Source organism: Ctenopharyngodon idella, chromosome 15 (assembly GCF_019924925.1).
Source record: "Ctenopharyngodon idella isolate HZGC_01 chromosome 15, HZGC01, whole genome shotgun sequence".
In the NCBI taxonomy this organism is placed as follows: domain Eukaryota; kingdom Metazoa; phylum Chordata; class Actinopteri; order Cypriniformes; family Xenocyprididae; genus Ctenopharyngodon; species Ctenopharyngodon idella.
The window spans coordinates 338,918-398,427 of record NC_067234.1 but is presented as its reverse complement, the minus strand read 5'-3'; the positions used below and the strand labels follow the sequence as shown (position 1 = coordinate 398,427).

General features: G+C 37.0%; 2 protein-coding genes across 2 annotated transcripts; one reads left to right on the top strand and one right to left on the bottom strand.

The window, feature by feature from the left end:
* Nucleotides 1-7,480: 7,480 nt before the first annotated feature.
* LOC127496174 (phospholipid phosphatase-related protein type 4-like) lies at nt 7,481-26,965 on the bottom strand. Its single transcript, XM_051863860.1, has 7 exons — nt 26,537-26,965; nt 21,162-21,347; nt 14,950-15,079; nt 14,477-14,672; nt 12,284-12,341; nt 11,978-12,151; nt 7,481-11,178 (listed from the first exon to the last, which is right to left on the bottom strand). Exons 1-7 carry the CDS (start codon nt 26,612-26,614, stop codon nt 9,670-9,672), a joined length of 2,331 nt encoding a protein of 776 aa, XP_051719820.1. The 5' UTR covers nt 26,615-26,965; the 3' UTR covers nt 7,481-9,669.
* Nucleotides 26,966-33,610: 6,645 nt separating this feature from the next.
* Nucleotides 33,611-59,252, top strand: LOC127496205 (phospholipid phosphatase-related protein type 5-like). Its single transcript, XM_051863929.1, has 6 exons — nt 33,611-34,034; nt 44,238-44,370; nt 46,011-46,261; nt 49,359-49,535; nt 52,821-52,955; nt 57,271-59,252. The coding sequence occupies exons 1-6, from the start codon at nt 33,831-33,833 to the stop codon at nt 57,298-57,300; spliced, it is 930 nt and encodes a 309-aa protein (XP_051719889.1). The 5' UTR covers nt 33,611-33,830; the 3' UTR covers nt 57,301-59,252.
* The last annotated feature ends 258 nt before the right edge of the window (nt 59,253-59,510 follow it).

Sequence of the window (59,510 nt, the reverse complement as noted above, 5' to 3'; positions counted from 1 at the left end):
CAAATGTTCAGTGGCTTCAGCTGCAATGTCTACAATAATCTTCATTCAAGGATAAGTGTAGGCGTCCTGTCCTTCTGGTAACCTCAAGATGTCTGCACAAGCATTTTGCACCTTGCTTATATCAAGCATGAGGGTATGAATAGTGTCTAAAATGTTGTTTTTCAGATTCAGAAGCGGCACCGCCAAGGCCATCGGCTATACAATGCGCTCTCACACTCATCTTAGAGCAAAAAAAAGCATTGATTGGAAACACTCTCGTTCTATCCAGAGTCTGCTGCGGAGTTGCCATGGCAACCTCACAGAGATGGAAAACTTGCAGTTCTTTGCCTCACAGATTCATCGTCTGGTTGTGGTTAAATAGGACAGTGTGTTGATAGCACTGTGTGTGATGGACGGACCTGATTGTGTTAGGTACATGTGCTCTCTGTGTATATCTGTTTATAAAAATGTACATATGTGATTTGGGAAAAATACCACTTTCTGAGGCAATAGAGGTAGGAGGGCATCAAATCACGTCCCAATCCACTGTTTACGTAACATCCTGTCAACTGAGATGTTTTTTTGTATTTTTGAAGGAAGCATGCATAAATGAATTCTTCGCTGTCTATGATAGCCCACAATCCTGTGCATGTGGTTTGGGCAGATGGTGGAACATAAACAAATAGCATCTGATGAAGATGTTGAGAGTAAATGAACGTCATTCACGAACGTCATTTCCGATCTTTATTTAACTTAAAGGCATAGTTCACCCCAAAATGAAAATTCTGTTATAATTTATTTTCATGTCATTCCACACGTTGGTTATTTATTTAAACACAAATTAGGATATTTTTTTTTTTAAATACAACCTAAGAGGTTTCTGTCTCTCCATTTATTCCACCAAAACTTAGATGATCATAAACCTTAGAAGGTTATTAAGGCATTGTAAAATAAATCCATATGAATCGAGGGCTTTAACCCAAGTCTTGTGAAGAGATATGATCGCTTTATATCAGATTTAAATTAATGCAGGCTTTAATTCGCATATAAAGACACACACATAGAGCACATCAAATATGGTAAACACAGAAGCTCAAATGTACCTGCATCACACATAGGGTGACCACCCGTCCCGCTTTGCGTTGTACCGCACAGCATTTTCACTTTGTCCCGCACGTCGCATATTGAGAAAATGTCCCGCATTTTCATCAGTCTGTTGGTTTTTAATTATAATATTAAGAAAACGTGCATGCGTTCTTTTGCCTTTTTAAGAAAGCATTTTATTTATTTGTTTTGCGGCGTAGTTTTTCACCTATATTTAACAGCGCTTCGACAGAAGTAACATCCTGCCTTACACAAATACAACAGCCATTTTTTAAATCCTATCCAATGGTTGAAAAGAAAAGAGTAAACACGGCCACTAGTAGGTTGTAACGGCTGTCAATCCAAATGTGGAGCGGATTTGGACTTGGTCAGAAGAACTGTTTCAAAAATAGTTATCTGTATGATGCCTGCTACCTTTGGGCTCAGTGATGTTGAATTTAAATGACATGTAAAATAAAGACATGTTATGTTACATTGTGATGTAATGGTGTAATGGGAAGGGACTAAACAACAAAGTATTTTTATTAGCTGAAAGGCAGAATACAAATGTTTTTATTAAGTTAGATAGACATTATATAACAACCTCAGGTTGTGTTTTAGTGTTGGTAACAAGTCCCACATCGTCCCACATTTGGTTTGTTTGATGGTGGTCACCCTAATCACACACTAAAACAAACCTCATTGGTTCGCGTTTGAGCTTCTGTGTTTACCATATTTGATGTGCTCTATGTATGTGTGTTGGCTATTGTTTAGTTGTAAATAAAAGCCTAAATGAAATCTGTTCGTATAAAGCGATCTTATAGGATTGGAACGCTATGAGGGTGAGTAAATGACAGAATTGTCTTTTTTGGGTGAACTTTCCCTTTAAGGTTGCATTTCTGCTGATAAATGAAGCTCTAGCGCAAGTTCTGCCAGGAAGACTTAAATGTTACGTCACCTATTAGTTCAGATCTAACCAATCATTAACTAACACTTGGAGTACAAAAGATCGGTACTTACACATGTCTGAGTTCGCAGATGCTGACGCCAACCTTCACCTTCATCCTCCTCACCACCACCAGGAAAGCTTCAGGCAGGAAACGCAAAGTCCGCAACCCTCAGGATGTGAGCTACGGACGGGGCCTACGCCAAAGAATCTTATCTTGTTATATTTTGCTTGCTGCATTGGTAATAAACATCATTGTTTCGTTATCTTGCCTCCTGAGTCTTTCTGGTAGAAATTAGCACAGTCATTAAATATTTGCTTGGTTAGGTCTAAAGCTCACTTGAAGTTACTTCTAGATCATTAGACGTGACATAATGGTGTCTTGTAAACTGGCAACAAGTCACATTCTGTGTTACAGGGCATCAAAAGAACAAAAAATATTTGTGTTGCCAATGTTACCTGTGAAAATGGTCTAATAGGAATGCAACATGCTATATAGTTCAGAATATGTAAAGTAGGTCTGTGTGAAGTTTTATTTGACAGTCATGTCTGTCGCTCTCTGTTGGAGGAACCACCTTGACATCACCTTGACAGGTCTTGCCTGACAGCCGTGAAATGAACTTGACATTGTCTCTTCCCTTGCAGCTGATTTGTGGATGCATTATTTTTGCCAGATGACCCCTCCATCTGTCTCCCTCTGTGTACTGCATTCAGACTGTCCTCAAAAAAAAAAGAAAGCAAAGCAAGTTTAGACCTTCTTGCATGTATAATCTCAAACGTTTTGATAAGTATTGTTGAAAGCTGAGACATTACAAGGTGAATTGATGGGATATTTGTACATATGTGAATGGGAGAAATCGCAACATAAAATGTGGCCACCGCAATCTCTTTTAGCGGATAAAAGAGCCGAACATCCACTTGTTTACTCTTGAACACTTGTGTGCATTAGCTGGATCAGCCTAAAAATAAAGTTTTTGAGATTTAATTTATTACTGTGATAGCAAAGCTGTTTTTTCCAGGTTCAAGTGAAAGTTCAAATGAACAGCATTTATTTGAAATATAATTTTTCAAATATAAAAGTTTCATCAATTCACTATGTCATTGCTGATCAATTTCTAAACCACCAGTTCAGGGGAAAAAGAAAAAAAAACTAAGATAACACCGGCAATTATTCAGACATCTTATTTTTTGAAAACCAAAATTGTCTTTTTCAAAGTCTTGAAATGAAGCAGTAGTAAAGCAAAAAGAGCACATTAATACTGTGGGATACTGAAATCAGACAGTCTTACTATAGACTGCTGTTACTAGTAAAAGTGATAAACCCATGTTCCTTGCCCATTTTTTTCCGGTAAACTAGGGGACAGATGGTTTGGATGTATACCACATGAAACATAATTTTTTGACATGCTTATCAGTACATGCTGATACATATCAGAGAATAAACACTATGGGGCAGATTTACTAACAGCTTGCGCCAACGCAATATTGCATATGCATTTGTAGGAGTTTCCCTTTCAGATGCAAAATTTATGGGAGGAGAGTATTTAAAGTCCCACTGTGGTGAAAATCAAGTTTTTAATGTTGTTTATATGTCTATCTGGTGTTTTTAATATGCTTTAAGACAAACCATGTTCAAATTCATAAGTCAAAACCATTGCTGAGTATTTTCTCTTTAAAACTGCAGTAAACCAAAGACTGTCTCAAACCCGCGGTTTGAAATCGCTGGTGTCTGTGATGTCACAAACTACCTTGTAACCAATCACGTCAATGTGCCGGTGGGCTTTAGCATATCATTAACTGACCGCGCAAGGGAGTCTCAAAGGAAGGTTATCCTCATCCAGGTATATTTTTCTGTTGATATGAAAAATCGGGTAGATTTCGCAATATGGCGGGTGTATGATGCATATTACGATGTTATGATGAACTATTTGCCTTTCTCCATTGACGTTCTGAGTTGTGACTCGTGAATGTGAACATGGTTTGTGTAACATTAGCAACACATTATTAGCTGTTTGATAACATAGTCAAGCAAAACGCTAATCATTAATTACCGTTATGTGTCCGACTTTGTAAAAAGCGATACCATTGGGCAGCGTTTACCTCAGTAAGTTGACCGAGTGGATCTCGTCTGAGCTGTTGCGAGTGAGTGAAAGCGGGGCTAATTATCATATTCATAGATCCATGTATATTAAATGAGGCAAGGGTGTAGAGTTACATTCAAGCTATTTTAAGGCATTAATAAAAAAAAATGTCCATAGGAAAAAAACGTTTAAATATGTAATTTTGGTGATCAAAGATGAGTTTTAAGGGATAAAATGATTGACTACAGGGGGACTTTAATCACGCAACGCGATTTACTAATGTTTGTGCTAGTCAATTTACTGGTATTTGTGCCATTATTTAACGCCCAAAAAAGCATGTCTTAACCAATTTTGTGGCATGGCTGCAATTGTTGCTGCTAGGAGGAGACACTGCAGAGAACAGAGCACGGTAGAAGGGAGAAAATATTTTCCACTCGTATTAATTTCTTTGGAATGTCAGAGGAAGACGTCATCTGTATATTATATAACAAGTTGCGCCTGTGTCGACCCACACCTGATGAGCATCAGCTCTGCTTATTTGCGACTCAACGCTAATTTGCACGTGACTGCTCTTGGTAGATTGTGTTGGTCATTATGTGAATGATTTGATTGCGTCTGTGTTCTTTAATTTACACGTCAGCAGTAGATCACGCGCAAAACTTGCCACTCCCGTCAGTGCATTTGTTGAATCGCACTCTCATGCTAATTTTCCCCGTTTAGTATATCTGGCCCAATGTGTACTTTCAGGTTTTAAATGACAGTTTAATGGAACAAATGAAAGAAACATGAAAAATTTAAAATACATGATGTACTTTCCAAAGGTGGAATGATAAGGGACTCAAACATTGCTCACCTTCATTTTAACAGATGCTGTGTTGTTGTTTGCATTAGCCAGGTGACATGAGAGATGTTTCATGTTGCAGTATTTTTAGAGCAATGGCTCTTCGCTTCAGGGCAATAACATGATGTGCATCGGCCCAATGACAAGCCCGAAAGTAATGGATCAGACATCTATTAATCACTTTTTCTCTTAGCTGTCTCTGTTTTCTTTGCTGTTTTGGTCTCTGATACATTACAGGGCTATTCACTCTCTACTCCCCACTCAACACAATGCATTTGGTCTTCAGGGGATGCTGTATAAAATGAAGGGGAGTGAGAATCTCTTCCTCAATTTAGGTCAGCTTTCTGACCTACTTAGGACCCACTGATTGAATTCAGCAATGCTAACCAGACCCACTTTCCTGGCTTTTAACACTTCCTAGAGGAATGTGTTTAATCCAAAATGCCACATGTACTCCGAGCCAAACACTGAGCTTGGCAGAGCATATAAATAAAGATGAAGTGATTATGAAGGGAGGGAGACCTTTGATTTCAGCTATGAACATAATGTGAGGTCATTTGTTAGAGCTGGTCAGTGCGTTTACTTAAGACGTGCCCCAAAGACAGACAAGGCTTGGATACATACACTTGTACAAAGACACGGATACTAGACCTCTAGGTTCAGCACAGACAGACTAAAACAACCATAAAAGACGTATATAAAGGGAAAATACTTTCCACTGTTGTGCAATTTCTGAAATAAGATGCTGAAAACAGAATGAACACTTTTTTCATTTACAATATGTAATTATTCGTAAATTAATTGGTTTTGAATGGGGCTCTGGCACAGCTATGGCTCAGAGATGTCAACTTTAGGGACATCACTATTACTATTTGTCATACTTAGGTATTAAATCCTAAACATAAATACTTAATGATAATTATGCCAACATGCTAACATCCACAGAAACTGCACTGCAAGTGTTGGCAACCATGCCAAACACCCTGGCATCATGGCAGAGAGTTTATTTTGGGCAGGAACTGAGCCATCTGACTGACATATAAAGCAATCAATCACAGTTATTTTTGTGCATATGTGCCATTTAAGGGCAGGTTTATATTATACTGAGCTTTATTATACCAAAATAAAAAAGAGCATAGAAAAAATAAATAATGGCATAGCTCTATAAATGATTTTACAGGAAAAAAATAGCAGAAAATATGTAACAGGACAGTATATTATTGGAAATAAGTACTTCACAGAAATAATTCAAAGCAGATATGTACACCGATCAGGCATAACATTATGACCACTGACAGGTGAAGTGAATAACATGGATTATCTCTTCATCACAACACCTGTTAGTGGATGGGATATATTAGGCAGCAAGTGAACATTTTGTCCTCAAAGTTGGGCAAAAATGGGCAAGCGTAAGGATTTGAGGGAGTTTGACAAGGGCCAAATTATGAAGGCTAGACGACTGGGTCAGAACATCAGTGTTCCCGGTCTGCAGTGGTCAGTATCTATCAAAAGTGGTCTAAGGAAGGAACAGTGGTGAACCGGCGACAGGGACATGGGTAGCCAAGGCTCATTTTGATGCACTTGGGGAGCGAAGGCTGGACCATGTGGTCCGATCCAACAGATGAGCTACTGTAGCTCAAATTAGCGCCAACAGTGGGCACATGAGCATCAAAACTGGACAACGGAGAAATGGAAGAAGGTGGCCTGGCCTGATGAGTCACGTGTTCTTTTACATCACGTGGATGGCCGGGTGTGTGTGAGTTGCTTACCTGGGGAACACATGGCACCAGGATGCATGGGAAAAAGGCAAGTCGGCGGAGGCAGTGTGATGTTTTGGGCAATGTTCTGCTAGGAAACCTTTGGCCCTGCCATCCATGTGGATGTTACTTTGACATGTACCACCTACCTAAGCATTGTTGCAGACCATGTACACTCTTTCATGGAAACGGTATTCCCTGGTAGCTGTGGCCTCTTTCAGCAGAATAATGCGCCCTGCCACAAAGCAAAAATGGTTCAGGAATGGTTTGAGGAGCACAACAACAAGTTTGAGGTGTTGACTTGGCCTCCAAATTCCCCAGATCTCAATCCAATCGAACATCTGTGGGATGTGCTAAACAAAGTCCGATTCCACCTTGCAACTTACAGGACTTAAAGGATCTGCTGCTAACATCTTGGTGCCAGATACCACAGCACACCTTCAGGGGTCTAGTGGAGTCCATGCCTTAACGGGTCAGGGCTGTTTTGGCAGCAAAAGGGGGACCAACACAATAATGTTATGCCTGATCGGTGTAGTTTAACAAAACTGAGAATATTACATGCTCTTTTCTCACGGAAAATGTTCAAGCCAGTTAGATTTATACAAGATCGAGAAAGTGCTTACCAGTTTTGTGTGCAATATGCATCAGATGGTTAGTGAACGGACTGTGGGTGGTCTGTGGGCATGCCGTCTGAGGCTGAGACTATATACCGTCACATATAGAAGGTGTATTTTGCTTTAAATGTGGAAGAAACAGACCACTTCACAAAAAGGCACAAAAAACAATGCGGTGATATACTTTTTGATCTTTTATGATACTTTGAAAGTGTGGAAATAAAAAAAAAAAGGTTATTTTGGCTGTGATACCAAATATTTATTTCAATATATATTAAGACATATCATCCTCAGTCAAAATACATTGCTAAACAAAACCCCACAAGGCGAAACTTCCAAATATCTGTCAACAGGTTCAACTGAAAAGCCATTTGTCTGATTTACCGTATCTGGTTTAGAGCACTAATAAAGAAAGTGTGTCAATGACACTCAAATAATAACCCACTGACCTCTCTTACATCTCAACAGTTTGCTGGCAAAGTTACAAATACCTATTTACAGGGGTAAAAAGATTTATCCGGTTGATTCCGCAGAAGGTACCAGCCATCACTATTAAAGGCATCATTTAAAAAAGAAAAGCAAAACAAAACAAATCCTTTAGTTGCAGTACATTAAGTCACCATGCATATGTAAGGACAGGTTAAAGCCATAATGTGGGGTACAATTATACTGTACAAGCACATATAAAACTTTAAAATGTGTTGGTTCTGATTCACTCTTTTAAAACAGACACATTAAAATATGTATATATATATATATATATATATATCATTGAAATCTAAGTTCAATTAAAAAAAACATCATATAAATGACACTGTACATGAATTAACTATCTGTCACCTTGTTCAACATACATTCTTATTTGGCAATATTTATGTATATTACAATATGATCCTAACAAGGATGTAAACAATGAGCTAGAAATACAAATACACAGTTTAGAACTGTTTAGAAATACACACGCCACACAGGACGAATCCTAACATAGTCTATTATGTGTACTTTATTAAAACTTTAGATTATGCAGCACTTGTCATTATGCAATGACTGTGCCTGTTTTCCAATACCATTCGATGGAACAGACAGAAGTTATTTAAAGCAAAGTCAATGAACATCTGTCAATTCTGCACCATTAGCAACTTTTTGTACAGTTACTGCAAGATGGAGCTAAGTTATCACTAGCTAATAGGCATTCAGTTCTTTTTGAGGCACTCTATGAATATGATTATTAGTGTTTTTTAGACGTTTACAAAAATAAGCAATGTATTCCCACTGGTACCTTTGGGGGCCTCCTATTGCTCTTATATTGTGTATGCTTCTCTGCAATGTGCAGTGAAGTATGAGTCATTTGTTTATGCCCACACGCTTAAAAATGAAGAGAACGACGCACCTCAGTAGCTATATAACCCCATCCTGCCAGGCAAAATGGGGGACAACCAAGAAAATATGCACAATACATCACTGTAAACGTACAGCAATGGGCCATAAAACACAATTATACCTGTGCTCAAAGCAAACTAGTACAAAATACAGGGGCTTGCAAATCAATATATATGAGTGAAATAGTGCTCATTGGCCTGTGGAACCAAATAAAAGTTGTACATTACACAAAGGCAATACGACATTAATGTCTGAAGAATGTATTGTTCTCTGCATTGCAATGCCAAAGGCTGAGTCTCTATAAATTCATTGTCTCTATGCCAGCAAAGAGCGCTTTCAACTGTCTGAATGAAAATAGCTCATTCATGGTCACCAAAACACACAGTGCATATGGTTAAACAAGCCCACTAAACAAAACATCCATTTGGTTAAAAACACTGTCTCTAAAACCTTCTGTAAACATCACAATAACATTCTCCTATTTGTCTAAAAGCTATGAGTCTGATTGAAAGCCCGTATTAAATATTTCATAGCGACATAGTGAAAACAATTATTTTCCTTAAGCATGTGATTGAGTGGTCCAGTATACATACAAATATTTATATTGAGAAAATATATATAAATTTACAAAGTTTTTAAAAGCACCCACGTTGCCATGAGACAACAGACAGATTCCGATAAGACAATGGATTGATTCAATAACAAAACTAATCCGGAAAAATCAAAGGCAAATCAAACAATTACCTTTACCCAACAGCCCCAAATGTCATATTTTGTGCTTATTTTTTTGTAACGAGACCTACAGAATGTAGACTGAAAATGCATGACGTTGCCTTATGTGTTCTGGAGAGTTCAGGTGTGTCTAATGGTCAGGGAACGTAGATATATCCAGAATGACTGGCTCTACTCATTCCCTTAACAGAGCCTCCAGTCTTCAGAGTTCAGAGAGCAAGGCAACTCTTAGGATTGGTACAGAAAGAGGTTTCTTTTACTCTTTGAAAGTCAAAATGGGGGGAGGTGTAGGGGAGGGTTTGAAAAAGTGAGGCAGATTCCTGGTGTTTTCAGGACTAGGTCCTCTGTCAGGCAGCAGGATAATGTTGCCTTTCCTGCGTAGGGTGGAGTCTCGACTGGAGGTGGTAGAGAGAGTTTCCGAGGTGGCTTCACTGCTGGCTTCCACCGGTGTGACTCGGATGGTGGTAATACTCTGTTGGTGGTGGTGATGGTGGAAATGGGGATGATGGGGGTTGCTGATGTCAGGTAGGCTCCGGTTGCCATCTATGGAGCCGTAGCCATCTTTCAGTGACTCGCAGCTTTCGGAGTCCCGGTTCAGGTCATTGAGCTCGAGGGACTGCCGAATGCTGACCCGCTCCTGTGGTTTCCACCTCCAGGACCCACTGCCATCTGTGGATGGTGGTTTAACCACGGGCTTGTTCTCAGGGTGGGCCTCCACTCGAACAATGCCTGAGTTAGGTTCCTGATCCATCAGGGCTTTGTAACGGATGGATCCAGTACAACTGACTGTGCTGCCCTCACTTTTAGGACTACCATGCAACATGCCTTGCTGCTTGGACATTGCGATGACCTGCATGATACGTGGCTGGCTGTTAGTCCGGCAGGCGGTGCTCTTCTCTGCCACCTTCAACCATTTCGACCGTGCTGTCCCACCCCCTCCCCCACCATCATTCACCTCTCCACCATCCTCCTGAGGTGAGTAGCTCACGTTCTCTTGGGTCTCCTCAGGGATGTGCACCAGTTGGGAGGATCCTGGTCGTGACTGGATAGATACCCTGGCTCCACCAGCTAGACCACCAGAGTTATTATGATTGGCTAATGGCACAGCACTAGCAGCAAGCTTCATGTACTGTCCGGGAGGTCCACCACGGAGCTCACCATCCAAGCCCACAGCTGAGGGTTCAGAGCTGCAGCGGAGCTCCATGCTTCGCTGGGGAGACAGTTGTCCAGCCTCAGCCTCCATCACCTGCAGAGACAGCTTGCGATTCTCGTTCTTGGTCTTCCATTGTGAGAGCAGCTGCTTGGAACGTGTAGAGTCCATGGAGGCATGGATAGCAGCGTGGCGGCGAGGCACCGGTTCTTCGATTCCGGTTGAATGCACGCGAGGCAGGGTGTTACTGAATGTCACAAAGCTCTCCTTGCAGAGGGGACTGGGTGGCGTAATGCACTCCACCTCTGTGCTTGCCCTCTTCAAGCTGGACATAGAGTGGTTCTCTCTGTAGGACGGACCACGTAGCAGGATACTTTCAGAGCGTGCCGAGGTGGGACGTTCCCGCATGCTCAGGCTTTTAGGTGGCAGTAAGCGTGGTGGATCTGTGTTCAAGTTGGGTAGAGGTCTCAGAGGCTCCCGCATAGCAGGTGGAGGCACCACTGGCTGAGGCTGTGGTGGAGGCTGTGGCGGCTGTGGTTGCCGGAGAGGAGGACGTGCATGTGTCTTTAAAGATGTGTCTTCACTAGGTTTAAAGTTCCCGACTGCATACAGACCCTGAAGTAGTGCAAAAAGGTACAATTTTACCTCAACATGAATCAAAGTTAAGATGCCATAAAGATGTTAGTCAGGATAGTGATGCTTATTTTTTTGCACATGAAACTGAGGCTTTGAGAAATACTTGCATAATCTGTTCAAAAGGTTGTATTCTCTGCTGAAAAAAAACCCTCTAGCTGTTTTAAGCTGGTCTCCCAGCCTGGCCACCTGTAAAGTACCCAAACCCCTCTAGGACCAGTCAACAGATCAGCCTGACCAGAAGATTTTGTTTTTCTTTTCTCAACAGGGTTGTCCTAAGGTCCTATGTCACCAGTGACTTCACAGTCAGAGTATCAAACAGCATTACACAACTAATCGCTTGGCCTGATTAATGTAGTTTATGTTAAGCAAACAATAAAACCAGTAGCTGATGTACTGATTTGCCTCAGCTGCGCTAATTCCTCCTAAAGGTGTTTTGGCATTGTTGTCAGCGTTAGAAACCACAGGATGTACATAGACATCAGAGCAGATTGAGCAGAGAGTAAGGAGAGAGAGTGAGAGAAAAAGAAAGAAATGGTGGGAGGAATGTGGGGGGTGGGGTGTGGGTGGAGAGCAGAAAAGGAGCCACAAGGGATTTGCATGTGTGAGCTATTTTTACCTTTATTAAAACAGCATTGTCTTATAGCACCTTGCTAATTTTCTATGATTCTTCTCCAGAGTAAGGTTTCGTAGAGTAATATGGATCGGTCATGGGATTATGAAATGAACTATCATCCACGCATTGCCTTTGTTTCTGCATCTCTGTGACAGCAGGACTCACCAGGTAGACGGCTATGCTCCCTCCGATAAGAAAGCCACAGTACACATCCACGGCATGGTTCTTGAACTGAATGATGCGAGTCAAGCCGCAAATAATGCCACAGATGATGAAGGAGAACACCAGGAGTGGCTTCAGGAGCTTGGACGAGTCAGTCAGAGTGGCATTAAAGTACATCTGTGGAAGGAGACCAGCCTTTTGACTGAAGTTTTAGGAAATTCTTAATAGCGGAAAGGACAGTGGGATTATTTGGCAAACAGTTAGATTTCGCTTGAGCCAACTGTGCCATGAGTCAAGTGGATTACTTACGGAGATGTACACAGCCGCAAAGGCTGCCAGAGTGGCATGCTGAGATGGGAAGGACTTCCTGTAAAGAGAGACAGACCGCCTTGTTAGATCATTAGATCTTTTTCACACTGAACACATTTGAGGTACTGTACCATGCTAAGGGACAGATGGGAATGGAAAGCCACAGATGATCACGTCCATAGTGCCATAATTCATATAGAGTGGCAAACAAGATCAGGGCTTTTTATTTCCAAGAATGTTCTCATAAAACCAACAAATATGTCTGTATGCATGTCTGCTAGATATTCTGGAGAGACATTTCAATATATGTCACAGTAGTGCCTTTGAGGAACACATGCACCACACTGACCCTCTTTGCGTCTAATTTTTACGTTATACAAAATGTCGTCACAACATGTAATTGTGGCTATTGAGAGTGCATAAAATGAGTGGAAGATTGAAAAGCAAAGCTGTGCAAATGGATGTGTGTGGGTGTGCTGGAATGGGCAGCCGGGTTGTGAGTGAAGCATCAAGACTGAACCCTGTGTGGGTTTTACAGGAACGCCATGTGCCAGAGGACAGCGCCGCATTCATTCTGCTGCCTTCATATTTATCTACACTGTTTACAGTAGAGATTATATACAAATCTAATGCTCCAATCAGACCTTTACTGTAATTAGAGTTGTTACGCAGTAGGACCAATTAAATTTCGTCAGCCATAATATGTCTAATCATCTTTGTTTGGTTATATTGTTAATCACCCACACTCCAGTTTCAGAGCCCGCTTTTCATAAGGTCAGTCTTGCATCATTGCATGACACAAGTACTTTATCTGCAGTTGCTTGAGGAAAAATCTTGAAATGGTACAAGAATCGTGCCAATTTGAACTCAAGCGGGAGTGAACTAAAAAATATGACTTTAAGAATCAGATTATCCTGGTTGGACCAGATTAAGTAAGGAATAATTGACGACGGGCTGTTGAATTCTTAGAAAATGGTAATGCACCTCGGGTGTGTATTATTTTTTAAGAATTCAATGGCCCGTAGTCAATTATTCTGCTTATACTACGGTTACCACACATCAAGATACTGTTCCAATGTTGTATTTCAAGACAAGTTTCAGGTTTTTGTCCTTAAAACACTCTTGTGTGTGGGACTAATTCCTTGTGCATCTCATTCCAAGCATCCGTTGCTAATTCCAAAACATCATTTCAGAACTAGTAACGGAGGCTTGAGCCTTGATAGCAGACTAATACAGTTGATACAGTTATTAACGCAGTTGAGAGAGAGAGAGAGAGAGAGAGAGAGAATAAGCATATGTGAATGTGTGTGTGTCCGTACTATACAGTACGTGTGTACGTTTGAATGAGAGAGAGAGAGCGCGAGAGAGTATGCACTTTCAGGACACAATAAAACGTATTTTGTGGCAAAAACCATGACAATAATTTGTCGCTTTCATCTCACTAAATACTATATTTATTTGCTTGGTCAGTGTTGTTGTGGGTTTTGTTTATTTTGCAGTTGTAGACTGTAGGACCTATTGAAATAACTTAAATCATTTGGCGAAGTGATATGGAACTGCAATGCGGTCAAGACCTGCCTAGAACTACTTCAGCCGTGCGTTTCCCTGAAAATAATTGCACACCTTAGAACATTGGTCAACCAATCAGATTCAGGCATTCAACAGCCCTGTAGTATAAATTAAAATAATGGACCCTATTTACTTTCTAAACACATGTTCACAGCCTTACTGTGAGATACAACTGTGACTCGTTGCATGTTCTTACAAAGAAAAAAAGTAAATTTTTGTAATCTTTAATCTAAATATATAGAAACAGTAACTTGTGCTGCCTCTAAAACTGCCTTCCTTTTCCCCTGACATCATCTTGACTACACAGGCTATTGAATAATGTTAACCAATAGCCAAATAGCTATAACAAACTCACATTCAGTGTTGTAAATTCTCATTTACAACACCCACTTTCCATCACCCAAATGATTCCTGATGGATAAAATAGTCTTGCCATATATTTTTTCCTTGTTAAATGTCCTGTTTAACTTGGAAATGCATCACAATATAGAAGTAAAATGGGATGAAAACAACATTTCATGTTGACTTTTAAATAGAATGTAATATCTTGTCTAGACCTTTGTTGAGCATGATTATGCATCAGGGTTGACAAACTACAATATGACACAGATACCACTCTCTGACCTGCCGGCATTGATGGCCGCTGGATCAGGCCCAGAGCAGATGTCATCCACAATGAAAGAGTTTTCATCACAGGAAGTGTTGAGGCTGGTATAGTTGGGCTTGCACACAGTAAGGAAGTAGGGGGCGTGATATCCTGTGGCCAGCTGGATAATATCTGTGATGAGTGCTGTGATGCACAGGCCAAACACGTGGACCCCTGAAAATGAAGCAAAAGACACACATACACACACACACACACACACACACACACACACACAGAGGTCTTTTAAATACTAGATTTCATAAGTAGCAAGTACACTTCATAAGCTTGTGATAAAATAGATGGAGCTTTCATTATTAATATCAAACTCAATATAGTACAAGACTATAAAACAGTCAGAATGAGTCAAGATCAAGAGTGTATTCCAAACAATATTTATACGAGTTATATGGCTTTTTATAGAGTCACAAAGAGCAGAGAAATATACACCCACCCACAAACCTCACAGCCCGTCGGATGTAAGAGTTGAAATTGCAGCCAGCGGCATTTATGTTAGCCTCTGTTTTGATGGCGATATTTCTTCTGGCCAAGCAGCAGTACAGGATCCCTTCCCCAATCATAATCTGTGGGAAGATGGTCATCTGTGTTTACCCAAACATACAGCACTGTTGTTAAACTGCCACCCCTCCCCTTTCTAGTGGCTTCCAGGGGTCATTTCTAATAGAATCACTGACACATCAACTCCATTACTGTAATTAAAGTAATCACTCTCATCCATCCATCCATTCATTTATAGCCATATGAGGTGGATTTCATCCAAAAGTGTACAAACTGATGAGGGGAAGGGGGGTATCTTGTAAGTCATCCAGGCCTCCACTATTGCAATGACTAAAATGTTAATTCCACGTAAATGAAAAGCAGAAACCCATAGATTTATATTTAAATGCTTCTGCAAGGGGGCATCTGCTGTGAATGACGAGATAGGGAGCGAAAGAGATGAACAAGTGATCATACCCCCCTGGGATCACACTTGCTACACACCTACAGTCAAGTGCAGCACTTGAGTGTAGCAGGCGCTACCATAACAGCTGGAGATACCAGCATGACACACATTCACATGCCGCCTGCTAGCACAGGCTCAGCCATTATACCCATATAGTATTGAGGCTCAAACCTCATTTGGGTGAATTAACATTGAGAGAGTGTTGTTGAGTGATTAGACGTGGAGCAAAAGTCAAAATCACGACTTGTGCTGAGGTGGAGATTCACTATTGGCTGATAATCGCTTCTAATGACGGCGATTTCTCAATTTGCCGATATCAGAAATCGATTTCATGCTGAGAACACATAAAGATGGTATATATGACATGCTTGCAGTGGCACCGTCTTAATCTCTGTCCGGTGGTGGTAAAATAATTATAATGCTGAAGGTGAGGGACATTTAATTCATCTTTATTAAGTAACTTTTGACAAATCAGTAATTTGAAGACGTAATTTCACATTCACATGAGTGAATCAGCACTCTCTCTGTCTCTCTCAAAATGCGCAAATGGCTTCACATCGTGTCTGCACAAGTGAACGTAAAGTAAACAGTTGAAAAAGAAAACTTATGTGTAACCGTATTTTGGATCCGTGCATCAGGTCTTAAAGTGATAGCAGCCTATAAATACCTGTTGCTGTCTGTCTGTCTAATCAAACAACAAAAGACAAAGAGAAAATCACTCAGTGCTCTTGAATGAATAACTTTTGTAACTTTAATTGTAAAGATTAATATGTATTTAATTTATTCAGTGTAGACTATCCAAAGTTATTTTAGGTTTGATTCCTTATTCAGTTTCTGTAGTATTTCTTACCTGAATACTACTGTTAGACCTCCCTGAAAAAAAAACTTAAAACAGTTTATTGTGTGGTGTAAATTAGTTTTTAAAAGTGTGTGTGTGTGTGTGTGTGTGTCCGCCCATCTCACCCGCAAATTATGCCTATGGTTGTAAGCAATTGAGCAACAAAACTGCCCCACTGAAAAGAACAAAAATCCATTGTGTAATCAAACATTTAGGTGAGACAATTATATATTTTTTGAAAAATGAATATTTTCCTACCTTTGGAGGAAATAATATCCTCCACAAAAGAGTCACAGAAGGGCAGAATACCCCCCAAGCCCTGAATTAATGTCTGTAAAATCCTGATTGGAGCATCCCTATAAAATAAATAAAAATAAATAATACTACATGATAAAAAGAATGCTTCAACTAGACACCATGATCGGTATCGGTGATCGCTATCGGTTGATAGTGCTTCCTGTGATCGTTAATCAGCCCCAAAAATCCTGATCGGAGCACCCTTAGGAGATTTGTACTCATGCTTCACTGCAGACCCAAGTCTCCTTTCATTTGCAGTGTCTGGCAAATGCATAATGCACAGGATAACCAACAGTGATAGCACTTAAAAGAGCATAGCCGCCTTGCAAAATTAATTAGGCCAGTATGGTGGAGCACCTAATGTGATGAAAACACCCAAGCGACGTGCTGGGGAGTTGATGAAACAAATATGTCATTAAACATTAAACGAATCTGTTCTCTGATGAATATAGGTGGAGTGAGGCAATTTTTTTTAAGATGATGTTGATGAGACCGACAGTGGAATAACAAACTTTGAAAGCCGCTGTGAATATATAAGCAGCTGGAACAATGACATAAAGCTCTTTCAAATCTATTTAGTTAAAAAACAAACAAAAAAAAGCATTAAAATTCAATTCATCATGAAATTATATTAATTAATAATTTAATTCCTGATAGTTGTAAAATACAAAAAGGCCATATACGTATACACTGCAGATAAATTTGGTTGTCAATTCACCTTTTAGTGCTTAATCCAGTAATTTATGGGAGTGACAACCACATTTACAATATTCTATGCATAGTGTACAGAACCGAACTGAACAACTATTGTTGTAATTATAAAATATTGTGACCTGCACCCGCCCACTTTATTAACTCTATAAACTTGATCGCTTTATGAGCCAAAATCAAACAACAAGCCTAAAAACACTTATAATATGAGGACATGCTCTGTGAAGTAGCCTTACAAGCATAAGCAAGACGCAATGCCTCTGTAGTGGCTTTGTCAAAATAGCAGAACATAAGTCTTTGGTCACTGTAATATTATTTTGGTCAAAAATAGCGGATACCAAACGTGCAAGACGGCAGAACTTTGCTATGGTTTCCATGGTGTCAATCATTGCAATTTTGGGAGTGAGTCATGTTCCGTACACACACAGAGCGATAATTTTGGGGATTCACTCTCGTATTTAAATGCGGTTGTAAGTCTTTCTAACTTTACAGAGGCCATAATGATTAAGATTCAAGTAGTAAGGAAAATATGTTATTACTTTTTACTTGATGGCACATACTGTACTTTTCTGTAAAACATACTGTAACTTTTCTTGAAATTTTAAAAAAAAGTTTTTCAAAACCAACATGAATACAAATTTCTAAGAACTGACATGTTTTATTCTGGATTTTTAAAAATTTTTTTCTTTTTCACTGACCCTACACTGTCATTCAAACGTTTGGGGTCTGTAAGATTTTTAAAATGTTTTTATGCATAAGTCTCTTATGCTCACTGAGGCTGCATGTATTTGATCAAAACTACAGTAAAACATAATATTGTAAAATATTACAATTTAAAATAACTTCTATTTAAATATATTTTAAAATGTAATTTATTCCTGTGATGGCAAAGCTGAAGTTTCAGCATCATTACTCCAGTCTTCAGTGTCACATGATCCTTCAGAAATCATTCTAATATGATGATTTGCTGCTCAAGAAACATTTATTATTATTATCAATGTTGAAAACAGTTGTGCTGCTTAATATAATTGTAAAAACCCTGATACTTTTTTTTCAGAATTCTTTGATGAATAGAAAGTTACAAAGAAGTTTCAAAGATTTATAAATTTTAAAAAGAATTTAAAATCTTTTGTAACATTATAAATGTCTTTACTAGGGGTGGAATTCACCAGAATAGAATATTATTGCGATTTTAAAAGATTTTCCAATATGCTGAGTATTGCGATATCATATATTGCGCCACATTTGTTTTTATCTAATAAGATAAAGTTCATAATCTGTTCATTTCACATTTTCATGTCCATCATCCCTTCCTTGTTCAATATCTTCCTCGTATATTAGACTTTTTTTTTTAATAGAAATTACAGTTGTTAAATATTTCAAATTTCAATGTTTTCACACTCAGTTCAATGTATTTGTTTTACAAAGAACAACCTTACTAACACCCTAATGTAAAAGTCAAAGGTAACTATACTTTACACTCTTTTTCAGTTATGAAATCAAATTATGTGCTGAATCATATTTATATTGTTGTTTTAGGAAGATAGGCTCACATAAATTTGCCAATGATGATGCTATGGAGTTATTTTCGTTGTTAAAAATAGCCTACACAATAATGCACTGTAAGACAGTTTGATTTCAAAGGACTATAACCATTATCACCATCTGTATGTAACAGTAATGTAACAGGTGAGCTATCAGGTAATGTGATGGTAATGTGACGGCATTTGCGTGTCAAATTAACACATTTATTTAGCCTTCAACAAGCAGTCCTTGTTCAGAAATATGCCAGAACGCACTTCCTTTACACACAGCTCACTGCGTGTGTCTGTGTTACTTGCACTGTTTGTGAAATTACAGTCTGAAAAACAGATTTCAAACCATTATTATTATTTTCTGCATTGTAAGCAGAGAGCTCATAGTAAAATTATGCACAATATTCGCAATCATGAGCCGAAATTCAGGCCCTGCAAAGATTGTGTATCAATACAATATCCCCTTGCAAAACATTGCAATAATATGCTGTATCTATTTTTTCCTCCACCCCTAACTTTACAGTCACTTTAATGCATCCTTGCTGAATAAAAGGATTAATTTCTTAAAAAAAAAATCTTACTGGTCCTAAACTTTTAAATGGTAGTGTGTATGACTCTCAAAAGCTACACTTTCCAAACATTTCCAAACTTCCAACTTTTGAAAGTTTAAAAGGAATGTGATAATTAGCTATTCGAGATATTTCTATTGAGTTGCCTTTGCAGTGACACTCTTGTAGACCTCAACATGTACAGATGGTGAAATGCAATTGAGGGCAATCTATTAGACTCCTGAGTTCATCACGCAGGGTCTTGATAATACACTCACAACATGCCTGGAGAGGCTTAGAGCCTTGTCGCCTAGCTGATGTTCGAAATGCACGCTGGGTGGGCAGTAGTCAAAACTTCACTGACAGTTTGGGGAAAAGACAGCATGCAAAAGAGACAGGCAAAGAGCAAGAAATAAAGAGAGAGAGAGAGAGAGAGAGAGAGAGAGAGAGAGAGAGAGAGAGAGAGAGAGAGCGAGAGAGCGAAAGAGAGACCTTGAATAGGAATGCTAACAGCAATTTAGGTGAGGTGAAAGCTGAGAAAAGGTAGGGTAGGCAATGTTTTTCATAAACACTTTTTGTTATACTGGTTGAAACTCTCTTCACAACCTGATAGCAATCAATAATAGAAGTGGTCTATATTAAAAAATGTACATATATCTTCTGTGGAAGTCTCAGGACCAAAAAATGTTTGTCCAATCATTGCATTCGATCCAAATGCAATGATACATTGTCCTACCTGCCTGTCAACATATGAACAGTATATGCATACCTCTGAGCAGCACCTTACTCACGCAGACATCACAAGTCATCAGCACGTTTCATAAGGCTACGAGTGGTTGTAGACAGACTGTCAACGAGCGTCATAAACAGCAGCCACCTTTTACAGTTCCTCCTGAACCAAAGCAATGAGCTTATGCTGCGTTCATGCCATGTCGTAACCGCAATTACAAGATAGCAACCCGTAACTTTCAACCCGGAGCTGTACACGTCCTCAGACTCAGATTTATGTGATTCTATGGAAACACTATCAACGCCGAAATAAATCTGCAGCAGTCAGGTGGTACAAGTGAGCAAGTTGTTTATGTTCATTATTATTGTAATATTATGTGCTTTGAGACATGAGGTAATTTAACACAGCTTCTCATGATGCTTTGCAGACTCAGCTGTGCGCGTTCATGTGTTTTGGAGGAGGCATGGCTTTGGAGAGCGCTCTGAAGGAAGGGAGGGATCTTATGCTTTCAAAGCTAGCTTGCTATTGCTAGCCTCTCTGAAATTGCCTACCCTACCTTTCATTATGTAATTTTTTTAATACTTTGTTACATTGGCACATCTGTGTATTAGTTTTAAAGCCATCTAAGTGAAAAATGATGACTCATCCTATACTACACATTCTAGAGAGCATCTGATTGGACAAAATATCCCTCCCCCTAATACCAACTGCAAATGACTAGGAAGCAGCAAATCATTGTTCATGGCTAAGACAAAGCTAAAGGCATCAAGTAATTTCATAGGGCCTTTACTGAACTGTGAATGTGTGCAAAACTAGCAACAATTTACAACCAAATACAGCAAAACAAACAAAAAAACACAGCCACATTCAACTTCAGGTGACTACACAGAAATTGGAGTCATACCATCCAAAATGGATAACTTAATATTCACTTTAATATTCATCCTTGCCCCTCTAAAATGAGATCAAACACTAAGCCTGCATGAATAAGTAAGAGTGTCCTCTAAACTAAATAAGAGCAAGAGTGGCACTATGGCATTTACCGTCGCTGCTGGCCCGGCAAAAGCCAGACTGAAGAGCATGAGGAAGGGGATGACCTCCTTTGTGGGCTCAATGTAAGGCATGCTGAGGCTGCGGTCATTGCAGCTGTAGCCTGAACGCACTGGCTTAAAAATGTCTGTCAACTCCAAGAAGTACAAGCTGACCACTGAGGACACCAGAATCGGGAGCTGGAGAGATAAAACAGAAGGAATATGATAAATATGCAAGATGAGTAAAGAACAACAATGAAAATTATGCAAAATTTATTAAATGGTGCACAGTCCCACAGTTTGCTTGTTCGACTCATCCAGGCTGATTTGCAAACCGTTGCGAACGTGATAGAAGGTAATTATTCCATTGACAAGGTAATCAGCCAATTATAGCACAATGGAGGAACTGCATCTCATCATGTGACTTTTGAACTGTATTTTGCCACTGTTTCATGCTTAGGATTTCAGAGAGAACAGAATAATCTTATTCGATCCACTGTTATCCATTTAAGTCCCATTTTGTAATAGTTGTTCTCATTCACGCAACTCTTATCTCCTAAAAAAGAAAACACTGTTGGTGTTGAAGCAGGAAATGCATTGGGAGTTCATTGCTGCTAAAAACCTGGCTGTGTATTTGCACTTGTCAGCGTTATGTGGGTAAATGAGCTTCATACTTTGATACATGTAATGAGGGTTTGGACGAAACTATGCTGGAGTTACATCTCTTAAGGCTTTTCTCACTCTTTAATGATACCGGGTTCATGCTAAGGTTAGACAGAAGATGTGTGATTACGGCAGAAGGTTATTCTCAGGTGAATATGCATGGAATGTCTTTAAATTTCCTAGAATTACTGTTGTCATTGACACGGTTCGCCCCATAGTATCTCAGTGAACAAGGATCAGCTGGAGATGTCTTCGCAGCAGCAGAGCTCCCAAGAGGAAATATATTGCGCTGTGCTATGCAAAGTGGAAATGTGTCATCGTACTGAATAATTACGAAACTTGAGTGGACAGCATGAAGATCAAAGGTGGGGGTAGGGGGTTTAATTACTGTAATCAACCCCCATCTAAAAAGGGGAGAGCATCTGCAGAAAAAGCCCCTGTGGTCTAAACTCATACTGATGCTGCATCTTACAGCACAGACACTAATAACCTCTATAATACTGTACTGGATCGATTATCAGTCACTGTCTCTTCCCAGCCATAACCATTACTAATTCTGTATTTTGACTGCATATTTACAGATGTTAAACAGTGAATTGCAAAAGTATTTTAAACTTAAAACATTTGTCATTTATATTTTAAACAAGTTACTGAAACTCAACTTATAATACACAAAATGGTAAGTTTTGTAAGTCATCAAAACTTATGTTTTCTAACAATAACGCAACTGAAATTCAATTTTAAAACAATTTCCTTGTTAAACAACATTTGTTGGAACAAAGCTAAAATGGTTAAAAAGTGTACATGCATGTCTTTATATAAAGGGATGCACAGTATATCTGTCACATGTCTGCTGTGTTGTATTCCTTAGTTTGACCTAGTTCCTGTCTGTCAGTCTGTTAATCATGTAATTAGTTTCCACCTGTGTTCATTTACTCCCTCATTAGTTCCTTTGTTTGATACTTGTATTTAGTCCCTGTGTTCTCCTTCAGTCTTCGTCCGTTCTCGTTGATGTTAAACTGTGTGAGTTCCTGCCTGTTTTTGTTATTAAATATCCTTCTTCGTATTCTCCTTCGTCCTTGTGCCTTTCTACACACGTTACGTAACAATATTGGTACTTTATCAGTTATTGGCTGATATGGATTTTTTATATATCAATATTGGATATATATTGTTATACATTGAATATTTAATGGTGCATGCCAATTTTTATATTTTTACCTTTGCTGTCATCTAATGATCACTTAAAGGTGACATTTCTTGTGTTTAAGTGCTATAATCAGGTCCCCGGTGCAACTACCAAACCAGAAAACGTGAAAATAGACAACCCAGTAACTTTGTTTTAGTAAGCCTTTCTCTGCAAGCATGTGAAAAACAAGACATTCAGATTTCGCTCCCCTTGTGACATAGGAAGGAGATCTTTTTATTATATTACCATCACCTGAATCTGTATGTTTTCACCCACGGCGCCGCCATTTTGTTTTCGTAAGCGACAACGGTGTACCAGTAAGACTGGTCCTGGAGTGCAGCTGTCCTGCACAGTTTAGCTACAACCCTGATCAAACACACTTGAATGTCTTCAGGATTATTAAAGCTATGTGAAGGAAGGTGAGTTGGGTCGGAGCAAAACTCTGCAGGACAGCAGCATTCAAGTACGACCGTGCCTGAGCTCATGTCTCAGCTATGTAAACATTATCACTGATCTGTTAATGGCTATAATAGTAAATTATATTAAAATTACTATTAAATTAATAGTAAAGTATGAGTCTCCATAAACTCCTGGCATCTGAGCCACTAAGGACGCAGTGGTGTAATTTTATTTATGAAGGGAATGTGTCCAGAAAAATTCATATACCAGTATGTACAAGTCATTTTACACCAGACTGCTTTGCACACGAGGGTCAGTAAAACAGGATTTGCACAGAAGTTGATTCTCAAAGATGGATCGATACCAACTGTTCATGATCCAATTTTGTATATATTTCGTGATGTTTACAAATTGTCTTTCTGACAGTGTTTCGTTAGCACATTGTTAATGTACTGTTAAATATGGCTAAAGGTACCACTGTTTCTTACTGTATTCAGGAGACCAGAGTCATTTCGTTATTTTCATTTTTAACCCGAAAACGCTTGCAGTCTGTATAATTCATAAATGCATCTTCATTCTTATTGAGTCTCTCTAACAGTGTGTAGCTTTAGCCACATTAGCCGTGCAGCACGCTATCAAAAGCTGCGTCTAAAATCGAATACTTCTCTACCATATACATAGTATGCAAAAAACAATATGCCAACAAAGTAGTATGTCCGAATTCATACTATTCGAAAAGCAGCATGCAAAAAGTCCCTGGATGACCTTCTACTTCCGGTGAGATTCTGAAGTGCGCATTCGATAGACACTTTACTATCCCATGAGGCCATGGGAGAGGATTTATGGAGATGAAGCAACGTAACTGATGCCGGTAGGTCATGTGATAATGACAACAGGGCGGATGTAGTATGTCCGGATTACATTCATACTACCCCCATTCTTACTATACAGAATGAATGAACCGTTAAAATATACTTTTTTAACGGACGCAAAGTACATTTAAATTCAAATGCAGTACATACTCAAACAGTACGCTATTTCGGATGCACCTAAACTCATTCAGAATCGATTGTTAGCAAACATCCACAAAATACATGCCATACCTATGTGATCTGATATGCTGCATCACAAACAGTTTGTAATGATCCATTTTGAGAGTTATATTTGCTGTGTGAGCTTCTCCTGTATTATTTATGCCTCAGTGTATTGGAATCGAAAGCTTGGGGGTGGGGACCAAAAGCTTATTTGCATTTAAAGGTACACACACCAAATCAGCACATTTTTTTCTACCACCCAGGCAGTTAAAACAAGGTAGAATGAAAAATCCATGGGGTATTTTGAGCTGAAACTTCACAGACACATTCTGGGGACACCTGAGACTTATATTACATCTTGTAAAAAGGGGCATAATAGGTCACCTTTAAATGTTAATCTTTAAAAACATTAAATTAACACTTAAATGTAGCACTTGAAACACTTTGTTTTAGTTTTTGGTGTTTTATATTTTTAATTTATTTATATAAAATAGTATTAATATCAGCTATTTTTTGGTCATATAAATAGCTGATATATTTGGAAATAATGTGGAAATATATGAAAATAATCTGCTTATTGGTATTGGCCATTGATATCGGTAACAGCACATATGTATCTAAATCCCAAAATAAAAACATATTTTGATATTAATGTCACATACAAAGCAGTGTTTTGTTATAAACAGCATTAACAGGGCTAGCTAACTTTGGCTGAGCAAATGAATAAGAACCAATTTGGTATTTAAATCATTGTAAGCAATTGTGGAAACATTGTAAGAATGTGGGAATGTATTGTAGAAGGCTGGTATGGTAACTTACAACCTAAAGTGAGATCTGTCAGCACATTTCAACCGTCAAAAGAATCCCTTTTTATTTATTTATTTTTTATTGTGGGAGGACAAATTAAACTTCCCAACCATATTCTAATTTATTTAGTATACTGAAACATATTAGTGAAACAGAGAAGTTAATTAGCAAAAATTAGTGAAGTGAAGCAAATTAAATGACTGTTTTTAATTAATTCTCAGCTTAGGACAGAAACAAGGTCTCTGCAGCAAGCCAACTCTATAGAAGGCAACCAGGTCACACCTAGGGACATGATATTCATTTCAGTGCAGCCAATGAGCTTTGATTCTGTCTGATCTGACAAAACAGACTATTCCAGGTTAGGTGTTTACGGAAGCTTTTTTTCACTTGATTTACACTGGATGTATGTATCATGCAATCTTTCTCTCATCCAAAATGACAAAGATAACCTATAAATAATCAATAAAGATATTATTACACCTTTATCAACAACATATTTGAGTAAAGCCTTATGTCAGTCATTAAGTTTTTTCAGTCAGTTCATTATACCCTCATTCTCCAATGAAAATGAACTTTTAAAGCAGAATAGAAAGACATCAAACGTTCATGATCATGCTGTTTAATACATGATTAATGTTTAATATTCTTCAATATTCAGAAAAATAGGGAATTCAGTACTGCAGCTTGACAAATAAACAAGGCAGATCAAAGACTGCCACCATTATCTCCATGACACCAGTGATCAGCACTCATTTGTTTGTAATATCTAGGCCACGTCAGATTGGCCTTCATATAATAACTGCCCATATTCTAACCCCATTTATTTTTCCAGTCCTGTTTTATAAGCAATATGGATGATTCCCTTCACCTTGACTTTGAAGTAATACTTTACTAAGGCCATGTTGTCTATGCCAATGAATACTGCACCTTACAATCAGGAAAATAGTGTTTTTGAATGGCAGACATCAAGAAGCAAGTACAAATTTGATGCGCAAATGCCAGCAAACAATTTTTCTATGTATTTCCCCCACATATCATGCATATCTCTTTAACAATAACGTGATTGACAACAAGTGCAATGCGTTTTGTCCTTTTTCACGACCATAACTGTATATGTAAAGTTAACGAGCAGTCAAGAAAAATGAACACTGACTGTGGTTCCAATCCGCTTGACTGCTTTGATTTCGAACGTGACCATCGCGTAAATGAAGACTATCATAACCCTTAACTCTCTTTTATTAATTACACATAATACATAAGAAACAGATCTCTCAATGTGTACTAGACTCACTTACCTCCACGAAATAAAAGCAGGGCAGCAAGGTAACGCTGTCTTTGGTCATCTTGCCTTTGAGTCTTTCCTTCGCAGACATGATAAACGGTACGTCCCTTTATAACGCGATAAGTGAAGAGAGGAATACTGAATTTCTCCCCGTGTGCAGTAATTGCGCTCCTTCAGGCTGTCGCTTTCTCCATCCCCAAGTGCGCTTTTACTGCGGATACAGACACACAGAAAGATGCTGTATCAAACCTGGCGACAACATGACTGAAACCATGACAACACAATCACCATCCCCTGAGGACGCGCCGATGGAGATGTTAACAATGTCCAACAGCGATTAATGTTTCAAGCCAACATTCAACCTTCTGATTAGAGGCAATATGCTGACCAGATGACGTCAGAGGTGTGCTAAAAACCCATTTTCACCATAAGCGCGCGCACGTGTGTGTGTGAGATGGGGGCGTTCACGCTTGTTCACACTATCATGATTGTCAAATGGCTCAAATACGGCTCAGAGAGGTTGTAAGGCGTTGTTTTTTAATACAAAAATCTATTACTGATGTAGTCTAACGTTACTGTATAAATGTTTTTTAAACCTTTAGGACACTGGAATGATTTACCCAGTCATAAATACACTGAAAGCATTTAGCATGAGATAAAATACCTCATCACCGCTAGTCTATTAAATATCATAGACATAAAACAAAAAATTAAAAATTAAAAAATATTATCTGTAAATATTGCATTCAACATGAAAAATTCAAAAATCCATCCATTGCACTGTGACTACTGCACTTACAAGTAGACTAATAAACATCTCAGACCTCATATAAACATGTTTGTCCTTCTGTCAAATATGCATAAAGTGATAGGCGAATAATAATACATTATAAATTATAAAATGAGAATCCGTCTGGAGTTCTTCATAATTAGCCTAAAAATGTTTATTATTATTATTATTATTATTATTCAGCATATAACTCAGGGTTTTCTTAAATGTTTTCCTAAACTCATTTAGAGAGAAAAGATAGCAAAAATCCAACATGAATTTACTTTTCTTTCAAGTTTGTTTCAGTGGGCACACACGCCATCTAGTGGATATTTCATTCCACTCATCTAGTTTTACCTGCTGTCTGCTCAATACCATCATGATTTTCTCAGCCCCAAATCTAGTATTACGTGTTTCTTTCTACATACGTTCAACTTAATGTGTCACTGGAAAACAATTTGCATATTAGCAAAACATTACGTTCTGTATAGTCTACTTAAATATTGCATTGATAGTGGTTAAAGGGTTAGTTCACCCAAAAATGAAAATAATGTCATTTATTACTCACCCTCATGCCGTTCCACACCTGTAAGACCTTCGTAAGACCAGTGGTGCGCCAAAAAAAACAAAATAACGACTTATATAGTGATGGCCAATTTTTAAAACACTGCTTCATTAAGCTTCAAAGCGTTATAAATCTTTTGTGTCGAATCATGATTCGGATCGCGTGTCAAACCGCCAAACTGCTGAAATCACGTGACTTTGGCGCTCCGAACCGCTGATTCGACACAAAAGATTCATAACGCTCCGAAGCTTCATGAAGCAGTGTTTTGAATCTTAGCTTTTTCAGTCATGAGTATGAGGTAACGCAGCTCTGTTTATTATATTAGATACATCTGACTGTGTTGAAAATGATGTTATAACGTTACTCTGTGCGTTCGCTCGGCGGCTGCTGTGAGACATTTGTTGCACACTGTAGTAAGCTAGATTGATTTTAGAATATCATATTAATAAATGCTGGATGGCTTGTGTTGATAGATGGCATGCAATTAATTTTAAAACGTATTGTATGATGGAGAAAATTCTGTATTACTGTTACTAAAAATAAAGCTGCATCTGATTATGCTATGTTAGCTACTTCACACAATAGTGTTTTTCTCTGAGGCATGGTAAAGCATGGTACTCGCAAAAAATCAAGAAGATTTAAACAATAAGACTAAACATGTTGAGCTATATAACAACAATTAGTTTTCTGTCTATAAATATATGCAGGTATGACGCAATTGACAGGCGACTCAAGTGAACAAAATATATAACACTGGCCTAGTGGTTTTTGGATATTTTACTGCAAAATTCTTACATATTGCACCTTTAAGGGATAAAATGATTGACTACAAACTTTTTTAAAACTTTTAAAACCAGCCTTGTCAAACTACTATGCTACTACTAAAATATGGCTGTGAAGAGCATCAGTAATTATGGGAAATGAATATAATCTGCAGAAAACGTATAGTAGTTCAAAAGTTGTCTTTTTTTTGCGATCAATTTTTTATTGTCTTTAGATTTAAAGGGTTAGTTCACCCAAAAATTAAAATTCTGTCATTTATTACTCATCCTCATGTCGTTCCACACCCGTAAGACCTTCGTTCATCTTCGGAACACAAATTAACGTATTTTTGATTAAATCCAAGAGTATATGAACTGCAGGCAGCAACGTCATTGCACCTTTTGAGGTCCAGGTCATAAAAACATTAGTAAAATAGGCAACGTGACTACAGTGGTTCAATCTTAATGTTATTAAGTGAAGAGAATACTTTTTGTGCGCAAAATCAAAACAAAAATAATGACTTTATTCAACAATTTGAACCGTTGTCATATGTAGTTGACATAGGTTTCTACAAAATAAAACCGGAAATCGAGGGTAACGCGGGTATGATGTCACAGACTGTTTAATGCAGCTAAGAGATACCATGAATATAGCAATATTTAAAGAAGTCGTGTTATGTTTTTTTACATTTTCAAATTTCTTTAGTGTGTAATGTTGCTGTTTAAGCATGAAAAAGGTCTGCAAAGTTACAAGTTACGTTAGTAGTGTGTTAAAACTCACGGTTATGGTAAGGAGCATGACCCAGATAGCATGGTGACATTGATACAATGTTGAGTTTTGATCCAAACCATCATTTTGGCTGAGATTGAAATTTCAATATTTAAAGTGTGTTGGATCAGCATTGAAATTTTGATGAAAGTCGACAGCACACATGGGTAGAGACAGTGACATTGAACTAACAGTGATTTGTAGTTGATGATCACAAGATCATGCGGGCGTGTATCTCTGCAGAACACTAGTGGGTGTTTCCCAATCAGTGGGGCATTTTCAAACCACGATGGGCTTTTCAATCGCTTTACCCGATTTGCTCTAATCCACTGGGGGCTTGGTTTAGGGGTGGGCCATGATTTTAGCAAGTCCGTTGAAAAATGGTTGAAAAACATCTAATGTAGTTTGAAATTGGCCACTGATTGGTAAACGCCCATTTTGGTTTTGCATGTGCACCTCTCAGTCTAATTGATGCTTCTCATTAGAGTGAAAACACAGGTGCATCCTATACAGATGTCTTGTGTGTTGAACCATCTGACATACTTACATGACTTCTCTAGCACAGTAACAACAATGGTGCATCTACCTTATTATTTCTCTGTTCCTTTGTTTTGCATGCTTGTTATTTGCTTTTGACTTGTGTTGTGACTGACTGTAATTAGATACATTAAAATGCATTTTATGCATACATCCATTTTTCTACATTTCCTGAAAAAAAGTTCTAACATCATTTAACAGATTTCTTGAAGTGCAAGAGACATGAACATAAAATGTTGTAACACTTCACACATAGCCCATGTCTTGCATCCAACAGTGCTTGCAGAGCACATTGCTCCTTTAGTAGGAGTGAAAGCATGAAGATGGACAATTAAACAAAATGAGAAGCACCCTCGTGATAATGCTGACATTGATTATACATTGAGTTGTTGTCGACAGCATAATTACCTGACCTGGGACTTGATGCTATCCTGTGCCTTACTGCTTAATCAGGTAATCATTCATATTCCTGAATCACTATTAAATTTGAGGAACGTAGCCTGTTTTCACTGAAAGACAATCACAAAAAACATTTTGTGTTTATTGAGAAAGTGACTGACATGACTATTTTGTGATATTTAAAGAAATTAAGGTCTACATATGGTGAATCTGCAGCTTTAAATGGATAGTTCAGCCTGAAATTAAAATTCTGTCATCATTTACTCAACCCCAAGTTGTTCCAAACCTATATGTGTTTCTTTCTTCTGTTGAACACAAAAGAATATCTTTTAAAGAATGTTGGCGGAATCATCCGTCAACTGATAAAGAATCAGTTGACGGTAGCCATTGACATAGTATTTTTTTTCCTATTTTTTTTCCGTCAACTGTTTGGTTATCAGTATTCTTTAAAATATCTTCTCTTGTGTTCAACAAGAAATAAATTCATCCGGGTTTGGAACAACTTGAGTAAATGAGTAAACATGAGTAAATGATGACAGAATTTTCATTTCGGGGTGAACTATCCCTTTAAAAAAATTTTATTGAAAATTTATTACAATTTAATTCATTATATTTCAACCTAACCCAACATTTAAAGTGATTTAGAATCAACATCACATTGTAACATTGATGGACATTGATATTACCAAAGATTATTTTTGTTAATTTCAATATTGATTCAGCACCAGTGATGTAGAATCAGTCATAGTGTAATGCTGATTCAACAATATTACCATTGATTATTTTCATTCATTTCAATATTGATTCAACAGTGATGTAGAATCAATCATAGAGTAATGTTGATTCAATGTCATTACCATTGATTTTTTGTTCACCATTGTTTCACCATTAAATGCGGGTGCAAACGTAATATTGAAACAACATCACTTCATAATGTTGATTCAATGATATTATCATTGATTTTTTTTGTTGAAATCTCAACAGTTTTTCAACAGTAACGCTGAATAACATGGGAAAACAGCGCATCAATTGATGAATAGATAGCCTATCGGCTAATCTTTAGAATTCGGTTCTCATTCATCTCGATGGTATCCGCAAACAGTGACTGACTGTTGCACAACTCTGAAAGAAATTCAAGGACGTCAAGGCTGTAATATGATTGGTTATCAAGGCACGTGTAATCCAAGTTGGCCATTATGCTTTCTCCAATGGTAGAACCACAGACCCTGGTATCTCCCAATAATAGGAGATAATAGGTCCCGATAGGTCCCATTTAAATGTTGGGGAAAAATGAATTAAACTATGAAACTAAAACCGACAGTAGGTGGCGGCAATGTCATAATGAGTGAGTCATAGGGTGCATCCGAAATCCCACACTTCCCTACTATATAGTAGGCGAAAAACAGTATGTGACAAAAGATGTATGTCCGAATTCACAGTAGGCCTACTCATAAAACAGTAGGCAAAAAGTACTCGGATGACCTACTGCACTACTTCAAGCAAGATTCTGAAACGTGCATAGACACTTTACTATCCAATGAAGCCACGGGAGAAGATTTGTGAATGGCGGTGAAGCAACGTAACTGACGCTGGTAGGTCACATGATAATGACAGCATGGCAAATGTCCTGATTACATTCATACTACGCACAGTCATACTACTTTTTTAGCGGTCATATCATTACTCAAAATAAGTACCTACTCAAGAGAGTGCGATTTCGGATGCAGTCACTGAGGCTTTCAACCCATTTGTCCAAATAGGCTTATTCTATGAATAGGTCACTGAATCATTATCTTGCTGGATTCATTCAAAAATGCTGAATAACTTCTGCTGTGACTCTGTTTGAAACTATTTTTGTTGGCGGAACAAAGAAAAATCAGTCGATATCGACAATATTGTATCTAAGATGTACGTCACTTAATATTAACTTAAACATAGCATTTTTTTTTTTTTTTAAATTTATTTATTTATTAATTATTCACTATTGGGTATAAAACAGTGATGATCTTAAAGGAATAGTTCACCCCAAAATGAAAATTAGCCCATGATTTACTCACCCTCAAGACATCCTGTATATGACAATCTTCTTTCAGACAAACACAATCGGAGATATATTTAAAAATATCCTGGCTCTACCAAGCTTTATAATGGTAGTGAACGAGGGCATGTTTGGAAGCCCCAAATAAATGCGTCATGGGATAATTTTCATTTTTGGGTGAACTATCCCTTTAAAAGGGACAAATGAGGATGCTGCGCCGACATGGTAGGCCTGTCTATTTTAAACCCCAACGGTCTGACTTAAAACTGGACAGATGTCCAGCCTATGACTCACCTTTAGTGCTTGGGCCCTGATAACAAGAATACCTTTACTTTATGTAACACTTGTAGTAGCCAGTGGTCAGTTTAAATATAGGCAATCTAAACAAAACAAGCAAATCAAACACACAAAGTGGAAAAACAAAATGTCCAAACAGTATAGTATAGAATAGGCTGCTGCAGTGATGAAACAAACCTCGTTGAAACAACGTGGAAATTATTGTTGACTGAATCCAAAAGTTCAGATGAGTGTAGTATGAAACACATCAGACAAAAAGAAAAATAAACAAATTCGCTATTAAGTAGCAGCATGCGGTAAACAAAATTTAAAGCATCCAGACCAGTAGGTGTCAATACAAAACACAACAAGCTCTGGCATTACTGTGAGGAATAAGCTGCGCAAACAAAACTTTAATAGGCACATTTACAATTTACATTTTTATTTAATAGATTAAGGTTTTTTTTTTTTTATAAAGTGAAAGTGATACATATTTGTCAAAGTCTAACGTTGTACATTCACAAGAGGGCAGCAGCGCTCAGTTCCTCATAAGTCTTCAAAAATACATCGAAGCCTTTACTTTTCTACATTCATACATCAACAGTATGCAAATGAAATATCTTGAAGAAAGACAATATCAGTTAATTGTGTTTAATTGATCTATCAACCAAAGGGTTGCAGAATGTTTTACCCAATTTAATTATTTATTTTATATATTATTTTAGAATTTCTGTTTAGAGACTTTGCAAATGTAAGGTGCTCTTCGTATTTGACCACATTGTTAATGAAGAGAAACTTGATTGACAATTCCTTATGCTAATCAGCATTAGCAAGACTCCAAGTATGAAATATTTGGGAACATAAAACCGCACGAAGGACTCGATAATATATAATAACTTGAGATAAAACAGTTCAAGTGCATTTTTTTGCAGGCATCCCATCACTTATTAAAGTGAGGCACGCCTACAGCCCGTGCAGCTGGCCAGTCTGCGCGAGCTCTAACCCAATTCATTCTCATAGACTACAACGCACTTTACAGCGCCCTGACCGTCACTGACACAATGCGCTACTATTTCTGGCGGATTTACTAGGAGTGATAATGGAATAAGAGGAAATCATGCCAATGCTATCGTAGGAGACGAAGCCGAAGAACCTTCACTTATTTCCCAGAATCTGTATGACCCTTATCGACAATGCTTTACTTTCAGTTGGTGATCATGGCAGGGACTGTCATGCTGGCATACTACTTTGAGTACACCGATACTTTCAACGTGCACATCCAGGGATTTTTCTGTCATGATAATGCCTATACGAAGCCCTATCTCGGACCAGAGGAGTCCGGCGCGATCCCGCCAGCTATCCTGTACGCGGTGGTCGCAGGGGTTCCTGCACTTGTGGTGAGTATGTGTTGAAGGAGGAGTTTAGAACTAGCAGTTCTTGGCAAGATCTTTATTTATATAATAGCGTAATGTCAATCAGTTTGTGAATTTTAGAGATAGTTAAAATGTCCTGTTGGATAGAGTCTCATAGTACTGAGTCAGCCAGCCTGCAAACTAGTAAGGACAACATATTAATTTAAAGAAAAATAATTATACACATAAGAATGTGGCCTATTATGTAACTGGATGTACAGATATTTATGAAACCATCAATGTAAGTTCAGAATGAAATGCTTTACACATCAATTATGTATGTTTGATTATGAATATTGCAAATGAATTATCTAGTGTGGTTTCTGATTACAGCCTAACAGTGTATTTTTGCACCTTTCATGGTGGGTCAGTGTATAAAATTTGGGGTCAGTAAGTATTTTAAAAAGAAATGAATCAAGGATGCATTAAATTGTTACAATTTATAATGTCAAGACATGCCTATAAGGTCACAAAATACATATTTCAAATAAATGCTGTTCTGTTAATCAGAGAATCCTGAAAATAAAAAAGGTATCACTGTTTCCACAAAAATATTCAACATCGATAATAATAAGAAATGTTTCTTGAGCATCAAATCAGCATATTAGAATGATTTCTGAAGGATCATGTGACACTGAAGACTGGAGTAATGGCTGCAAAAAAAAATCTACATTGCCATCACAGAAGTAAATGACATTTTAAAATATATTAAAATATAAACAGCTATTTTAAATTGCAATATTTCACAGTATTACAGTTCAAAAATAGAAACAAAACAAATGTTGACACTTAGTAGGAGTTAATTAAAGGGATAGTTCACCCAAAAATGAAAATTCTGTCATCATTTAGTCACCCTCAAGTAGTTACAAACCTGAATGAATTTCTTTGTTCTGCTGAACACAAAAGAAGATATTTGGAAGAATGTCAGTAACCAAACAGATCCGCCACCCCACTGACTACCATAGTAATTATTTTTTCCTACTATGGTAGTAAATGGGGGGTGAGATCTGTTTGGTTACTGACATTCTTCCGAATATATTCTTTTGTGTTCAGAAGAACAAAGGTTTGGAACTACATCAGAGTGAGTAAATGATGACAGAATTTTCATTTTTGGGTGAACTATCCCTTTAAATCAACATCAAATCAACAATCAACACTTTAAATCGACATTTTTTATCATAAAATCTTTGATGTTTAATTGAGCCTTAATTTGACTTTTAAATCTAACTTTTTTTTCTAAACAAAGTTTGTTACACTGTTGAGATCTCTTAAGAAACTCTAGAGGTGACACAAGATTATTCTGTCTAAAAAGGAGACTTAAGACAAAGTGTTTATTTAATCTTATTGTTGTGTTGGCGAAACAATTGAAATATAAGCAGAGCAATTCCAAGAGGGTCCTCACACCATCGGTGCTTAGGCCTAATAAAAGAGATCAGTAAGTTGAAAAGCCTGCATCTGCAGTGTTGACATTGCTTAATGTTTGCTAGGTTGCCCACACTGAATGTTGGAATCTGTCTTTGAGAGTCATTTTTTTGGCTCCAGACTCTAGCTCTGTGTGCCTACAGTATATTAAAAGAGAATTTATGATGAGCAAGATATTGGCAGCTCCGAGGATCAATTAAAGAGCACCAGGATCACTGCAGAGCCTCCCTGCTTTCATCTCTCATAAGAATTCCAATGGATTTGCTCAATCGATCTAAGAACACTCTGCATGGTCTTATATTAAGGCCACGCAAATTCACCCCCAAATGACTATTATTATCAACCATTTGCTAAAAGCATCACTTTTGAGCCAAGTGTGGAGTGAAAACTTCGATGTGGTCTCAGGCGTGCTCTGAGGTGGACAGTAAAGGTCAGCTATCAACCCTACAGGTTCTAAAAGTGCAAGGCTTATACAGTGTTAGTCCCAAATATTGCTGGCATGCTGAACTTGGCTATTCTGACAAGACAACTGATAAGTTTACAGTATCTGAGACTTTTATGCAGCAGTACTTATCCTCATGTTGTTTCAAACTGTGATTTTCTTTCTTCTGTGGAATACAAATGGAGAAATTTTGAAGAAACTGTAAGTCATTTAGCCATGAAATTATAATTAATGCTGACTGGAGCTTTTAAGTTTCAAATACAAAATCACTATAAAAGTATCATAAAAGTAGTCAATTACTCATGTGCTCTTTCTGAATTGATACGATAGCTTTGTGTGAGGGGAAAAAAACTGAAATTGAAGTTGCTACAATCTTCCCGTTCAGTGAGCTGTTATAATTCGGAGATAAAAAGTTTAAATTATGACATATTAATCATAATTATGAGAGAAGTTAATAAAAATAAAAATTTAAATGTATGCTTTAATGCTTTATACTTTTTATCTCATAATTTTGAGTTTTTGTGATAACTATGCTTTTATCTCATAATTTTGAGTTTTTGTGATAACTATGCTTTTATCTCATAATTTTTTTTTATCACAATTTTGACTTGTGTCATAATTATTACTTTGTTAACAAAGTTTGATAAAAGAAAAACGTCATATGAATTTGGAACGAAATGAGGATGATTGATTGATGACAATTTTTGGTTACACTTTATTTTACAGTGCTGTAGTTACATTGTAATTACTCAAATAAGTACTGAGTACTATTAATTAACTACACGTACTATAGAGTTACAGAATTTTGGCCTAAGTCAAGTTTGAACGAAGTCAGCTCTGTATTTGAAGAAGCACTTAACAAACATACAGTTGGTTGCTGTGGCACTTGTGATACAGCGTGTGTATACCGACTGGTGGTGTCTCAGGCATCATCAAAACTGCCATTTAAAACTGGGAAGGTACAAAGGCACACTGAAAAATGATGGTGGCTTTAGCAAGTCAGCATATATAAACGCTTTGAAACCAAACAACCAAACATCTCTTGTATTATGTAGTGGTTATATGTGCTTTCAGAGCGCTTATACTGTACGTATATGCTGCTAAAGCCACCATCATTTTTCAGTGTGCTTTTACTTTTGTACCTTCCCAGTTTTAAATGGCAAAAACCTGCCAGACAGAGGGTTTTAACTGTTATTATAGGGTTCGACTCACACTACTCTCCCCAATTTCAATATGACCACCCACAAATAACTGAAACTTAACTTGAACACTTTCCAAAGCTTGAACTGCCCTTGAGGCTTTTACTTGGTTGCAACCAGAGTATGATTCCACTTCTCCCACTGCCTCTGGGAAACATGCAACTATGAGAAATGCATTATAATTGTGACCTAAAGCATGCAAAGATGCAAACTATATATTAGGATGGATTATAAAGTAGGATGAATTGCTTCATAATAATTCCACCCAAATTTTTTGATGCCATGGACGCTCAAATATGAAGATGATCTTATATCTAGAAAATATTTACTTTCTGTTAGGTTTTATTTGTTTTTGGATTTTTATCATTTTTAGAATAATCATTTGTGATGGTCAAACTCATTTAATATTATTAATTTTCATATATTTATTTATATTATTTTTTTATAAAATTTTTCTCAGAACTTTTTCCCTAACAGTTCTAGCCCTTTGGAGGTCCCCAAACCCTTGTTTGAAAAGTCCTGCCTTAAAGTCTGGTCATTGTTACCATTTTTCACAAAATTTTCCTTGGCGAAATTCAGTCGTTTTAATAGGAATCCACACAATCGTGATTTCCATGTGAAGGTGAAAATTTTGCAATGGGTTCAAAATGCTCACGTGAATTTGCCATGTTGACCAACAGAACGCTTTGTTTAAAAGTGACTTCTGTGTGACTTCACACATGACTACACTATTGACAGTAGGCCTTTTTTGTCAAAATTTCGCTAATGTAATGTGACTGCACCTTTATACAACCCTTTCAAGTGGGCTCAGAGGTGGTTTTCTAGAGCACACACAATTTTGGGAAAGCACCCTGATTTCTGCATTACTTAAACAGTAAATCTTCTCACAGTTGTGTTGTAGTTGAAACGTAATTTTTTTTTAAAGTCATTGAACACCCGATAAAAGAGGATATTGTCTTTACTAGGTGTTACGAGCTTAAAGATGTTAAGTGGAATGAACGCAACATTTAGGTGAGATGCAGCTGTTGCAGTGTGAGGGAGAGCAGACCAGACAACAATGGTTGCAGAAATAACCCGATGTTTATTTACACGGGAGAAATTGGACAATACAAGAAAAACATGAACTCAAAAGTAAGAGAAAACGAGGGTGTCGCTAAACAAAAGAAATAATCAAAACAAAACCCCATTAACTAACGCCCACGCCCCTAAACTAACTACCAAAAATAAGATGTAGAAACAAAACCGAAAACTTCGGCGTATACAATGCCTTAACTAAACTTACTACATAAATAACCAAAAATACAATGGAGGCGAACACCCACACACTAACTAACATAAATTACTAGCTACCAGTTCGAGCCATCACGCACTACGGAATTAACAGTTGTCAGTGAGGTTGAGATTAACACTGAGTAGGGCTGTACATAACAAAGGGATCATTATTTGCCAATCAAGACCGAATCAAGTGGTTAACAGATAACGACTTCACACCAGCATACGAATGCGCACATACAATGAACATGTGAAACTTGTATCACGCTCTAACTCCATCAGATTAACTATTACACGAGTGCATCAAACAACTCACAGAAATGCTGTCTCAGTAAACCACAGACTAAGTGAACAGTTCACGTAGACACGTAGGTTGGCTGACTGCTTCTGGCTCGACAAAGGTGAGTGAGGTCCGAAGCCCAAACACTCACTGCAGGTGGAACGCTGCCAAAGCCCTTTAAACGATCAGCAACCCGCCGATTGGCAGAACGCTGGTCATGACGTCAGAACGTCATGACATCACCAGGATGATTGCTGGTTTTCCCGTCCAATAAGATCAACCTAAACAACTCGATGGATAGATGACAAAAGATAGGGAGGAAACAAACAAAATACAAAACATACGTGGAACGTAACACTAGGCCATGTGTACACTGTAAAACCCAACAAGTTAAGATAACTCATTTCATTTGATAAAACCGATTACCTCAATTCAGTTAAGTTAAAAAAAACCCAATAGTTATGAGTACTCTGAACTTATTTTAATTGATTCCGCTAAAACAAGGATATTTCTTAATATACAATTAAACTTTACACTGCATTTAAAGACTTTATATAGCTGAAACTTCACTATATTGAGTAAAACCAGTGAAATTACAAACTTTAAATGAACTAAGAGTGCTTGCAGTTAGTGCCAGCTCACAATAGCACACACAAAGTAAAATCCAATAAGTTAAGGTAACTCATTACATTTGATGAAACCGATTACGTTAATTAATTTAAGTTAAGAAACAAATAGTTATGAGTTCACTAAAAAAGATATACGTTGCTGTTAAGTAATTAAGTGATTAATCGATTAAGTGATGATTGAGCATTAGTCCTGAACACCTGCTGTTAACAAGCAGATTCACTGAAGAAAAGAGAAACAAGAAGACAACTGACTTCAGCACAGCCTTAAATTAAATCAACTGAAGATAAAAGAAGACATTAAATCCCCCAAGATCTCAGCAGAGGATTAAACAACTTCACAAACATCATTACTAGCTTCACTTATAACTTATGTTATTGAGAATTAAAAGAGGTTTAGAAGTTGATGATTGAGTTTTGTTTAAGGTCACCATGACAGAGATCAGCAGTTGATTTATTGGGCTCTTGACCCTTGACTTAATAACACAAGTTTTTTTTTTTTTTTGACTGCTTAACCATGTGTTTGTAAAACACATTTGTTATGGCACAAAAGCCAAAAGAAAATAAGATAAGGTGTAGATAATGAGGAAAATCATTGTTTAGTGGTTTGATTTGCTGATCTTTTCCACTGCATAATCTCTGATTAAACAGGCGATGTAAAAAATGTGAATGATTCATTATAGTAGACCTGTGATTTTTCAGTGTAAGTTCCTTTGTAGTGACAATTAGAGTTTAAAAACCTCTATGGTACAATACTGACTCACACAGATATCAAGAATCAGCATATGAACCTCAACAATGGTGACAATTAACAAATTATTCAGATAAACCTCTGAACATCACAAAACAAGCAATTAAAGTCATAACAAAAACAGCATAAGTAAAAGCAAATAGTAAGAATAAAGTAGACAATTCACCTGTATTATTTATTCATGATGCAATGCATGCTGGGAGCCAATGGATGAGTTTTGTACTATGCTAGTACCCAGCATGCATTGCAGCATGAATCATTTTTTAATGGTCGCCATTGTTGAGATTCATATGCTGATTCTTGATGTTTGTATGAGTCTGAGTGATGCCATAGATGAAAACTGTCTGTAAAGTCTGATTGCCACAACACTGCTGTCCCGTAAACTGTAGAATCACAGTTTCACTATAATCAAGAAAACGAAGTATACATCATCCATTTAATCAGAGACTAGACTCTGAATGAGAACAGTGAATCAGGACACTAAATGATGAACATCATCAATTCTTATCCATCAACACCTGATCATACATTTTCTAGGCTTTTGTGCCATAACAAATGAGTTTTATAAACACTCAGTTATAACAACCAGAAAAAAACTAATGTGGAAAAGTCAAGGGTCAAGAGCCCAAATAAAGCAACCGCTAATCTCAATCATGGTGACTTTAAACAAAACAGTAAATCATCAACGTTTAAACCTCTGTTAATTCTCATAAGAACTTCTGTAGATGTATGACAGAAATAAAATTAATCTGGTTAGTAATAACATAATGCTGTTTGTGGAGTTGTTTAATACTCCTCTGCTAGGAGAGAAATCAAACAGATCTCTTGAGAGATTTAATGTCTTCTTTTATCTTCAGTTGATTTCATCCAAAGCTGTGGCTGGAAGTCAGTTTTAGTTTGTGTTTCTCTGTTCTTCAGTGATTCTGCTTGTTAACAGCAGGTGTTCATTACTAATGCTCAATCATCACTTAATAAATCACTTAATTATACAATTATTATGCTGGGAATTATAATTTTCTATAACTCATTCAGTTTGAGTTCTGTTTCAGTTATTGTGTCCACATAACTTTCGGTAATATTTAAGTGCATTGAACTCGATTTTATTTAGTACATATCACTGTTAGGTTTTACAGTGTAGTTGGAGGCAGAAGGCAGATACATAGAATTCTACCTTTGGGCTGCATCTCAGATTCTTCATATTAAATATGAATATGAAAACAAATAAAAAATAAATTAAAGAATTCTTGGTCAACCCATATGACAGTTAGAGGAACACTCTCACTCATCAGGCTTGGCTGTGTGACATTTATGGGCCAGGATGCCATGATGTCTATTAGAAGTGAACAGTGAGTCATGCCAATCTACATTCACTGTCCTGAATTGCATTTGTTTAAGATATATGAATTCCTTTTGTAGAAGCCATGAAAGGATTTGTCGTTCTTTGTTCATTGACAGATCAGACCTTATTTATAGTTAATTATGAAAACATGTACATTCATCAATCTCAGAATTTGCCATCTTATGGATTATTTTCTGTTGACGATCTAAAGGAATATGTCATGAAAGTGAAGTAAACAAAAATAACAAATATGTCATTCTGTAATATCCGTCTTAGAGAAAGACTCAACCACCACGCATAATTTATATGAAGCCTCTAACTTTTGAATTCAAAGTTTTTACATTTAATAAATGCAATTTATCTTTCTGAGCTTATTGTACATACCTCGGTTGTAATCAATAAATAGTAGCGATTCATACTGCAGTACTAACAAGTGATGTCAAAGTGATATATCCTCAGACTCTTGGCATAGAGTTCCCACTTCAAAAGCTTGCTCAGCCGTGCTAATATAGAGATATTACTGTCGTTGTAACCTGGAGTTTGCTGCACTGTTGAGTTTAGCACAAGAGTTCACAAGTTCACCTGTCACTTCCTGTGATTTTTCACAATGGTAAAAGTACTGGAATAAGGGTGCCAGGCTCTGATGCAGCTGAACTCTTCACATGCTGTGAACTGGTTAGTTGTGACGTGAAACAAAGTTGCAAATGAGTAACCTGTCTAGTATTTTGTGAGGCTGCAAGGTTACAATAAAAAACATTCTGGTGTTGAAGTCGCAGGGGAAAAGGGCTCGACGAACATGGCTTAGCAAAACAACTATTGTTTTTAGTTAATGAGTTACTTAATCAGAGAGTATAAAAAGGTCAGTCCAAATCCGATTATTTGTGTATCCGATTGGAATCTGATCTAAATGATTGACAGTCCACACTGTGTATCGTAACTGTTCAGATCCGATATGCGTGTCCTGTGGCTGTCTTTCGTTTTCTCGAACGTCTGCATTGGTTTTCATGGCAATGACGTTGCGTTGGTAGAACTACGCCAAAAACAACATGGAGGGGTTTGCAATAGGATATGACAATAAAGTGTAGTCACGGCGCTGGACTACTCCTACTACTGTGTCTAATGAAGCAGCGGCAGAAACGGAGGCTGGCATGAGCGGCTTTATTCCGTGCTGCCATCTCTGCCACACAGTGAAAGAAGTGAAGACACCTCATCACTGGACCACAGAGATGTCTCCTCTATTATATAATTTTCTGCGTGACCTGCACATTGACAACAACACAATGCAAGCTTGTTTCTGCAATGACATCTGACGTGTTTACATTTTACTTGGCATGAGAAAGTGACATATAGTCAGAAAAGTTATGCGAAATCCGATCAGAGCGGTCAGACTGAAACAGATTTCCAGGAAGGAGATTTGAATTGGATTTCAAACCACATATGAAAGCAGCTTGAAATGTATTTGTAAAAATCAGATTTCATGTGATTTTTTTTTTTTTTTTTTTTTTGCTGTTCAGACTTGCTATAAATGATCGGATTCCAATCAGATATGCACAAAAATCAGATTTGGACTGACAGTCTGAAGAAGGCTTAAGACCTGAGGCACCACTAGGTTCAACTAGTTTCACCTTCCTTTGGGCACAATCTCAGTAAAAAAAAATGTGTACAAATTTGACCTTTAGTAGGGGTACAACAGCTTGTCACTGTGACGGTTCCCTCAAAGAGACATATTTTCCTAATTTACCCCTAAAAGGTGTCTCTTCTCTGATGACTGGTGCAAAGACGGGGCAACCTGTCACTCAGCAAAACACAACCATCCAATGAACCAATCAATTCCTTATGGACAAAATCAAGTCCTGTCCATTTTTTTTTGTTTTTGTTTGAGAAGCCATTTTACTCTGATATATGTCACAATAGGGAAGTGTACTAAAAGTGTACTAAAAGTGGTAACTAAATACATTTTTTTAAATACAGAGATAGTATGTTAAAAGCACATTTTTGTTCATATTCATGGTGTCTCAAAATAGCACATTTGAGTACACTTAGATGTTCTTAAGATTATCTTAAGAAGTACTAAAGAAGAATTTTTAGTGTATTAAGTACAAAATTAGTGCGCGAAAATAGAGCACTTTAAGGATATTATGGAAGTGTACTTTCCACCTGGGCGACTCAGGATTTATTAGGTTAGAGGCAAAATTATTATAATTTGAGACAAAATCATATGTGAAAATCACAAACTTAGATGCAAAGTTGACTGCATAGAGCTCAATGCTTGTTCTTTGAAGCAAGGCATGCAAAAGATTCTGGGTTTCCCATAAATTGGACTGAAGCCCTTTGTGTTAGCAACCCGACTTCTAACATTTTATAATTTTTCCAAGACTGTCAAAATACATGCCAACTAATATAGAGATTTAGATTGTTTTATATGACAGACATTCTAACTTTTTCATACATCAACGGCCTTCTACAGCTCTTTTCCTTCAAACCTATCCAGCACTAATTGTGAGGGGTTTTTTTTTCTTCCATACTTCCTTTGACCCTGGTGTTCCCTGCCAGTTTGGCAAAATCAAGTTCAAGACCTTGCTGGGAACTGGCATCTGGCCAGCAGGAAATCAGACCTCTAATCATTTCTATTGTGTTCATGAATTGGTCTTTATGCTTCTTCCAGTGTTACAAATAGCCGAAATACAGCCTGTTTTCTTGATTTTGCCTTCAAGCCGAGAATTAGATTTTAGCTTCATTTACATCTTAGATCTAAGTAAAGATCAAGGAAAAAGCAAAAAAGAGAGAAGAGAGAGAGAGAGTCTACAAACGAAATGTGCCATTAAAAGCCTTGTTTGATTTTTGGTTTTATCTGCAGATTACAGTGACAGAATCCGTGCTCTTCTTGCTGCAGTATGTCTCTGAGGATCTAGACAACCGAGAGAAGATCATTGTGATGGGCGACTGTTGTTACCTCAACCCTCTGGTCAGAAGGACATTTCGCTTTCTTGGTATGTCTTCACAAGCTGGAGCGGCACTAATTAGGACAAATGTAGATTTAGACTTTTGCATTCGCGCCTACAGCAAAAGAAAAGGCAAATCGAGATGTCAGGCACACATACAGTACTTGAAAGTTTCTCGTGCGGGGCAGACGCTCATGGTACATGACAAAGCATTCTCTTAAATTATTTATAATATTTCTTCTGCAAGAGGAGTTGAAGGGGAAAACTATGGGATGTTCCTTTCCCTGAAATCATGAAATCACACCAGACTAGATATTATCTCCCATAACTCCAGCAAACACTAAAAGGGAAGCATACCCTCCTCCACAATATATTTAATTTAGTATCTTCATTATATTCATATAATCTTACAAAATTAAGCAAATATATTTTACATTTATGTCCCTACTTATATGTGCATTATAGTTTCTGCATTATAGTTTCTGTTTCCAGTACAGTAAATTTACAGGCTTGTCTGTTGCTCCTCTCGCTTCTCATCTAAGTGTGCAATCATGTGGTTTTACGAACCATATGATTACGCTTGAATTTTGTTGTAAGAACATCTCAGCTGAAATTCAGTGCTGTGCCACTTTAGGTTTCTGGTTAAAAATGGAGTCCTCTGGAGCATAATGAATAAGCACGTTAATGTGGGGGCAGACGGAGGAGCTGTGAGTAAACTGACAGCAGTAGCACTCATTGTAAACTAGTTTCAGTCTGCTGCTTCTCCAAGCTTTGCTCATAGACAACATTCAATGTGACAAAGCTGCCCACGCTTACATTAAGATTTGAGTCCCATGCCTCTGCATTCATGCCCAATATTCTGGTTTGTAAAAAAGCTGTAGACTCACCCAGCGCTGAATGGGCTGTCGTTTTCCATGATGTGATTACAGTTTGGCATCATTGAGCTTTTCAGGATTTGTTTAGGAGGCATTACAGGCAAACAACAGAAGTCATTGTCATTGCTTTTGTGAGGTATTTATATTGGGGCTGTCTATTTAACATGTTCATTTAGTGTGATTAATAATGTGTAATTAATCATCCCCCTGACCCGTATTCACACTTCTGTTCAAAAGTTTGGGGTCAGAACATTTTTTTTTTTTTTAAGAAATTAATACTTTTATTCAGAAAGGATGCATTAAATGATCAAAAGTGACAGTAAAGACATTTATAGTGTTATAAAATATTTTTATTTCAAATAAATGCTGTTCTTTTGACCTTTCTATTCATCAAAGAATCCTAAAAAAAAAAATGTATCATGGTTTCCACAAAAATATTAAGCAGCACAACTGTTTTTAACATTGATAATAATAATAAACGTTTCTTGAGCAGCAAATCAGCATATTAGAATGATTTCTGAAGGATCATGTGACACTGAAGACTGCAGTAATGATGCTGAAAATTCAGCTTTGCCATTACAGGAATAAATTATATATTAAAATACAAAACAGGTATTTCAAACATAAATAATATTTTACTTTTTATTTTATATTTGATCAAATGAATGCAGCCTTGATGAGCATAAAAGACTTCTTTCATAAACATTATAAAATCTTATCGACCCCAAACTTTCGAACGGTAGTGTAAATTCCTTACGTAAGACTGAAATCCTTGATTTGCCTCTGGATAAAACAGTCTTTGTGTTCCTCCAGGTGTGTACGCTTTTGGCCTCTTTGCCACAGACATCTTTGTAAATGCCGGGCAGGTGGTAACAGGAAATCTGTCTCCATACTTCCTGACGGTGTGCAAACCCAACTACACAGCACTGGGGTGCCAACAGGTGGTGCGCTTCATCAACCAACAAGAAGCCTGCACAGGCAATGAGGATGATGTCTTGCGTGCTCGCAAATCCTTTCCATCCAAAGAGGCGGCCATCAGTGTTTATGCAGCTCTTTATGTTGCTGTGAGTAAACCCTTTGTACACATACAGTACACAATAGAAAAGGATGGGTTAGTAAAGTTAATAAACTGGTCAGTATTAATTATTTTTGCCAGAATGACAAATAGTTATCTGGTTTTCTACAGCTAAATAGATTAAATTTTTGTTTGGAATCAGTTGTATTCTGTTTATGTAGAAGTTAACTCAGCAAAAAATTATAAGTGGAGCTCAGAGAAAAGTAAAATTCTCGTCATATTTATGATTTTAGACAGAGCATAAAAGGATTTTGCTCTAACACCCCTTCAGCTTCTGATGAGAGAAACTTTTTATCCATATTATGGTATTGATCCAGGCATGAATTGAGCTTCATAACATGTTTTTCAAAAATGGTACCCCTTTTTAAAAAGCATAAAAAGCCATTTTCCATTTTTTTTCTTGAAGTCTAAAAGCTACAAGGACTGTCTCAGCTTTTGGCCACAGAAAATTGATTTTCATTTTCCATCAGTTCTCTGTAGTTTTTTAAGTTACTTTGCCTTTTTATCTGATTTTTGATGATGTTAACATCTGGAGTGACCTGTGAGATTTAATGCTTTCTCAGTGCTTTGTAGAAATGCATCTGCATCGCAGTCAGGTCCATTAGACGTTAAGCATTGTCACAAGTTAGTGTACACAGCAAACGTCACATTTTTGTGCTTTGCCAGAAAGTCTTTAAAGTCCCCCTGAAATCAAAATGTAAGTTCTTTAGCTTTTAGTATTAATATGTTAGGTTATGAATAAGCTGGTGTGTTCCAAAACAATGACAAAATTTGAATTTAGGAGATATAAGCATTCAAAACTTACAGTCTCTCACTTCCGCTAAAATGGATCACAGATTTTCATGACATCACCGCGCCCTTCAGCTTCTCATCAAATCTTCTTTCCAATCAAATGCTCTCTAGAATCTGAAGTCCCGCCCCCTCCTACACTATAAACAGATGCTGAAGTTGCGGCTGAAATCAGTCATTTGTTCACACATTGACTAGTTTATACATGGTGAATGGCACATAGTGCACTATATAGAGGATAGGGAACGATTCAGACAATGTAAATATGCTTTCCATTGTTGCGAATGAAGTCCGTTTTCGAGTTAGTGTCACTTGAACCGCCGCAGCGCTAGCACAATTTGCTCCGGTCCAGAGACACGAGAGCACAGAGTTGATCACATGCACGAGTCGCCGCAGACCACAAAACGTATCGGATCCATTTGAATTCTGCACAGAATGCTATATTTTAAAGTGATATAGAGGAGATTAGGAGGAGAAACAGTTAGACATTAGGAAGAAATTGCAGTTTTACCGAGTTTAGCGGCTCTGACTGAGCTGTGATATAAACAAAACGCTACTGGCTATTTTAAAAAGGGGCGGGGCTGTTCGATATATCCCGCTCTGTCTTCCTGTTTCAGTTGAAATTACATCAACACATTGAATAATGCTGCGTGTTCCAAGACACTTCAGTGGGCCTTTAAGACAGAAATAAATAAATAAAAAAGAATGATGTAAGTGCATATTTTACCTAGCAACCTTTAAAACTTAATCATACTAATCAAATAAATTACTCTGCATGAACTCCAGTCATTAAATAAATCAGAAATGGTTTACATTCCGAGTCGGCACGTTTAAATGCTAACAGCGTCAAGGCAGATGGTAAGAAGCCCAAATTGGCCTTCTAGGAGATTCATTTAATGGTTCCTATGACAATAATAAAATGAATAACTTCCCTATAGACACAAAAACTTTCATCTGTCATATCCAAATGGCATTGTGTCATAGAGTTAGAAGAGAAGAGGAAAATCAATAGATCTGCCATGCCTAAGGGCTGCTCTATTACTTAATCACCTCGCTTTGCCTCCCTGTGATAGAATCTTAAAATGAAACTTTACCAGAAAATCTAAATTCTGCCACTATTTACTCACTCATTCTCATTTCAATCCCATTTGCTGTTATCTTTGTCCAGTGTAGCACAAAAGTACAAATTCACAAGCTTTAAAATACACCATAACTCTGACAAAGTTTGCATCTATTTTGCTTTAATATTTGACACCAAAATGACAAGTTCTATGAAACAAATCTTCAAAAATATCTACTTTTGTTTTCCACTGAAAAAATACCAGCATGAGATTTTAGAATGAGGTAAGTATATAATGACAGAATTATTAGCACCATATTGGTTATCATACAATATTACAGATTTTTTTTTTTAATATATATCAATATTGGTGGATATTGGATATTTAATTGTCCGATATCAACCGATACTGATAAATAAATAAAAAATCTGTAATATCGTATAATAACCAACTTTTTTAGATTTAGATTGTCTAACACTCATGAAGTTAATATCGAAAAAACACAAATAATTTGTAATCTTTAGCTAATCTAAATGTTATACTGTACTGTTTTAAAGACTATCCATTTGCAGCATTTAAATTGATTCATTTGAGTTTCTTTGTGTTGTATTTTAAATCTATTTAGACAAAATAGTATAGAATTCTAATATCGCCAATTTATCGACTTATCGTATTGGCCAGAATTTTAATACGTGAGCTTCCACAGGAACAGTTAAATGGAAGCTTGGTAGAATAACGTCTGTCTGAATGCCACTGGTGCTCTCTGTTCAAAACATTAAGAGTTGTACTTGATCAAACCAGTGAGATGAATTCAAGAACACCCCCCACCCCGCCTTTGTCCACCTTCCCTCTTTCCCCTAGTGCTTGATTCTAGACTAAAGGAATGCAGGTTTTCTTCAAATACCAGACTAGCCTTCAAATGCCACCCTTCCAGTCAATGCCAATGTCTTGGATAAGTGAAACAATGTAGCTGAACCATGCAAATGAATTAAATTTTAAGAGCACCTGGATGTCGGCAGCATCAAACACATTCAAATGTTTGCGTTCACTGAGTAATTGGTGCATATTAGAGTGCAGTTTGTTAGTGTGAAAGCCAATGTTTAAACAGTTAAAAGGAAACCTGTGTATATTCAGACAAACATATCCACACGTGAACAGAGAATGAATGAACTATGAAAAGCGTTTACACAGTGGTTAGAATGAAGATGTATTACAGAGTGCTCTGTTCTTCCTCAGATGTACATCACATGCTCGGTGAAGGCCAAAGGGACACGGCTGGCCAAGCCGGTGCTCTCTCTGGGGCTTATGTGTCTGGCCTTCCTAACTGGGATTAATCGAGTGGTCGAGTACCGCAACCACTGGTCTGATGTCATTGCTGGCTTCATCATCGGTGGAGCCATCGCCGTCTTTATGGTGAGGTCACATTTGAGAACATACACTGATACAAATTCAGCTCATTTTTAAATGCATATGTGTATATAAATAGTTGATATTTAAATACACAAGTACTGAGTGTTTCTAATGAACTGTTTGTTCTTATTTGTGAATTCCTTTTATTAATATTATGTTTAGTTATAGCACTGTAGATTATACACTACCGTTCAAAAGTATGGGGTCGGTAAGATTTTTTTTTTTTTTTTTTTATGTTTTTGGGAGAAGTCTCTTATGCTCAAATGATCATGCCTAACAAATCGTGATGAACAAAATACAGTAAAACAGTAATATTGTGAAATATTATTATAATTCAAAATAACTGTTTTCTATTTGAATAATATTTTAAAAAGTAATTTATTCCTGTGATGATAAAGCTAATATGCTGATTTGCTGCTCAAGAAACATTATTATTATCAATGTTGAAAAAAACATCTTATTGACCCCAAACTTTTGAACAGTAGTACAAAATAATGTGAAAATAGTATTATGCAATGTTGTTCCTTTTGCATTTTTGTATTTTGTGATTGATAAAACATGCAAATTATGTTATCTAAAGGTTATATTACTAAATGCACAAATCTAAGTGCCTATGAAGTCACCAAAAATGTGACACAATAAAATAAAAACTGTTTCAAATAATGTGTTGGGGAACAGCAAAAGCAAAAGTTTCATTGCAACTCCTTTTTAATCTGGTCTTATGTTACTGTATGTACTGTAATCAGGCAAACGTTTCTAAGCGGTGTTGGAAAAGTGGGCATCAAAAAGTTTGAAGACACCTGATTTAGACAAATTATAAACAACAATCATTATTATACTGAATATTTTAGTAGTACTTTAACAGAAACGCAAGCTTCTCTTCAAAATCCAATTTAAATGCCTCAGACTTTTATTGATAGTGCCTTACTGAGCACAAATTTTTACAGTACACATCAAATCTTTACATACAGTTTGGAGGGATCTGCGGCACTGAGTTGCCTTCAAGCTATCTGAAATGTAAATAAGTCACATAGCAGCAAACTACTGATCTTATGCAGACTTTTGAACATCACACACACTGCATATGCCTACATACTAAGAGAAAATATTTCTGTTATATTTCTCAGTAAAAGCAAGAAATACATTAAAAACTATATGTGCGTTATTTATATGAAAAAATTTGGTGATTCATAAAGTAATGTTACACTCAAGAAGAAATGTGACATATGGCTAGGTAATTAGGTCAGGCCACAGGATAGGGCACATGTGTGGCTTCCTCTTCAACAAAACACAACAGTTTGTACTGTGCTGGGCACACTTTTGTTTGAAGAGTGCACAGTGAAGATGAGAAACTCATTGTGAGCTTTAGAGGAAGGTCACACATGAGCTCATGCGTGCTTTCCTCACATTAGGCATAACAGCATTGCGAGTGAGTTTGTGGAAGCGTGAATGTTTTATATTTTGTGGTGCTTTAGTCATACTGTATGAGATATGCACTGACCTATTTCTGCTGTTAGGGTGGGTTGGGGGAGGGGGTGCAGGGAGGAAGGTGAATATAGACATCAAAGTCATGGTCAGATCAAATCTCTTAAACATCACATCATCAGAAAGGAGGCAGTAGTGGGGAACAACAGCTTGTGCTCAAGTAAATGCATTGTAGTATGCTTTCTAATGTCTGTTTTCCTTCCCTAGCAGTTTGTTTTGCAATGGAGTTCAGCTCAGGGCTCAATAATGTTTTTTTTGTTTTGTTTTTTCCTGTTGACATTGTCACGACATGAGAATAGTTCAGATTTTTACCTTTTATTTGTGTCAGAATAATAAAATATTTAAGCAGTGCCATACACACAAGAGGGCTGTTTTGTTCTGAATATTACCAGGAGTAAGGCAAAGCAGAACGTCTCTAGGTAATACACAGTAGTGGTGTTTGATTCCTGAATGAATTAGTGCTCCAGAGTTCCAGAGTGAATGATTTAATGATTCACATATAAATATACTCGCTTATTTCGGTTTTTAATTAGTGTTTTGAATTAATTGACTGAGTAAATTATTCAATGACTCACCCATAAAGACAGTCACTTGTTTAATTCCTCACTGAATCTGAGTTTGAATCTGAATTGGAGTGAATAATTCAATGACTCATTCTTAAAGACAGCATCCGAAATCGCATACTCTCTTGAGTAGGTACTGATTTTGAACAAGTACTTACTTTGCGACCGGTTAAAATAGTATGAATGTGAGTAGTATGAATTTAGTCCGGACATACTTCATTTGCCATGCATCAATGGACCTACCAATGTCAGTTACGTCGCTTCACTGGTATTCAAAACTCCTCTCCATGTGATCGTACATTACATGTAGGGCCTTTGGTGTGGGGGTGTGTTGTGCTGACAGGGCCCCCCGCAGCTTGTCTGTGTCTGACCTCCCCCCCTCAGGGTCTACCTCAGGATAGGTGTGTTAATCTTGGCTTTCGGATGCAGCCAGTTATATGTTTTCATGAATTTCAGTTACATGAATCAGTTTTTTGAACAAATCAATTCAGTGAATGATACATTGACTCACCTATGAACACTAATGGCGTATCAATGTAACTGGCAGTAATTGAGTATTTACTTAAGTTTTCTTTACAAAAAAAAGTAGCGGCATGACATCTATAAATTCCTAATCACTTTTAGTGGCATATGGTACAAAACATTACTGATATCATTTTCAACCAGTTCTGATAATTCTAATACTATCATAAGCCATTCTTTTTGTTGTGATAAAATCACAGCTATATTAGCCAAGAGGACAGTGCTACCTTAGTGACATTACCTAAGTAAAATTGGACAAAATTGTTCAGTGCTGCTGTACGGTTTTGTAAATGGTAAGGGCAGCACACACAGCACAGAAAATTAATTCCTCCATCTGTTTAGTTCAACTTATGGCTCCGGGAATGAGAATGCCCTGAGATGTCCTCCGCTGAAACCCTCTCTTGCGTTATGCTGCATTCTAGCAGAGCATTGCCTGTAGTGTCTCATTGAAAGTACTCATTTTGGTCCGATAATGGATGAATCTCCTCCAGGACATGGACTCGCATGTTTCCTCTCTCTCGAAAGAGCACAGAGCCTTTTTACTTTGGGCAACAAGTCATGCGAGCATTTTTGCCCTTTTAAGACTTACATAAATCATCATTTACAGCTTGAGAAGAGCCATACATGTGTATGTGTGCTACAAAAAGCCTTTCAGAGGTGTAAAACTTCCCTCTTTTCTCTCTTTCCTTCCTTTTCCCTATGGGCGTTCTTGTGTTAGGTGGTGTGTGTGGTGAAAAATTTCAAAGGGAAGCCCTTACTGGATGAGATACCGCCGGAGGAGAGTGTGTCCAGTGGTCCCATGATCACTCAGCCCAGGATGGAGCACACCATGGAGAAATACATAGCATCCCAGGTATTCAACCTCAAGCCTTCATGTACACTAGAATCATTAATAAAATTGAGACATTAATAAAATGCCTTATTATAGTTAGTGTCTGTTTACTATCCAAAATGAGATTATTAACAGAATTAAGGCCTGTTTATCATTACAAATGTTTTACATGAAAATTCTGTCCACTTTTCACATGTGATTTGTCTTTAGTTGATTGAACGTAAAATCTCTGAAGTAGGTGTCGCTTATAGAAAAGCAGAAATACAACGGTTACTCCTGTACACAAAGCAGCACTGCACAACTTTCCTTTTCTGACAGCTGTTTGTCACAGAGAAGTCAAGTAGTATTTACACATTTTCAAACAGCGTTTCAGATTTTTCTATTCTCTACAAGACAATTCAAAATAAGAGTACAGTGACGAGAGCTGATTCTGGATTGTTATATTCAGTGTCGCTTAGCAAAAAACTCTGTTCGTGAACGCCACCAAGTCGTAATTTTTTGTAACAACAGGAGCTCTGGGCATGTGACCAAAACGCAAATCCAGAGGTGGACAGTAACAAAGTATTTTTACTTTGTTACTGTACTTAAGTATATTTTTCTGTACTTATTTCAAGAAACTTTTACTTCACTACATTCCAAAGCATTTTATCATGCTTTTTACTCCACCACATTTTGTGAACGAACTGAATCTTTTTTTTATTTTTTATTTTTTTATTTTACTGAATTTACAAGTCTGACTTAATAAAATTTGTGTTTGCATAGCTTTCATTTTAAAATGTTATGCATTTAGCATTAAAATCTGTTTTTATTGTTTTTCAACACACATTACATATTATGTATCTGCATCCACTAATCTTTTTTACTGACTAGTGCTGTCTACTTGACAATTTATAATAATTCATAATGATGTTAGACCCAGCTATTCCCCCTTCCCCAGGTATTTTGAGCAGAAGGATTATATAAAATATATAATATAAAATGTAAAAGTATATAAGTATATAAAATTACAAAACAAACATTTATCAATCAGTACTTTTTATTAATATTAATTTAGTATATTAAAAATCAAGTACTTTTGTACTTTTACTCAAGTAAAATTGGAAAGGAGTACTTAAAACTTTTATTGGTAATATTTTATTAGTGTATCTGTACTTTTACTCAATAACTCAAGTACTTGATTTGTGTACTTCGTCCACCACTGCACAAATTGACCAATTTTTTCACAGTGCAATGGAAAAGAGATTAGAATATCTCTCTGTAAAAATCTGTCACATTGATGACATGTGATGGCATGTTTGTGTCGGTCAGAACAGATGCATTAATAGCCATTCATTAAAAATCGAGCTTCTTAAATTCGGGTGGATTCTGATTGGCTGTCATAGTTTTTATCGTTCATCAGCTGGGAAAAAAATTCTTTTGAATGTGATTCCAATAGTATCTTTCCTCTGTGTCGTTTTCATTATTTGTGGCATGGACTTTTGCTATTCTCATAGATTATTAATCTTTATAGTTATCGTTATAGTTATTGCCCTCGGTTTGAAAGGTCCTTTACTCTAATATAGATGAGCTTCTTACATATGTCTCCAACAAGATAATTCATTCACACTTTAAAATTTGCAAAACAAGATGTCAGCTTTATGTGGGTCATCTTATGAGTTTCCCTGTGGCAATTTTCAGTTTTTGCAGCATTACATTTTTTAACTCTTACTGCATGGTTATGAATATAAAACCTTGAATGGTATTAAACACACACATATTTTGTAAAGGGGCTTAAAAATGTCAAAGATCATAGATGAAATCACAAGGAATATGGCTGTTTGATAAACAGAGCTTTTCTTTTAGCTTATTTTTTTGAGTACTGAACTTAATCTCTGTCCACTTCAGTTCCTTCAAGAATAAATACTTTTGATGACAGCCATCACATTGAACAGCCTTTGGACACTGAATATTATGTTCTGAATGTTAAATGTTCTTCCCTAGTAAATCCCATTATTTCTTTTCAGTATGTTCATTCGGCTCATTTGCCGCAGGCCAGAATTTCTTGTATCTGTGTCACAAGAGATCAGAGTTAGTCAGTGGGTTTATCTTCCAGTGTCAGAAAAAATAGGCACATGCAGCTGAATATTCATTATCATTTCCACTTTCTGCCTTTGAACCAAAATTATGAATTAGATATGCACACCTTTCTGTTGTTGTTGATTTCCAGGTTGCATGAATCAGGCTTTTAAATCCAATGTTTTCCACTTCACTTTCCATCCTCAATCCATTGACACCTCAGAGAGCTAATTATAAAATCACAGATCAGACATACACTGCTGATTATTTCAGTATTCAACAGCATTGTTCAACAGATCTGCCATACAATATTCAACAGGTAGCCTGTCCCCATGAGGTCATGAACCCACAGTCCGGTAGCAGATATTGTTGCCTTTGAACTCCATTATTCATCACAATCAACAGGAGTCCCGCCCATATTTGATTAATAGTTCAATATGACTTCCCAGGATTCATTTTGGATTCATATAAGGGTGAGCCCAGGGGCTCTGTGAGGCAGTTCATCAAGATTACGTATAAGCCCAAGACATATGCACCTGCAATGCATGGCTAGCACTCACACCAGACTTGGTTATTTCAAGGATACATCATTAATCTTTAAGGTAGTTATTACTTATTCCCAAAGCCTTAGAAAAGTGTGCACAGTTCTTTAACTTTGCAGTGAGATGGAGAGGTAGAAAAGCACCTGTGAAAAGCAGCTGTTAACATTCCTCAAGTCTCAATTACCATATATATATATATATATATATATATATATATATATATATATATATATATATATATATATATATATATATATATATATATATAAACTATATACTTTATTCTAATTAAAAAAAAAAAACTATAACTTTATACTATTTTCAAGCAAATTTTAAGGCATCTAAAAATGTAGTGTGCTATTTAAGGAATCTAAAATGTAGAGTGACCAAGTAAAAATACTATATTAACATATTTACCACAGTTTATTAGTAATTAGTGTTATATTTACACCTTGAATGTGTGTCAGGACCAGTAACAGAGAGATAACCCAAATGCAAAGGAATAGTAAAGGCAAAACTCAGCAAAATCTGGCCCAAGAAGGCCAGAACAAAAACAATCCTTAGCCTGGAAAAAAAATAGTTGCTGAGTAGCAGGGGGGGAAAAAAAACAAAAAAAAACACAAAAAACAAAAACAAAAACAGAAGTGGTAGGCTGTTACTGATGTCGGGGCAGGCAAGGGCCAGAGCCAGGCAGAACCAGAGGATGGGCAGATTGGAGGGCAGGCTGCTCACAGACCACAAAGAGGCAAAAGTTGACAACTGGACAATCCAGGAAACAGGCAGGTATGCTTGGTGGCCCAGGGCAGGAGAAAGTGTGAGATCCAACAGTCCAGGCTATTAGAACCAGGTCAAGAGAAGAAAACCTAAGGGTCCCAAGAAGGCCAGATCAGGCAGACTAAGCCAGGCAGGGGTAGACTTAAAGGGAATGCAGAACAGGCAGAGAATCCTGGAGCAAAACAAAAAAACAAGACTGGACACCTGACAAAAACATTAACTGGATGTTATGAGCACAGAGGCAAACAACTATCTGGCACATACAAGGGAAATAAGTAGGGCAGCAAACTAAGAGAGTAAAAAGAGTCAACAGGTGAGGCAAATAGACTAATAAAAAGGAAATGAGTGGGTGGGGCTAAGACATAAACAACAAAGGAGCACATGGTACACAAAACAAAGAGAAGCCATGTACTAGAAGCACATTGCAACCACAAAACACAAACAGAAAAGACCCGGATCAGCCCAGAGTCCTGACAGTGTGTTTTTCAAAAAGTTCTTGTCATAATTTTAATTTAATTTAATTAATTATCTCGTCTTTGTAATTTTTTAAGAGAATATGGACATACAGTCATAAGGGATGATATCATTTGTTTTCTTTATTTTTCTTTATCTTAAGTTAATAAGCAGTGATGCTTTAATAAGTATTCTTATAATTCTATTATTTTTAATAACCAGGTTTTAATAATAAGGTTTTCTTTGTAAGAATTTCACCTTTTTATGAGGCTTTTTTCTTAATTGTGTTATTAGGGCAGTTGTATCAACCTGACATTTGTGGCATTATGCTCACCAAAGATACTTTAATTCAGACATTAAGAACATGCTCAGGATAGAAGAGGTGTTTTGAAATTATAGTATCTATGAATTGCATTTGAAAGTTTTTGAATTATTCATTAGATTTGGACAAAAAATGAGTGTGATGTAATTGACCCAATGTTAAACTATATTTTTTTTTGTTTGATTTTCAGAATCCCATCACCTATGCTGAGATAACATGACAATGAAAAGCCCGCTAGCCAGAAGAATGCTGTGGATAATGTTGCTGCTCTCTGATGCGACTTCTTACTTTGAGTGCAACGTCGATATGTGCTACTTTTAGACTTCTATTTTGAAGTGTGTGAAAAAATTGTTGTCCTCCTTGTAACTCTTTTTTTGAAAATAGTTATGGTAGGGTCTCATCCGTATTTTTATACAAACATATCACTGTTAGCATTTTTGTGTTACGGAGGGTATGGAGTGAAGTTGGAATTGCAACATGATGTCCAATGAAATGTGTTTAACAAATTCTGATGTTACATTTACAACTGTGAGTCCATAGTAGAATGTTTGAAGATGTTTCTGACTGACAAGAAATCTGGTTCTTCTGAGATTTTCTCTGATGCTATTATTTTTGTAAATCTTTCTGCTTGCCAAAATATATCACATCACATTTACAGAGTTTTTCTTTTCAGAACAGCAAACTATTTCACTGTTGCATCAGATGTTATTCTCCATATTTTGAAGCAGTTATGTTACGGTCATGAACCATGATTTTCTACTTGTTATTGCAGATGTTATGGGGAGATAGACATGCTCATTCTAGAGAGCATCTGATTGGTCCAAGCTCTGTGTAGTACAGGATGAGTCATCAATATTTTTGCTCAGTTTTTCCAAGAACTTATAGGAATATATTAGCATAAAGTCTAATTTTGATTTCACAGAGTCTTTAAAGTGGGCTGATGTGGGCATGAGGTGATAAGCCTAAATCATGATTGATTTTGGTGTCATTATGGCAGAGAGCACCTTGGGCAAAGCTGATGGCTTTAATTGTGACTTCCAATTGATTACAGGGCTCACAAAAGATTAGATGCTTAAGCTTTTGCCCAAATAGGCTAAGGTTGTGTATGAAGGGTTGCTTTCTTTGATTTTATGTGGCCAGTGTGTGTATGTGCTTATTTGTGAGTCTGCCCTTGATGTCGCCTCTGTGAGAACGCAGTCTCTAGTGGCTTAGAGAAGGCCATTTTTGTTTTTGTTTTTTTCTTTGCAAACACTGAGCTGGAATAATACCTGTACCTGTCAAAGAGAGAGAGAGATGGAGATGGAAAGATAGAGGGGATGCACCTCCCTCCATTGTATGGAAAACAGAGTATCTCAGTCAGTTCATACAGATATATAGCAATGTTTGCGTTTGGACACATTTGCTATTTCACAGTTGTATGTGTTTTAATTGTATCACACAGACCTCGTAGCATCAAAGGTTGTGTTTGGTTGAATTTACATTCTGCAGACTGATTTTATACACCATACTGAGCATATGTTTGATCTCTCACTGGCCAGTGATGAGATTTGATTTTCAAATTAATGCTTGAATACATTAAATATAGTGTCCCAAATGATGTAAATCATTTATCATGTTTATCTCACTCATGTAGTACTACTGAACACCCTCAAAGCTTTTATGTCCACTGTTAGTTTTCAACAGTTGATGCTTTCATCATGGAAAGCTTGTGAATATAACTACTTAGAGAGTTTTTGGCTGGCTCACTGATGAGTTTGTAAGGCATGCTTTGTCAAGCTGCTTTGTGATTAATTCAGGGTTATTTCTAATGACATTTGTGTGATTCCTCCTCAAGTTTGGCACAGTATGTGTTGTATGCATATACATGTTTGAGATTATGTTCCAGTCATGAAAGCAATGAGGTAACTCATTTTTTCCTATGAGATTTTTTAACAAACTTTTAAAATGTTGTATACAGTATACATACTTTCCTTCATATTTGGTTTGCAATAGGATTTGATGCCCAAAACCCAAAAAATGTGAATGGGATTCTGATTGTGAAAAAGCTTGAAATGTTTTTATAACCATATTGTATATTATGTTGGACAGTAGTGATGATGGTCCATCAATGTCCTCTGACACAGATCTTCCCTGAGCCCGAGGTGTCAAACAGTAATAAAATATTTACCCTCAGACTCACTGTCATTCTGTATATTTTATGTATCTCTTATGGATCTGTATGTTCTGTGATTTTTTTTTTTTTTTTTTTTTTTTTTTTAATATGTATTTTGAAGACGCATTTTCTCATTTTAAATTTATAATTTACTGTTATGTAAAATCAGAACTATGTGTATATTAACTTTGTCTGGGTTGGATGATATAGCTAGAATAAAAACAATTTTTTTGTAGCCATTTGTAATAGTCAATCTTGATATTTGCTTAAATGAGTGT

Excerpts from the sequence above, each read along its gene's own strand:
- LOC127496174 (XM_051863860.1), bottom strand. The coding sequence starts at position 26,614 with ATGTCTGCGAAGGAAAGACTCAAAGGCAAGATGACCAAAGACAGCGTT. Across the intron at positions 21,348-26,536 it reads CCTGCTTTTATTTCGTGGAG|CTCCCGATTCTGGTGTCCTC; the intron begins GTAAGTGAGTCT and ends TTATCTCTCCAG. Across the intron at positions 12,342-14,476 it reads GCGGCCATCAATGCCGGCAG|GAAGTCCTTCCCATCTCAGC; the intron begins GTCAGAGAGTGG and ends CTCTCTTTACAG.
- LOC127496205 (XM_051863929.1), top strand. The coding sequence starts at position 33,831 with ATGCTTTACTTTCAGTTGGTGATCATGGCAGGGACTGTCATGCTGGCA. Across the intron at positions 34,035-44,237 it reads CAGGGGTTCCTGCACTTGTG|ATTACAGTGACAGAATCCGT; the intron begins GTGAGTATGTGT and ends TTTTATCTGCAG. Across the intron at positions 46,262-49,358 it reads ATGCAGCTCTTTATGTTGCT|ATGTACATCACATGCTCGGT; the intron begins GTGAGTAAACCC and ends GTTCTTCCTCAG.